At 35.6% G+C, this 69458-nt stretch overlaps 2 protein-coding genes and 1 non-coding gene across 4 annotated transcripts; all 3 read left to right on the top strand.

Moving 5' to 3' along the window:
• The first annotated feature begins 2715 nt into the window (after positions 1-2715).
• On the top strand, positions 2716-2800 carry TRNAM-CAU (transfer RNA methionine (anticodon CAU)). The gene is given in 2 exon segments: positions 2716-2753; positions 2765-2800. It is a non-coding gene; the product is annotated as a tRNA-Met (tRNA).
• Positions 2801-43813: 41013 nt separating this feature from the next.
• On the top strand, positions 43814-56355 carry LOC132606425 (potassium transporter 7-like). Its single transcript, XM_060319917.1, has 10 exons — positions 43814-44340; positions 48515-48743; positions 48842-49090; positions 49220-49270; positions 49901-50161; positions 52365-52417; positions 52565-52679; positions 52863-53117; positions 54354-54876; positions 55349-56355. The coding sequence occupies exons 1-10, from the start codon at positions 44065-44067 to the stop codon at positions 55884-55886; spliced, it is 2550 nt and encodes an 849-aa protein (XP_060175900.1). The 5' UTR covers positions 43814-44064; the 3' UTR covers positions 55887-56355.
• Positions 56356-58356: 2001 nt separating this feature from the next.
• Positions 58357-65266, top strand: LOC132606424 (probable protein phosphatase 2C 10). 2 transcript variants are annotated; one of them, XM_060319916.1, is made up of 6 exons: positions 58357-58582; positions 58669-58790; positions 60275-60505; positions 61082-61358; positions 64573-64727; positions 64824-65266. In XM_060319916.1, the coding sequence occupies exons 2-6, from the start codon at positions 58752-58754 to the stop codon at positions 64962-64964; spliced, it is 843 nt and encodes a 280-aa protein (XP_060175899.1). In that variant the 5' UTR covers positions 58357-58582; positions 58669-58751; the 3' UTR covers positions 64965-65266. The 2 variants fall into 2 exon arrangements, with proteins under 2 accessions (XP_060175899.1, XP_060175898.1); XM_060319915.1 differs by having other exon boundaries at positions 58357-58590.
• Positions 65267-69458: the final 4192 nt, after the last annotated feature.

The raw sequence follows: 69458 nt of genomic DNA, 5'->3' as shown, positions 1-69458 counted from the left end.
TCCAATGAGTGGTTAAACCCAACTTATTAATAATATCACAATTGATCGCAAAATTGATTGACTCTACTAATAGTTTAACAATAACTTATTGATCTAGTGATAATGGAATCAATGTTGTTTGATTATATGAATATTTGAACGTCAACGTATTCACTTGATAACAATTAAATATCAAACGAGTCGTCCAATGAGTGATTAAACCCAACTTATTAATAATATCACAATTGATCGCAAAATTGATTGACTCTACCAATAGTTTAACAATAACTTACTAATCTAGTGATAATGGAATCAATGTTGTTTGATTATATGAATATTTGAACATCAACGTATTCACTTGATTGTTATCAAGTCAATAAGTTGATGTTCTAATATTCATATAATCAAACAACATTGATTCCATTATCACTGGATCAGTAAATTTTTGTTTAAACTATTAGTATAGTCAATTAATTGATGATAAAATTAATAAGTTTAATTTAATCACTCATCAAATGACTAGTTTTTACAAGAAATAAGGTTTTTATATTAGTTAATTTTCATTTGTGATCAATCAATTAATTGCCAATTGAGTTCATGTATAAGCAATAATGAGTTGCTTAAACAACTTCGTGTTGTTTATTATAAGCAACCTTTATTTATTTAAACAACTACTAGTTGTATACCTAGTTTTAATGAGATACAAGGTTATTGTATAAGCAACAAGGAGTTGTTTAAGCAACCAATAGTTGCTTGCGTATTTTTTAAGAGAAAAACGTACAGGTTTTTTTTTTTTTTTGGGGGTAAAAAGTGCTTTTATTTTTGGGTTTTTGTGTAAATTAAAAAAACTTAAGGGTTTTTGTATAAATTAAAAAAACTTAGGGGGATAGAGTCCCTTTTACCTAATTTTTAGAACTTGAGTCCTAAATTCTTAAATAAGTAACTCAAAAGTCTCTTTTAATAAAATGCCCCAAGTTTCTAAGGGTTATGACTCATATATGACCCTTTATATTAATTAGCACATGAAAAATTAATTAAATCAAGTGGGCTTGGACATGCATGGCCGGCCACCCCATCACAATTGGGCCTTATTTCTCTTTTTTCTTTTTTTTTGGGCCTAACCCGGTTGGTCCCGAGTTGGGCCTAGCCCACTGACCTTTCGACCTTAAAACGTCCATATCTCCTTTTACCGACATCATATGGGAACCCACGACCTATGGTTGGAAAGCTAATTCAATTATCTACAACTTCTATTTCTTGGTATTTTTCCAAATTCCAAACTTATAATACCGTTTTTGCCCCTCGAAGTTAAGTCACCCGAAAACGTTTTCTTAAAAATATTCGTTTGGAGAGCTTCCACTTTGATTTGGCCCAAGGGTCCTTCATGAGTTGTATTTAACTTTACATATGCGATTCATATGACTTTTCAGATGTTCCAAAAAAAAAATCTTGATGTGTGGGCCCCACCTCAGCCTACAAACAATCCGACGTTCAAAAATACGGGATATAACATTTTTGTTAAATTTATTAGTCATAAATTTATTCATGAACTCTATTTTGTGTTGTTTAGGTTTTTCAAGATATTATTATTATTCTAATAAATTTGCATATGCTTTGGACCAACAATTGAAGATATATTTTATCTCTGATCCCAACGAGTTGAAGTTGTTATTATTATATTTGCTTCTAACAATCAGAAGATATTTCAGAATAACAGGTTGAAGATTTTATTATCATGATTCTAACAAATTAAGGTTAAATATGTTTAGTTAAATAGTATAAGGATTAAAATTAAAATTAGTCAATAATAGAAGGATAAAAATTACAATTATCTATTTTTTAAACTTCGTAATTAAGACCTCATTTGTTTTCATTAAGATTAAGACGTCTGAATCTGAATGCACATCTGAATGATTAAGATGTTGTCTCTAGATCTGAACACTGAATGGTTAAGACTGTTTGTTTTTCAACATCTAAATGTGCATAAATGTATTTATTTAAACATAATGAATATACAATTCAAATAAAAAAAATAGCTAAATATTCGAAAATAAATACAAATTTAATAAAATAAAAATATTATTTGATAAAAAAATGAAACATTTATGTTTGCTAGTAATGTTCGAGATGTTTATAGTGATGGTGGGTTAGGTTTTTGGGGGTGGGATGGATGGTGGTGGGAGGGTTATGGGGGTGGTGGTGGTTGGGGGTAAGGTAGGTGGGTGGTGGGTAGGTGAGGTTGGGGTGGTAAGTGGGGAGTAGGGTTGGGGGTGGGGTAGTGAAGGGTTTGTGTGGGTGGTGGTGGGGTGGATAGGGCGAGGGTGGGTTTGTAGTGTGGGTGGGTAGTGGTTAGGGTAGGTGGGGTTGGGGTGGTGTGTTGGAGGGGTTTGGGGTGGGTGGTGGGAAGAGAGGGATGGGGGGAGGGGTGGTAAAAATTATCCATACAAAATACCTCTTAATGATATTAAAACTTTGTTCAAGATCTTAATGATTAAGACTTATTCAGACCAAATAAGTGCTTAGATCTTAATGTAAACAAAAGCACTTAATAGCATAAGGTCTGAACCATTCAGATTCAAACCTCCATTAAGTGCAAACAAATGAGGCCTAATTAGATATTATCACATAGAATGAAATCGACATAATAATAGGTCCAGGTAAAATGAAAAAACACCATCCGTCTCTTTCTGTGTCCTTAAAAGTTAAAATTATATTTGTCTTGACCACATAGCATCTGGGGTGGTGGCGCAGTTGGCTAGCGCGTAGGTCTCATAGCTTCTGAGTTATCCTGAGGTCGAGAGTTCGAGCCTCTCTCACCCCATTCCTTTTTGCTGCTTTTTAAAATTTCACAATTCATCCCCCATTTTTCCCTTAATACACTTTTTAAAAAAAAAAAAAAAAAATGATAAATAGTATGTCCAAATTACTTCCTTAAGTATCATATCAAATTACTTCCTTAAGTATCATATCAGTTGTTTTCGTCTTTTTGGTCAAAAGAGAATATTTTAATCTCCGTCAGATTTTTATCAAGAAAGTGTAATTTTGTTTTTATCCATAACCACCAATTTCGTCAAAGCTGCACCAAACAAGAAAAATAGAAACATAAATTTTGTTCGAGCCTCTCTCACCCCATTCCTTTTTGCTGCTTTTTAAAATTTCACAATTCATCCCCCATTTTTCCCTTAATACACTTTTTCAAAAAAAAAAAAAATTGATAAATAGTATGTCCAAATTACTTCCTTAAGTATCATATCAAATTACTTCCTTAAGTATCAATCATATCAGTTGTTTTCGTCTTTTTGGTCAAACATTTACACCAAACTCTAAAAATAAATCAAACTCTAAAAATAATTGCACCTCAAACATTTACACCAAACTCTAAAAATAAATCAAAATAGACATAAATTACAAAAATTATACCTCAGAATGTGAGTTTTCATTAATATTTTCTATTTTCACTATTTCGGTTAATTTTAACAATCCAGAGTTTGATGCATATTTCTTGGAGACAAAAATGCTCAATTTTGATAAACTTAAAAGACAAACTGCTCAGGTGAGACCTAAGGAATTATTTTTATCATTTTCTCCTCTTTCAAGCACACACCAAAAATGAATTACGAAGTACGATTTAAACTACAGAATGTAGTAATGAACTCGATCTGTCCAAACAATAGAATCTGTTACGTTTTGGCATTTTCTTGGAAGTATACATATATAATAAAGTTAGGCATAGACAAGGTAATGTGACAACTCTCTATGACCACCATTTCTATTTATTTATTTTCTCATTTTTTTGGATTTTAACTCATTCTTTTCATAGATTATTATTTTTACAAAATCAAAATCCATATTAATTAAGGGAAACAATCAGTTACATCCTAAAAGTAAATGTTAAAAGCTACAACTGTTACTGAAATGTTAATTGCAGAAGACCATCAATATATCTGCCTTAAGGCCTAACTTTGGTACAAACCTCTGCCTTAAGGCCTAACTTTGCTATAACCCTCTGCCTGCGATTTTTATTTTTTTTACTGAGCTGGGATTCGAACCTAGAACCTCGAGGTATTAGGCGAAGGGCAAAAATTAAAGACCACCAATTTGAGGGGAAAAAATTAAAGACCGGTGCCTTTGAAGGGCAATCCACATAAAAAAATGAAGTTTGAGAAGTGTTGGAACTAGTTATTGGGTCGGGTTCACCCATAAGGGGTGCTAATTAGCTAGTTAGTCCATTTGTTTGTCCTCCTCCTAAACCCTACCTCTAATGTATAAATACACCATTATGGGTGTTGGAAAATAGATGATTTTCCACATAAATACAATGGCTAGGGTTTACTAAGAAATAATCTATGCATCATATGTTAGAGGGATATCTAGGTTGTGGGCAAAGAGAGTTCATCTGCTGTGTGTGGATTCCAACAATCGGTGACAAGAGTCGTGATTTCTGCAAATCCTCTTTCGCTATGGAGAATCCATAAGTCTCTTAACTAGTATTTTGGCGATTCAAATACTACAAGATGAAAAGAGGGTGCAAATGCATTTAAAAATCATAAAAAAAAAAAAGGTTCAAGATTTAAAGGATAAATCTAAACCTTGACACTATTCATAATTTAATTTCCAAAATGTTTCTGAAGCAAAAACTCATCATTTTAAAATTATTACATTTTTTATTATTTTTTCAAGGTTCATCCTTATGATGGAGGAGTTAGGCCTGACTCCAACCTATATATTTATCAAAAATCATAATTACACGGAAGAACATGTCAACCTTAGCCTCCAGTAGATTGTGAAAGTTGAATATAGCCAACTTAATATATTAGGCCCCGTTTGTCCATAGATACCAAAAAAAAATCACTTTTTGTTTTGGAATTTTGGAGTTGGAGTTGTGTTTGGCCATAGTTTTTGAAATTGTAGCTTTTGGTGAAATGTAGTTGTAAAAAAGTGAAAAAAGTGATTTTTTTTTTTAAAAAATAAGTTTTTTGAGTTTTTGGTATTCCGAAATACAACTTCAAGTTGTATTCGGAATTTTCATGGCCAAACGCTGATTCCGGAAAAAAGTGAAAAAAAATTCCGGAAAAAAGTGAATAATTTTTATGGCCAAATGGCACCTAAAAATGTATGCAAAAAAATCCAGCTTTATACAGGGATGTTAGTGCAGTAGTTAGAGAATGTAACATCATCATGAGATGTTGTGTATAAATTTGCAAACAACACCCAAAAGTGGTTACCTACCATCATTGATAACATATTTGTTTTTCTTCGATTTGAATCTGAAGTTTGGGATTCCATCAGCTTCTAACTACATTGAGGCTCTAACCTTAGCAGAAAGAGAAACAACCTCTCTAAAGATAGATAAAATCTTTGATTCTTCTCCTAAGTTTGCAAGGATATCGGCTGTGGTATTACCCTCTCTGAATATGAGAGAATATGAAGTTGTCATTCTTGATAAGATACAAAATCTGCTAAATAATATGTTGCATTTGCCATGGAGGTTTCTTAATTAATTCTCTTGATCAAATTAAGGACAATCATTTAGCCAGCCTCATTGGTGAAATTATTGTTAAGACTCGGATGGATTTCGTTCAATATAGACTTAGCTCCTGCTATGTTACTGCTTCCCTCACCATAATATTATACATAGGCAATGATCAAGTGATCATTGTGATCTCTGATATCGCCTTCACCTCCTAAAGAATTTCCTTTCCTACAACCATCAATATTAAACTTAAACCATCCAGTATCAGGTTTCTGCCAAGTCACTGGTTGTGAATGGATTGCAGGAATGAGGTTTCCACGGTACTATACAACTCATGCCAAGCAATAGATAAATGGAGATCAGGAAATCGAAGACTGATAATCAAGTATATAAATTTGATTTCCTGTTGAATAATAAAGCAGGATGACATTTTAAATTATCAAACCTGGCTTAACATCTATTTTTCTAGAGATGCCAACAGATGGCTATAGGTAAATATTGGAGAACAGACTTGTAGACATTACTTTTGCCTTTAATTAACCATCAAGGAGGTGTATCGATCTTTCAACGTGCTAGCCTTTGTAGAAAGATCAAGCTCTGATACCACTTATTAAGATCATGCTACTACCTACGCACTCAAAAAATCAGGTTCTTTGAGAAGCTACGCAAGAAGGTAAATTGCAAAAATTAAATCAACACAAGTATTTTAGCGTGAAAACGCTCCTTGCTCAAAATTTTCACCCTTATAATACCTAAGGAATTTTTTCATACAGTCTCGCCTCTAGCCTCTTAACGCTCAACAGTTCCAAACTACTAGCTTGGCTTCAATGATTCTACCCAGTTAAGGAAGTTCCTTACAATTCAATAACACCTATTACACAATTCTAACAAAGGTAACAACTAGAACATAACTATTACAATAACAAGAACTTAATGATAAATCTTGATAAGCTCAAATTTTTCGTCGATGTGTAATGGCTCTCTAAAGACTTGGGTGTTGACTCCCCTCGCTCTTGATGTCTCACATTGAATTGTGATTGTTGTTGTGGTTAAGCTCCAAAGCTTGTTCATGCTGTATTTATATAGAATTAATTATCACCTTGTATTGTTCGAATCCAACCAAATATTGGTTTCACAATTGTACCAGAAACCAATCCTTGTTTGGCTTGGATCTCCTTCTTTCTTTGTATGTGAATCGGCTTCTTGGTTTTCTACTTTAATGCTAATTTCATGTATTGAGTTTATGGTAATTTTTTCATAACTTGAATCCAACCTTTCATCGAATAGGAATGAGTCAATATTTCAGTTCTCCCAGTTGACATGAAGTTGCTTTTTGACAGTCTCCAACGTACTCGACAAGGACCAGTTCCTTTGAGCAGTTCCTCTCACGTTGTGACTACTTCACTGAATCCTTTGGAGATCTGTTTGGACTTCTGGTTCTTCAATCACGTCCTTATGTCTCCTTGTGCTTGATTGTCTTCTGGATACATTGTTTGTCAAATCATCAAAACTTCATTTTTAAGCTCATCAATATCATTGAGTCAGCACCTACTCAACAACATGCTTTCCCAAACATCAATCGATACAGAGACATGCCAATAGGAGTTTTATATGCAGTTTGATATGCCCACAATGCATCAGCTAACTTCCTGACTAGTCGGTCCAACACTGTAAATTCTTCAGAAACAAATAAAATATGCACTGTCCAAATCTATTTTTTAATTCAAAACTCCCATGAGCACCTCGGTTTCCAATCTGAACATTACCAAGAAGTCAAAAATATCATATAAACCTATGAGAAGTCCCAAAACAGAAAACAGGGAGTAAATACTTATAGTGAGGGGTTGGGATGCTACATTTCATTCTACATATCTTGTCAAACTGTTCATAGTTACTACTGGATTGGAATGACTTTGTGCTTGTTTAATTATTCACGATATCCCATCAGATTGGCATGGCTTTGTTTTATATTCAATTTGCTAATCTTGTTAAATTATTCACAAATTATATCGGATTAACATGATTTGTGCTAACTTCGTTCTACATATCTTGTTTAATTATTCACAAAGTCATACCGCATTGGCATAATTTTATCTTTGTTCATCCTATGTTGTTCAATTGTTTACTAATTCTTCCATATTGCCATGACTTTATGCTTGTCCAATTGATTATAGAAAGCATGACGGATGGAATTATGACAATCCGTCCTGCATGACTTTGTGTTATATTTATTCTACTTTCTCGTTATGTTACTAACAAATTATGATAGATTGGCATGATATTCCTTTTTATGATTTCAAAGCCATAAAAGGAAAAATTGTATTTCAAATCTGGGGGCATTGTGGGCTCAAGAGAATTTTGAATTAAAAAATAGATTTGGATAGTGCATATTTTATTTGTTTCTGATGAATTTGCAGTACTGGACCGACTAGTCGAGGAAGTTAGCTGATGCATTTCAAAGCCATAAAAGGAAAAAATGTATTTAAAAAATGGGGGCACTAATAATAGGACTTCATGTTATATTCAACCTACTTAACTTGTTATTCTACTGGTCTTAGAGTACGCGCTTTGCGCGTGATCCAAGCGTGTACTTCATTTGACATCAAACACTACAAAAAAAAAAAAAAATTAAACTTAGCTTCGAACTTCATTGTTAATCCATAGCCAAAATTGCTTGTATACATGAGAGATAAAAAACTGAAATTGAAAGTGAAAGTTTTTCGGTTAATTAATACATCAAAAACACTACTCCTATAAAGAAGAGATAAGAAAAAATGACATGGAAGATTAATATTATGAGCATGAGGATATATATATATATATATATATTTTAAATTACAAATACCCTGTTAATTAGAATTCTATTTCTATTAAAGAAGACCCAAATTTAAAGAAATTATTGTACAGTCAAACCTCTCTACAACAGCATCGTTGGGTTCGAATTTTTGTAGCTGTTATAGAGAATGGTTGTTATACACCTATAAAAGCATTGACATTTAAATAATATTTCGCTGTTATAGGCAAAAAAGATGCATAAAATCTAATTTTCATTTTTAATTGCCAAATTCTAAGCTTAATCACACTTTGTATAACAAAGAAAAATCATTTAATGATGAATATATATATATATATATATATATATATATTACTAGACGGCGGCAGCACGGGCCCAACACTTTGGATTATAGTATATTTATGTGTATGTAGTTGTGTTTGGATAGTGATAATATATATATATATATATACATATACATATACTATGCTCAAAACACGATTAATATAACATTTTAGTTTGTGCTCCATATCAAAAACTTTATTATATTAGTGTTTGCTATGAATACAAAATCGGCAAAAATTTATTAATACTTTTGAAAAGAGAAGACTTGTTTAAAAGGAAACCATTTTCCTCTCTTTGAGATAAAATAATAACAATATTTAAGCATCAGTTAATACTTTAAATTTTAATTCGATTAATTTAAAGGTGTAAAATACTTATTATTTTTTATCAAATTTTGATTTGGATAATTCTAATTCAAATTATTAAATTAATTTTACATGTTTAAAACGAAATAAAGTAGAAATTTGATTTTCAATTTAACCGAAGAAATACTATTTTTTTATTTTTGGTAAATATTCTCGGTTTAGCTCATTTTACTTGTCATGTTATCTTTTGCATGGTTTTTTTAAGGAAACTTCAATTAAAATTATAATTTGACTAATTTACCTTATTCATCATTTGACTTCATTTGATATTATTTTTTCTTTTACGATATTAATCTCTTTTCACATTTATTAGAGTAAGAATAAAAATAAAAAAGTAATTAAATTCTATCTTATTTTAATATATAAATATTTTAAGTATATTTATTTTAGTAAACGTAACAAATAAATGACATGGCTGAATAGCAAATACAACAGTTCAATATCCAGATTAGATCTCAGGCTAATATAAAAAAAGAAAGAAAATTGTATGATTTGGCTACTTAACGTTTTGAAGAAAAGCAATAATATGGGGTCCATGTTTTTTATTGTACAATAATTTCATTTGCTCCCACTAATGGGTTGATACGCATGTGGCAATGAATCCATCATTATTGACTTAATGAGATACTTTGAAAATTACATGAATATTATTTGATTTTTTAATATGGGGTGCACCTTTTTTTTGACATTATTTGTTTTTTAATATGGAATCCACTTTTTTTTTTTTTTTTTTAATATTGCTTTATTTTGTTAATATGGGTGGAGATGATGGTTTTTTTTTTTTTTTTTTTTTTAATTGCTTGGTGTTTAGTATAGGGCCAACTCTTTTTTTTTTTTTTGGAACGGACGACGATCCACTGTACAGAAACTGACGTTTCTATATAGTAGTAAAATGATCTCTTTACTATTACACTTTGTAATAGTGTATTAAATGATCAAATATTTTGTCAAAATCTCTTTACTTATTATTGGTAATCATAGATATTCTATTTTTTTAAAGATGGTTAATTATTATATTACCAAAAAAAGAAAGTAGTTGTTATATGGAGGGTAATTTTACAAAGAGCGTACTGTTATAAAGTTGGTTGTTGGTTGTTATAGAGAGGTGTTGGTATATGCAGGTGCCGTTATAGAGATGTCTGATTGTATACTCAAAGTCGTATATAACGTAAAGTTCTAAATATTTCAATTTTTTAATATAAATTTTGGAAGAACTATCTTTGAGATAGAAGCCTTATGATCTTACCGTACTCAATTTAAATACAAATGGGATTTGGTCCATCTCTAGCTAATATACATACATTCTACGTGGTTACAATTCTAAAGTTCTAAATATTAGTATATAATTAATAAAAGATAAATCTTATTTTTTTATCAATTTAATCATAATTAATTTTAATATTCTAACTATTAGTACTTTCTACCAAGTCATATCAGAAAACATTTAATAACTAAATTTTAGTTAACTTCAAAGTCCTAAATATTAGCGAAATAATTGAATGAATATTTTACCTTTTTTAAAAACTAAAGTAAAAAATTAAAACAAATAATTAAGAAAATATTAAGTTAAGTGTAAACCTCTCACTTTTAATGGTAGTAACAATAACAATATATAGAAACTTCCCCTATTAATTATTAATTACAAGTGTCCTATACAAAAAAAAAAAAGTTAAATAGTCGGCAAATATAAGTAAGAGAAAATATAGTACTCCTATTTGTCCAACAATATCTATTTTTAAAGTCCTAAATATTTAAACTGCTGAGTGTGTAACTTAATGAATATGACAATAATGCATATCAATTTCACCAATCAAAATAGATAACTGAAGAGCTAAGATATTAAGACATTGAAGAGGCTAGGAGTTACGCTAATTAAGTGCTCTTTGTGCCTTTTGCAGTTGAGGTGAAGGGTTAAACTCACATCAATGACGTGTGGGATATCCTTCCCATTTTTCTAACTACATTATTCATGGGTTTCTACTGCTCGTAATTTTCTTTTTCACTTCCTTTATAGCATATGGCTTGGTAATGTTGTGATTCTTCAACTTGAGCCTTCAGAACCAAAAGCAATAATGAATAATGATTTATGCAAGTCTATTATCACCATCTTTGTAAGTCCGAGAATAAGTTTCCCAACATTCAAAAAAAAAATTCATATAAGGAGCAATTCTATTCGGTTTAAAGTCTGAATATTAGAATTTCCTATATAAATATGAAAAGAAAAAATTTAATAACCAGAATTTTAGCTGATCACAAAATTCTAAATATTAGGAAAACTAAATAAATTGCAACTCTGTCTAATATGAAATCTATTGCTAAAAGATAAAAAAGGCCAACCATTCGCTAAGAAAGTGATGGAATAAATGAGATCTCTTCATCCTTAACCAGAAGTCAGGTTCGAGCACTGAAAAATAATTTTTGCTACTACATAACAATAAATAGAATTAATCTTTAATAGACAATTCATGATGAAAGGAAGTTAAATTACCGTATATAGAATTTATCTGTAAATATAACTGAAAAGGAATAAAAAAGAATAATAAAAGACTGCTCGAATCACCTATCACCGATCCAAAAAGAAAAAATAAACTATTGATTCTATTTACTTTTGTCTCCATTATTTATGGCTGCAAAATAAAACAAACAGAATCAGAATTGAAAAACAAAATGGTGACAATTTAACAGAAAATAAATACCAAGAGAAATTTATTTACAATGAAAGAAGCAATACGTGAGACAAACATATGAAATCGACAGGTACCATAAATCTTAATAAACCCACACAAAAACGAAGTAAAACAAAATTACATATTAAAGCGTCAAAGATTAGTAATACAATATAGACATATATGATTAACGCAAAGAGAAAAAAAAAAAAAAAAAAGTAATCGTGTAAAAACAAACAAGAGACTTCCTAGTCAAATAACCAAGACACGGTTGTAGGAGTACAACTCAATTTTGACTCAGTTGCAATATACGACGCGAGACAAACATATGAAATCTAACAGGTACCACAGATCCTAATATTAGCGGCTAACTCATGTTATGTTCACAATAAGGGTTTTTATAGATGCCTTCTTCTAACCTAAGTAGGTTTTTATTTAGATTTAAAAATTAAATTTTTAATTAATTTTAAACTTTTAAATATTAAGAAAATAGTAAATGACTATTTAATCTATTGTAGAGTCTTTTAATGAAGGGCAAAAAATTCAATCAACATTTCTAAGGTTCTTCGTGCTTTTAATATAGTACTAGTCTCTAAGTTCGTGCATTGCACAAATATATCTTGCATCAAATACTATGAAATGCGTACTTAAAATAATAAGCATTCAGATTATATATATTTTAAAAATAATTATCAAGTACTCCAATTTTATCCAACCTTTTCTCCGTGGATAGATACATAAAATTAATTATTCTTAAGATAAAATACATAAAAAAAAACTAATGACCTCTAGAAAGACTTGTGTTCTTTGAGTGCAACAACGGGCGTTAAAGCCTATTATTAAAAAATTTAAATAGCATCATATCAAAACAGATAAATAATATTACTAAAAAAACCCAACTTTTTTTTGGGATTGTTTTGGCGATATATCTTAAAAATAGATTAGATACCAGATAAGAAGCAAATTAGTTTTTAAAATAAAAATAAAAATACCTGTATCAATAGTTTTTTTATTTACAAAGATATCATTTATTAATTTCATTATGGAAATCAACCCTTAAAATAATGGCCCTTATCTTCTTCACCGTTGCTTTTTCTCCTTTACCTCTCCAGGTCTAATTGTTTTTCAAATTTCACCAAATCTCAAATAAAAAACTAAACATTTTAGTTAAACAAATTTGGAAAGTTTAATTAAAGCCTCTAATGATAAACACTTTTTTGATTTTAGAATTGAATTTGTGTACTTATTAATTATTATTGTATAAAGATTTATAGTCTACCAAAAACAATTCGGACAAAAATTAAAAAAAAAAAACCAAATCAGATCTAACCTTCATCTACAAAAGCTAATTAATGTTGTTGAAAGTAATAACATTACCAGAGATTTTTTTAACTTAAAGAAACGAGGGTCCTTGGTAGCTAGCTATTTTATTATTTTCTTTGAATTAATCTCATTGTTAAATAATAGGAGTAGGAGTTTCCCTAAACTATAATACTGACAATACTACGCGTAAATATTGTATGAGTCCCGGTAGAAAATTTTAGTTGGATCATATGAATCCTAACAGGTATGTAATACGAATTCTGAATTTTACAATTTTATCCAACATGGAGTTGCCTCCTTAAAAAAAGTATTTTAGTTAAAGGATATAAAAGTCGTTCAATATTTGAAGGATATTTTGGTCATCCAACATTTATATTCATGTTTTTAAAATAATATATATAAATAGATAGATTCATGCCACCAATTGCGATTCTTTATAATAAAATGAATTTTATTTATAGAATATGAGTTGCATTTTTTAGGTGGAAAGTGGTTTCAACTTTAATCCTTAATAGATCTCATATGTTAAAAGATCTCAAATATTTACCAGTTAGTTTCATGTCTTTAAAGGCCTCTATTTTTTGCTCTGTAATGCTATTTTTAAAATTCATTGCTCCCTTAATTATAGTATTGAAGGTAAATTGTTGAGTAAATTATTGTTTGAATATTTGTATAACTTCTTCTATTTTTTTTTTCTTTCTCAACTATTTTAAACTGAAGTTATATATGTTAATCTATTGAGTACTAATTGACAAAGACTGAAGACTGCTTAATCACTAAACATATGTTTCAGTATAAAATAACCATCACAACTCTTGCGAATTGAGATTTTTGAGAAGATATATGGTCGAGAAAGATGAGGGATAAAATTGAAAATTTTGAAAGTTAATACCGATATGTACTCACCTATTTTGATGGATAGTGATTGGAGAAGAAAACAAAAAAGATGAGAGATAAAAACAAAAATTTGAAGATTCAAATTAATGTGCACTAAAGTATTTTAGCGGGATATTAATCTTTGATAGTTCCAAGTGCATCGATGATTGTCAAACTATTTCAGAACGAGATAGAGACCTGGTCTGTGATCTGCTCTCTGTAGTTCCAAGTGCATCCGTATTTTGATGATTGTCAAACTATTTCAGAACCAGATAGAGACCTGGTTTGTGATCTACTCTCTGTGCACCTTGCACGGTAAGCAGAGACAGCTGTAAAGTCGAGCTACTCACTTCACAAATACAGCAGTTGAGCTGGCCCATGTTTTAGGTCAAAATTAATAAGTGGTCTCTATCCATCCCACATGCTCTCACTATATATATAACATGACGACAACATATTGAGTAGACTTGAAAACCTAATCTAAAAGTGTGCAAAGCTGCCGACACAAGTTTTCAAGATCTCTCAAGAACAAAGTCACCTATAAGTTGAAGAACCTGATCCAGATACAAGATTTAGTCTATGTTCTTTAGGTTGTTGTAAATCTTTGTTCTTTTGTGCTTAAACTGTAAACCTACTCTTCCGGGAAAAGAAGCAGTTTGTAGGTGTCCAAAATTCTCAAGGTTGTTTCCACAAGCTCTTGAGTGGTACACTAGGCTAGAGTTAGCTTAGTGATAACGTCCAAATCCACTCCTCAAAGAGAAAGTGTACACGGTCGTATGCAATATAATTTACCCAACTATGAGTCGGGGTCGATCCCACAGGGAACAATATGCTAGGCGATTTAAACAAGTAAGGAATTATCACTTTCTACGCTAAGCCAAACACTTGATAATAATTTAGTTTTTTGATAACATTATAACTAATGCAAAAATACAAACTAATCTAGAAAGCGAATAAAATGATCAATGGCCACAAGCTTGGATACAAGGAACTCTCAAGTAAAGATCCAATATATTTTATGATTTTACAACTATGAGCGGGTTTATGTTAATAGATAATGGTTTCTAAAATCTCATTGAAAGTCTTCCAACCAAATCAATGAATTTCACTCTAAGCTTTTCCAAGCCTTAGAGTGTGATATCAAGCACAACCAATTGATTCTCAAGTAACTCTCTTATTCCTAGCTCAAGTTATTAGATGGGTTTAATGACCCAAATTCTTGTTAATTAATCTTTCCCAACCTAGATTTCCTCTTCCGAGCTCAATCAAAGTAAATGGGCGAGTCTTAGGGTTAGCTAATTCCTTAAGAAACATTAAAGAACAAGATTAATTAAAACAACAAAGACCCACTTCAATAGCAATAAAAATCATTCAATACATAAGCATAACAAGAATTTTAATCCAACACTTGATAATGAATAATATCATAAACAAGATTCAAGCAATGGAATAAAATACAACACCCTTAAATAAGCAATACAAAGCAAGAAATTGAAGAAAGGGTTGAGAATTTATCATTAACGAGCTCCAATCTCCTCCTCCAAAGGTGTGTGTAAAACCCTAGCTCCAAAGCTTGCGTTGAATGGCCAAAGATGAATATAATTGCTCCCTTGTCTTCCTTTTGTAGTTCCCCCCTTTTTCAAGTCCAAAAATAACAAAATAAGCCCTAAGTTTTCAGATTTGCAAATCTGTCCCGTTTTTGCAAAACTGTCCACTTTTGACAGTTTTGCAAAACTGTGCAGTTTTTGTCCAATTTGGCCTCTTTTTGACTTTATTTTCGCTTGGTTTCTTCCGATCACTTCTAAATCACATAAACCTATAAAATGGAAGTAAACGACATTAAATGCACTATTTTCTCAATCAAAACATAGCAACAATCTAAGGTTAAAGAAGAAATAAGTTGGTAAAATACCAACTTATCACTTAGTTGTATTAGTGTGTGGCTAGAGCTAGTCACTGTGGTGAATTCTCAAAGGGTGCCTTTGAGTGGTACACTAGGCTGGGGTATGTCTAGGTGTATTAGTGTGCTTGGCTAGGGGTAGTCAAGGGTGAGGCTTGCATAAGCGTTATTGTAAAGGTGAGGGATTATGAGAGTTAATTCCTAGCTTACGATAGAGTTGTAACTTGAGTTGCTCGGATAGTGGAGTTGAAAATTCTACTGGGGTAGGTCGTGGTTTTTAATTCCTTGAGAAAGGAGTTTTCCACGGTAAAATCTTGTGTTGACTCTCTTACTGCACTGCATAAGGGAACCGGTACACAACCAGATCCCTCCATACACTGTTTAGTTGACTCACGACCTGTATCAATCTTGAAACAAGATCTCACGTTTAAAGGAAGTAATTGTAGGACTTTAATATATTGTGAAAAAAACTTATAATATCAGCTGAGAGGTTTAAAAATCACAGATATATCACAAAAAGTATACTTTAAAATTTGTCTAATCTGTAAATTTCTCAAATACAAAAAGTATACCTTAAAATCATGCGAGTTACAATTGGATGCGTTGGGATTGATAGAAGAAGAATTTTAAAACACCATACACCGAGTTTTTTCATTTTTTTTATTACTATTGAAATAAGCTTTTAAAACTATAATAATCATAACGAGAAATATTTCAAAAAAAATAAAAATAAATTGTACAATTCATATTGATAAATAATTGTTTTTTCTTAGTAGTAAATAAGCATAAAGCAAATATTCCAAGAGGTTAGTGTTATGAAAGAAAAACTGAATAATATTCTCTTAAATTATCCCAATATTAGAAAGAGAATAGTGAGTAAAGATATTAAGTCAAGTGATAAGCTCTTAATAAAAAGCGAGGTAACGATTTTTGACAATATTAATAGGCAATGCAGTAAAATTAAGTGAGGTTTGTTTTTGAATTGTAATTAAAAGATAATGTTTCAAAAGTATGATTTGTTTGGAAATTTGAATTGAACAATTATATAAAATTCGAATTAAAAGATAAAATTATGTTCCCATGTCTTAACAGATTAAACATATAAATATAGAGGTCAACTAATTAGCATTTTTTTTTTATTATCATAACCTTTTTTAAATATGTCAAAGGGATATGATAAGAATAAATTTTCCATATAATAACATCTAAAGTAATTGCAATCGTGATATGATATCAAGTGTCATTTTAAATCTTTAAAAAATTTAGTATAATTTTTTTTTTTAAGTATACATCATTGATGACGTTAAATTTAGTAGATTCATAGTTATATATGTTATTTCACAAATTTATTGATTTGAAATATGTCAATGTGATATGGATTTTTTTTAATTATATCAAACAAATAAGTTAATATTTCTTTGCGATTAATTTTCTTTGAGATCCGCTGTTGACACCCAATTTTGTCCCTCCTTTATTCAAATTTATTTCCTTGGGATTCTAAATTTATTAACGAGCTAAATACTTTATTTTCACAACTATTTTTTTTATTTTTTACTACTATTAATATCGTTACTTTCATTTTCACTATTTTATTATCAACATTACTAGCATTACGTTATCGCAAATTTTTATGGTTCGTCATTATTTCATTTTCGGATTTGGACTCGTTAAATTAATTATAAGTCAACACTTTATTAAATCTTTATTTTCTACATATTAATCACTAATTATCATCATTATACATATACAAGTTAATCGCTAAGAAGCCCAAAAGGAATTAAGTTGAAGGAGAAAAGGACATAAAATTTCAGCCAAATCAAGCCCAACCAATTCACATTATTTTCGGACCCAGCCCACATGTTTAATTCGGCACCAGCCCATTACCCCTTCTACCCGAACCGACCAGCCCACTACCCACCTATCTGACCCGGCCCAACCTCTACATTTTCTACACCTAAACCTAAAGAAACAGATAGCGCCGCACAACCCCTCTCTCTTCTTTCCTCTCCTCTCCCCATTTCTAGCAAAACCCTAATCCCCTTCAAATCTTGAACGCCGCCTCAAACCTCCAACTCACTCAAATCGATTTTTGGCAAAGATTCGTCCACATTTCGCGTTACCAGTGTTGTTTGCCCATTTCGGGTAACACATTTAATGTTGTTGTCTTCATCTTCTCCACTCAACGACTCTAACACAGAAAAGATTTTAACTTTTGGGACTTGGCTCCATCCCAGTACAAGTTTCAAAAGTGAATCCTCCAAACTCAGACCGTGCCTCTCCATTTCTAGGAAATCTTTTGCTTTAACATAAAAATTCAGAAGTTCACTGAAAAGATAAAAAACGAACAACTTTATTCAATTTCAAACGGCTACTTCACTTCAAATCCCGCCCAAAAACGAGTGAAACCCTAGTTTTCGTCTACTATAAAACGACCTTAAGTCCGTAGCCGAAAGGGAGAGATTTGTTTTGGTCCACAGCTGATCCCTAATTTCATACTTAATTCATTTTGATTTTCTCTTGAATACGATCCATAGATAAGAATTTCGGGTTTGTTTCAATCCGAGATTCAGATTTGTTCGGGAGTAAGAGAGTAGATTCGATGCCGACGACCCCGTTCACTGTACCCAAAACAGGTCGTCACTGTCCCTCTTTTGATCTATTTGTTCTAAGTAATGTACCCAGTTATGAATTTAATTTGGTTGGGTTTAGATATGACGAAATGTTTATACCACATCTCGATATTGGTTGTTGATTTGATTTGGTCTCAAGTCCGTGTTCTGTGTTCAGTTCTATTTCAATTCGTTAGTATGTTTATGTGAAAATAGACATGTCTTAGACCCTGATGCCGGTTATATCCGAGTGTTTTGTTTGTGAAAGTTCATGAAATAAATCATGTCAAGGCTATTTCTGGTGATCTGTTCAGTTGTTTCAATGGGTTCAAATGCTAGTTTCTTTTCCGCTTTAGAATCTCATCCTGCTAATTTGTTTACATTTTGTGCAAATTAGTCTTTGTTTCAATCCCGCTTGAAATTAAAAGGACTAGTTTTCCTTTTAAACCATTTGTATGAATATGCAAAGATAGTTGTCTGGTCCTTTTTTGGTCCCATTTGAATCAAGTTTGAAGCTTTTGAGTGATTGTCCTCAAGTGAATCGGTCACTAACAAATTTCCCCCCCTAACTTTACAGAAAAATGCTTCTCTTTAAGTCTATAACAAATGTTGTTCACTAGATGCTTTCCCTTTATGAGTTGATAAAGTTCTAGACGAGTTCTCTCTTGTTTGGTCTCCAATTTGAACATTTTTTTGGAAATCGTTAGTTGTATTAGCATATGCAGTACCTGGAAAATGAATTTGAAGCAATTAGGAAATTGTTACTTTTTGTGAATCTGTTACCTTGCCTGCCATAGCTTTAGTTACCTAAGGTTTGTTTAAGAGATGATACATCCTCCATAAGTTAACAGATTTTCAGGAAGGTGAATCCAAATATATATTCCGAAGTTATTTCAGAGTCCTTCGCTTTCTACTTTATGTCAAACCTGTTGTGTACCAGCATATAAATTATTCAAGTCATTGTGTTATGGTGGTTCCCCATTTCTTTGAAGTTGTCATTATTTGCCAGTATTTTAATTCCTCTAAGTTCAAGGCTACCTGGGCTGCTGATTATTTTTAACTTACTGTTCACCCTGATTATTAAAACAGCTAGTTCATGCATTAAGAACTGAAATTGTTTTAGAAAGCTCAGAGATAGATAGATTGTATGATTGTATTTTGTTTAGTAAATGAATGGTATCTACTCCTTAAAATCAGTAGGGTATCAACTAAGTCTAGAAACTGGTTCAAATTTTCCAAGAGGATTAGTTTATAAACATTAGGGTGATCTTGAATAAGTTCTTAAACTTAGAAGTTATTGCTTGTCTTGATTCTCTTGTTAAGATGTTTCATTTAACAAAATTCCTGCTTGGATTGTAATACGTTTTGGTAAACCTTTCAACTCTTAAAGTTGAGAAGTCCTCTCCTGCATGTCTTTCTTAAAAAAAATGATCTCTGTATGAATGTTAGTGTGTATTTTATTTGAAAGTCCAGTGAACTGCTGAGTTTCTGTTGCTACAGTATGTCCGTAGATATTTTCCGAACGCATTCACACTAAGTGTTGAGTCCCTGTTTGGTCTCCTCACGTCTGCCCGCTGTACTCGAGTTCCTGATCTGTTTTTAATGTTACATCATATACGTTTTGCCTTATTTAATGGTTACATATGGTTCTAATCTTCATTTTTTTTTACATGTACACTTCGGAGCGAAATGGAGTCTTCATAAAGACTCATTATCCGAACAATCTCATTTTGAGATTTTGCGGCATTTGGACCTTGAATGTGCATTCTCATTCAGCTCTTATTCTCACGACATTCATTTGAACAGAAAACAAAGAGGGCGGTTAGCCAAATGGCGAATCATTGGAAACTTTACTCTTCTATAGAAGCCAAATATGGCTTTAATCGTCTCATTTTCATTCTCTGATGTTTTGTTTATATGTTTGGTGTGACTAACATCTATTTGTATTTGTATGACTGATTGCTGAGACCTAAGCTGCTACAATTTAAGACTAAGCTTCATTTGAGTTTTGCCTTAGATATCAATCGACTACTCCTTCTTCTAGATGGAACACGACATTTAGATAAAAGATGATAAATTGAGCAGGCAATCAGTCGACGGCATACTCTGATAATTTTATTCCTTAAAGTCGAGTTAAGTGTTTACGCCAAAAGAACATATTTTATAAATCAGTCCTCATTTTTACTAACAAAATCATTTTTTCTTCAAATATAAATGTTTTCCTTTTTAGGTCATCAACTCCGAATATAAATGATTTTTTTTTCAGGTCACTAACTTGAGGCTATATCGGATTTAACAGAGAAGAGGCTTTTGTGTGCTTATGAAATCATTTCAGGTCTTTACTAAAACGGATTTTCACAATAGAAATATCAATTTGATATCTAGCATCTGTATATTTATACTTAACACATAGCCTAATTAGATATAAGTCCGGACGGTTAACCATTGTTAATGGATTTTAAAGGGTGCCTAATACCTTCCCTTTAGATTAGTTGAACCCTTACCTAGATCTTTGGTTTCGTAGACATTAAAATTGAGTTAACTTTAGATAATTACCTTAATAACTTTAGGTGTCCTAATTCACCACAAATAATTAGGTGGCGACTCCCTAACTTTAATTAACCCCGGAATTACCGGAATGTTGTAAACCATTTTGACTCCGGTTAAAATGGGGTATAACAGCTTGGCGACTCCGCTGGGGACTACTTAGGTTCTAACCATAACGGACTTAGTTTTTTAATTAGGCTTTATGTACTAACTTAGTTACTTTATTTGCTTAAACTGTTTCACATGCTATAAATTGCTTGCGTGATATATTGTTTTGTTTGATATAAGTTGTTTATGTGTTACTTGCTTTGATAAATTGTCATTCCGTTTCACTTTCCTCCACTCCTGGAAAATTCATACAAATTCACACACTTAAAGCGGTTTCGCGGTTCGCGGTCGTGCACTATTAAATCTGTTACACCTCGGAAATTTCTCCGTACTTGTATGATGAGTGGAATGATGAAAATTTTGAGTGTATGGTGTTTTGTTAAGGCGGGAATGGTTAATTAAGAAGTTTTGGAAAATAAGAAAGTCGCGGAAATTTTTCTGTCCAGTGGTCGTATATGGCACTATACGGCCCGTAAAGTGATTTACGGACCGTATAGTGCAATCGTCCTCCAGCTTGTCCAAAATCTCAACTTTCTGTAAATTGTGAAAATGGTTAAAAACGACTTGGAGGACGACCCGTAAACTGGTTTACGGACCGTAAACCTCAGTCGTAAACTGCCATATTTCCAGCCAAACCTTTCTGTTTCTGGGATGATTAAAAACGATCATGGAGTACGGACCGTAAACCACAATACGGTCCGTAAATTGTGGTTTACGACCACTGTTCACCCGACGGTTGTTCATTAAAAATCAAGTTATGTGATTATTAAAAAGGGACCAAAGCCTCACTTTATTTCATTACTCATGTATACAACTCAAGAAAGCTCTAGAACTCTCTCAGTACTTCATCCATAGAAATTCAAGGGAATCAAGGGAAGAAACTAGGATCATCAACACTAAACTTATGAAACAAGTGAATGAAACCTAGTTGGAAGTCATATTCTTCAAGAAATCACAAAAGAGGTAAAGGAGGGTTTTGGTGCACAAGGAAGGATTCTACTCTAAGCTTGTTCCACCACCATCCAAGGTGAGTTTTATGACTTTAGCATGTGGTTTAAAGTATTAGAAGACTAAGACACTTGAATTGTAGTAAGACATAGGAAGTGCACCATTATTTAGTGAATAGTGTCACTGTGGAGTGATGGTTGAATGGAATCATGGAAGTTGATATGCTATGATTATAAATGCGTTATAAATGACGTTTTGACCATGGAACAAGTGCGACGCATGAGTAAAAGTGACGATTAGCTAAAACCACTAAATGTGGAGAAATTGGAGGAAATTGGTGGATTTTGCTAAACGTATATAAATGATGATTGCTGATTTCTATATTGTGGATATTGTCGCGAATGTTTGGGAGCTAAAATAGAATATGGGAAACGCAGTATAAACAAAGGTAGTGCTGCCCAATTTTCCCTAGAAATAGTGGTCCGTCCTTATAATTTCTTAGCTAACGACGACATGAATTCTCTTGAAGGTATATGCACGTGCAATAAAGGAAGTACGAGCAAGCGATAAGAATAGTAAACGTCAAAGGTATGTGAGGCTATTCCCTTTCTTTCAAAGGCATGATCCCTAGCTTACGATTTCATAAATGCTCCCATCTTTTCCTTGCTATCAAAGGTTAAAAAGTCTAACATTCCGAAGCATGATTTCCTTCTTGATATTCCATAAATGTTTTCCAAGTACTCCTATTTTCCAAAACCAAAGGTTGTGATAATGTGAGCTCTTATGATAACGACGAAGGATATTTATATTTTTTTTTCAATGACAACGATGATGTCAAAAGTGAGAATATCATTATGATGACTATGATGAGAACGATCTTATGTTTAAAAGTTTCCAGTTTACGAATTCAAGGACTATATGAGAATGTCGAGCTATTTACTGATTTCTCAATTTATTCATGGATGGTGACTTTATTTCTAAATCTTCCAAAGTATATGAATGGATGCCTTATGAAGTTCATGATTTTATTCTATGCTTTCTTTTAATGCTATTCTTCATTGATAGTCTCGCCTTATAATAATTGTTCCTTCAAGGTGAGACAAAGCGACGATGATTACTCCATAACATAATCGGAGGCTTTCGACCTTACGTCACTCCGACGTACTTATAGCTTTTCCTTGGGCTCTCAAGCATGCTATGTATATTATGTATGTATATATATATGATATGAAAATGTTTTCATGGGAAATGGGGAAGGTGAGGCGCTATAGACGCATAGTCACTTGGTCAGCTGGCATATCATGATTTCATCCCGGACGCGGGATGCCCGGACGCGGGATATATGGGTTATGGATCGGGCTGTACGTTCCTCGGCACTAACTTATTATATTTATGGATCGGGCCGTACGTTCCTCGGCACTAACTTATGATGACATATGGATCGGGCTACGCGTTCCGCAGCAATTTTACTATATGATGCTTTATGATTATGCATGCATGGATCCGCCTTAAGAGGCAAGCAGTTATCGATTTTTTCCTTGTACTTACTTTACTTTCTTATTCTTACTTTATTTATTGATGTATGCCTTACATACTCAGTACAATGCTCGTACTGACATCTTTTTCTTTGGATGCTGTGTTCATGCCCACAGGTAGACGGGAAAGCGGTCCAGACTGATAGGAGTCACTAGCCGAGCTGAAGAGCACTCCATCTTCCGGAGGTGCTAATTGGTTGTCCCTTTTGTGTATATATTTGTATGTCACTCAATAAAGGCTCGTAGATGCTCGATGTGGGTTGTGTGGTTCCACAACGTGGGTAGTACGCATGTGTATAAGTATATTGAAATATGTTTTGTATCAACGCGTTATATTTTTGTAATGAAAAGCAAATCCTCTTTTTAAAGCTAACCGGAAATAGATGAATGATGGTTAAATGGGTTAGGTAAATGATAGTACGAGCGGTGCTCGGTGGTTAGCCCCGGGTACCCGTCGCGGCCCCTAGCCGGGTCGTGACAGAAGTGGCCTCTAGTTGGATCGATCTTGTGGATTTAGTCGATCGGCGGTGCAATTCGACAGCCACAGACTTTCCACTCCCAAGTTGTCCACTTGAGAGAGCCTTGTGTCATAGGAAACAAACTCTTAGTCAACCTAGGGTAGAGCTAAACCAACACCCTTTATTAGGAGCATACATTTCATGACCTAAGAGGTTTAATACCCTTGGTGTATTAAGCCCATTAGATGACTTTACCCAAACGTCCAAGTGGGTTCACGACCCCAAGTGACACTAATCACACTTTATGTGCATGTTTGAAGGATAATTGTGCCTAAATATTGATTATTTGCTTAAACTAATTAAACTTTAGGAGGGAGGGAATGACTAACGTTTCTATGGCAGGTATGAATTCTACATTGGAGTATGTCTGCGATCAACGACTGACAAGAACCAAGGACATCGCAAAATGGAGCTAAAAGTTGTATTTACTTTACTTAGATTAGGAAACATTTGATGTTGTACTCATTTGATATGTAATAAATATTACATTACTTTTGTACCTTATTTTGGGAAATAGAATTCGTTTAATTAGCCAAAGAAATGGGATGACGCATTATGGCACACTTTACCCTTCAAACAAACGTTAGGCCTACCTCTGGCACAAAGAGGTCACATGCATATTAGGACGCGTTATTGTTATTTGATATACTCGTTTACACTTGCTTGACAACTTATTTGCCTTTATTTGATGAATCATTTGCTACATGACTTATTTGACTCTACGTGATCATGACTTTACTTAGATATGTTAATGAGACTAATATCATTTGCATTCTTATGTTTCCTTTTCTTATTATGTTTCTTTTTATTTTTATTATTCCCAAGAGAGTTGAGTCGTGTTGACACTCGAGCTGGCCGACCATCATTACCTCGACGTAGTTGGGTTGTTCAAGGAAAGGAAATTATTATGTCTGATCCAGCCACATCTATTTCAACTGGTTTGGAAAACATCGTGACATCTAGTGATCCCCCCGAGACTTCCGAACATAGAGCTACTATTCAACATGATGAACATATCGCCCGCCTAACTCAAGAGATTGAGGATCTACGTGGAGAACTGAATCGGGTTAGGGACCTGACCAATTTGTCTGTTACACTCCAAAGTCCACTTCCTGAACCTAGAAATGTCACACCAAACTCACCTCATTTTCTATCACTTGAATCTCCAGTTCCTGAACATTTTCCTCCACGAAATAATGCACCCACCAACAACAACTTTCCTCCAATCACCCTCGCAAATCCACCAAATCCATCATCCGTCTATACCCCTCTACAAAGTCAACCACCCGCCTACACTACCTATGCTACTCCTAATCTACCACTCGTCAACCCACCAAGTCAATCACTAGTTCACACTCCTTATGTCCCTTTATCCACCAACACTAATCCGCCACCTGCAACTACTCCTCTAAACCCACCAAACCAACTACCTATAAACACCACTTATAACACACCACCTCCAGTCCAAAACACTCACACCGTCCAAACTTATCCAACCCGGCATATACAAGGGGCACATTTTGTCACTCCTAATGCGCAATATGTTCCTCCGGTATATGCAGCGGAAACACAAGCCTTTACCGACCCAGTAACGGTCAGGTTCCAGCCCGAGGTGGATCAATACGAAGAAATGGAAAAGGAGGCAAAAGCAAGGGGAGATGATATGTTGTTAAAAGAGATCCACAGTCTTAAAAAAGCAATGAGAAACCTTCAAGTTGCTAGGGGAAGCAAGAGTGTAGAATATGAAGATCTGTGTGTTCAGCCTGACGTCGATTTGCCCGTAGGCTACAAGCCGCCGAAATTTGATACATTTAATAGAACAGACGACCCCCATACGCACTTAAGGGCTTATTGTGACAAACTGGTTGGAGTAGGAAGAAATCAGAATATAAGGATAAAGCAATTCATAAGAAGCTTATCTGGTGAGGCTCTTACTTGGTATACACAACAAGACGTCCGTAAATGGCATGGTTGGAGCGATAGGGCACAAGACTTCATGGACCGATTCAGTTTCAACACCGATATAACACCAGATAGAGTCTATATGACTAAGGTAACTAAGAAGTCAACTGAGTCGTTCCGTGAGTATGCACTGCGTTGGAGGTCAGAAGCAGCCAGGGTTCAACCCCTGATGAGTGATAGAGAAATGACTGCCACCTTTATTGAATGCCAAGCTGGCATATATTATGAGAAAATGATAGGCATGATGGGGCAAAAATTCACAGAATTTGTCAGAATGGGAGAAGCCTTAGAAGAAGGAATCAAATCGGGAAAAATTCAGGATCTTACGGCTTTGCAAGCTGTAAACAAAGCTATTCAATCTGGTTCTATCAGCGGGGTTAAAAAGAAGAAAAAAGATGTAGTTGCAGTCATGAATATCCAAGGACATAAGCCAAGCCAAGCCGTTACATACTTTAACCATCCACAACAACCTTTCTACCCTTACTAATACGCTGAACCCTACCAAGCTCCACTAACTCCTTACCCTGTCTACAACGCCTAAGAAAATTACTACCAACCCCGAGCACCTCCCTATCAAAACCCACGTCCATATCAATCCGTTCAAGCTCCAACTTACCAAAATCGACCACATGCTACACCCAAAACCCATCCAAACCCTGACATCAAAAATACCCGTAATTACACTCGATTCGCTGAACCCTTGGCTCAATTATTTGAAAGACTGAAAGCAGCAGGCGTGATACAACCGATTGAAGGGAAAATTCCCGATCCTATTCCAAGATGGTTTGATGGTTCCAAGTGTTGTGCATATCATTCTGGAGTTGCTGGGCACGACACTGAGGATTGCTACGGTCTCAAAAACAAAATCGAAGCCTTGATTAAGGAACGAGCGATCCAACTTACTGGAGCTCGGCCCAATGTAGACAACAACCCTTTACCTACTCACGAAAATGCCAATGTGAACATGGTAACTATCACGACCCGACTCGGGGCCGCGACGAGCACCCGGTGCTAGCCCACCCGGGCACCCTCTTAGCTTACTCTTATGCTTACATCTAGGTGAGCCACAAAATTATACATGAATTTCCATTCATTCGTCAACTAGTCCCATTTGGACAACAACCCATTTATATCATCATAGGCATCTATGCCACATCAATGTACATGGGCCCACGTGGCCGACAAAATGATATACTAAACATAGGCCGACAAGGCCAACACATCTACCCACACACACACATATCTACGAGCCTCTAAGAGTATAACATATCACATTAGCGGGACAGGACCCCGCTATGCCCATAATTATATACACAAAAGAATGAGTACCCAAAAGATATGGCTCCGAAGGAAATGGAGCTCTCTATGTAATCTCTAAATAGGCAGCTATGGATCAAGTCTGTCTCCCTGTGCACCTGCGGGCATGACGCAGCATTCACAAACAAAAGGACGTCAGTACGAAGAATGTACTGAGTATGTAAAGCATGATTAACATCAATATAGAAGCATCATAGACAATATATGAAGTGGCACAGGAGGGAAGACAATAATATCATCATCATGGCACGTACCTGCCTTTCATAGGAACTTTCCATTTCTCATGCGTATTTCATAATAGTGCTCGTACCCTACTTGGGCTCATATTCGCATACATGTCCTTATTCGTATTCGTATACAAAGTCTTTTCACATTCATATTCATATTATATACATAGCCATACACTTATATACATACATAGCGTGCCCGACCATAAGGGTCGGTGTTTCATACGTACTTAGCCAACCAAGGCTCAATGTTATTTCTACCTGGCCCTACCAAGGCTTCAGGGTTATCCGTACCATTTGCAGAGGTGTGCGCGCGTTACGTAATCGTATACATACTTTATACATAATCATATACATATATACGTCCAAATACATATATTCTACCCAGCATTATAAGCTCGGGGTGTCATTATAGCCCTTCATAGGCACATGTGAATATAATAGCCCGTAGGCACCTTTAGAATCATTATTATTATCATCGTCATCACTATCTTCGTCATTGTTGTTACATCCATATCTTAGGCTTACTCGTCATATGAGGGGCGTAGTACAATCGTAGTACATGTTAAGGATCGTGAGCTTATGAGCTCGGAGTGTCAATCACTTGAATACAACATACTCATATAGAGGAATTAGAAGTTTGGCCAAGAATCATGCCTTATGAAAGAAAGGTTAGCCTTACATACCTTTTCGTCGGACTATTCTACACTTGCACGTTTCCTTCCAATGCTAGCGTCTATACCTTCATTAATATCATAACAATGGCCATTAGTCATTCACATCATCCACATTATCTAGATTTCTCAATTTGCTTCTAATTCTCCCATATTTATGGTCATGACCTCCAACTTCGTCCATTCGTCTAAAGTGTCTAGTTCATGATCTTAGTACCATTTATAATACATTCATATCGTAACACAACAACATTCATAATTCAATTCAAACTATTCCTCAAAATGTCACTATTCACCATTCATGACCTAGTTGACCACATTTTCTACAATCCATGTATTTTAATTCTCCAATACCTTAAACATCTTGTAAAAATCATGAATCTTACCTTAGAAGTTGTAGGAACAAGCTTTGGTTGATAATACACCTCTTTGAGCAAAACCCTAGTTTTTCTCCATTTTGATTTCTTGACTTGGATGATCCTTGATGATTCCCTTATCCTTGATTCACTTGTCTTAATGTTATTGATGGCTTATAATCCTTGAAAACTCATATAATAAATGTAGAGAGAAGTGGTGTAATGTTGTAATGAAATAAAACAAGTGTTGGTCCCTTTATTTAATGACTTGTGAAATCTGTGCTGAGATGAACAGTGGTCATCCATGGGGGTTTACGGTCCGTATTTCAGTTTACGGACCGTCCCTCGTGGTCGTCTTTAAGCTTAAGCAGAACCAGAAACTTAAGGCTGCATGCATGGTGGTTTACGACCATGGTTTAGGGGCCGTAAACCACTTTACGGTCCGTCCACCAGGTCGTATTTAACCATTTCCTCGGCTGGCAGAAAGTTGAAACCTTGCATGGCAGTTTACGACTGCCAGTTTACAGACCGTATTGCAATTTACGGTCCGTATTTTGCGATTTACGACCACTGGGTAGTTGCAATTCTGCAACTTCCCATATTTCTTAGACTTCTCATTTTAATCACCCCCGTCCATGCACATGCATTGCTCACCTTGTATCTCATCTTAACTTAGCCAACTTCCTCGTCTCACATCGGATACTTTCGAAATCTCGCCTAAGGTCATCAACGTCGTTTCTTGCTCATGGACATCATGCACTCATATTCATCACTAGTTCATTCTCTTGCGTACCAACGAAAAATATTCCGAGGTGTAACAGTAACTGTCGAGGAAGATAGGGATTTGAAAGAAGCCGTTGTGCCAATTGGAAAGACGAAAAGGGGCATGTCATCTACTTTTGTTGCTCCCGTGGGAACAGGCCAAAGGCAAGCACCAATGAATATTACTTCTACAACTACTCATAACACCAAGACACCGACCATCTGGGGTGCCGAACCAGGACAGAATTTGAAGAATTGGACTTGTACTCCGTCCCTGGTTCGCCGGGAGTCTTGGTAAATTGAACATGTAGTGAAATTTTTGAAATAGCATCATTTTTTTAATTTGAGGCTGAATCGTGCCCAAAACTTTTTGTTGCTTTGCCTCATCTTTTGGAAGCTTAATTGCAAAATCTATGAATGCATTTCTGATTTTCCTTAATTGTCTATTATGGTTTTATTCAGTATATAAATTATCAAATCTGCCAATTTTATGATTGTGACATAAAATGAACGATTGAATAAAGTACATCTCGAGAGAATAACAAAGAAATTAGAGGACAAGACAAGATTCCACTTGGAAGAAAACGAAATAGCCGATAGATAATGACACAAACATGAAGGCTATCAATTCAAGAAGAAATAAAAGGACGACATTAGATTAGACTGCCTAGTTTGCAACCTTTCCTTTAATGTACATTACGAACTACGCTGACCTGATTTCCGTGGTGGGATACATGGGCAACCCACATAGGGTTCGGTTGCATTATAGCAGAAAATCCAAAAATCCTTATTATTTATACGTAAGGAGAACAACGCATGGCCTGATTCCCTCGGTGGGATACGTAGGCTATCGACACACAGTTCGGTCAAATTTAGGTAGAAATCCGACAAACTTTTGCCATTTATGTAACAGAACTACGCTGACCTGATCCCCTTGGTGGGATACGTAGGTAATCCACATCGGGTTCGGTCCCTTATTAGAAAATTTCGAACTATTTATGTACCCTATGAACTACGTTCTGACTTGATTCCCTTGGCGGGATACGTAGGTAACCTATATAAGGTTCAGTTACACCACAACATAATTTTAGTGTACCCTCCCGAAGTCAAAACTGGGGCAGATTTTGAAAGGATATAGATAAGAGAATGGTTGAACATTGACAAGACTAAGGCTACCATACAGGAAGCATTATAGACAAATGACGTTTCATTTGTTTTGGAAGTGTCACAATTTAAAGTTGGCAGAAATATTTTACAACTTATATACATATATTTACATATATATCTTTCCTTATATACATATATTTACGTATATATCTTCCCTTATACATATACTTACATATATATCTTTCAAATGAAACACTTTCTTTCAATTGTTTTCACTACTATTCATCTACCGAGGCTTGAACGGAGATCACAAGATCCAAACAAACAAGACGAATGGAGCGTCAACAACGTCAAGCTTCGAGTCAACACGAATCAACTTCCCCTCCCAAACTAAGAATTTTTCTTTGAGTGCAGGAACTTAAAAACCGCGAGACCAACAGTCAAGTCTATCAATCATGGCCGAAAAACATCATTTGGCTCATGATGGCCTCGCCTTAAAGCCAAACGGCTTTATTTCCAACTTTATCTTTAATTTTATTTTATCACAATAACTTTATGACTTTATTAACAAATATACCTGTTTTGTAGGTTGTCGAGATTGAAGGCGAATTAAATCAGGATTACGTGTCATTAATTTGGCCTGTCACGATACCATTAACATCATCAGCCAAACGGCTATGCCATTACTTTACTCTCTACTTTATCATTTACTTTACCAACTTTAACGACTTTACCCTGAACTTTACAGCAATTATCATTAAGTCTCCGAAGACAACCGGAGGCATCATTGGGCTATACAGCCTCATGTGCATAAGCCAGACGGCTACACTATTACTTTACTCTATCATTTAATTTACCTACTTTAACGACTTTACCCTGAACTTTACAGGAGTCTTCATCAAGTCTCCGAAGACAACCGGAGACATCACATGGCTACACAGCCTCATCTGCATAAGCCAAACGGCTACACACTTGCTTTATTCCCTACTTTATCATTCACTTTGCCTACTTTAACGACTTTACCTTAAATTCCACAGACATCATTTATCATCGAGTCCCGGAAGACAGCCGGAGGCCTTATTATTATCATTAAAGTCTCCAAATACAACTGGAGATATTATTACATCTTCGGCATAAACCTCACGCATTCATTCAAGTCCCTGAAGACAACCAGAGACAACATTTGGCCACACTGCCTCATTATAAGCCACACGGCTTCATCCTCATTCTCACACTCATATTTACTATCATTTTACACTCCTTATAAGTTTTACACTTTCAACTTTACCCGGACTTTATTAATGATTCTGACATGAATTTCAGTTTTGACAGAAAGTACAATCTACAGAGACACAGCGCAACGTGAAACTTTATCTTATGCAGTGGACGGGGGAAAATATGCTGAAGAGGAATATAAAACTCACAAGCAAAGGTCACGAATCTACTCTCGAACTCAACTCTGCCTACGTCCACAAACATATGACACGTAGGTTATTCAAATTTTTCTTTCATAGCCACCGCTAAAACTCTACTCAATCAACTCTTTTCACAATCTTGTATCCCTTTCTATATCCGGTCACACCATAATTCAACACTGGGGCAAAAGTGTAGCGTCGGTACCGATCCGCTTCTTTCGAACTACATACCACTTGATCCTCATGGAACCCGAGATATGTAGGCAACTCAAAACTGGGGTGTGACCATAATTTTCCGACATTCCTTCCATCCTATAATATTTTCCACCAATTCTCCTAACCTATATGTTCTCAAATTCTTCCAAGTTCATATTTGTGGTCGGAACAAAATTGGCTACTACGTCAACTTCTTCGCCCGAAAACTCTTACATCGTCTCCGGTCGAAGAGGGGCATCTGTTGACACCCAATTTTGTCCCTCCTTTATTCAAATTTATTTCCTTGGGATTCTAAATTTATTAACGAGCTAAATACTTTATTTTCACTACTATTTTATTTTTATTTTTTACTACTATTAATATCGTTACTTTCATTTTCACTATTTTATTATCAACATTACAAGCATTATGTTATCGCAAATTTTTATGGTTCGTCATCATTTCATTTTCGGATTTGGACTCGTTAAATTAATTATAAGTCAACACTTTAGTAAATCTTTATTTTCTACATATTAATCACTAATTATCATTATTATACATATACAAGTTAATCGCTAAGAAGCCCAAAAGGAATTAAGTTGAAGGAGAAAAGGCCATAAAATTTCAGCCAAATCAAGCCCAACCAATTCACATTACTTTCGGACCCAGCCCACATGTTTAATTCGGCACTAGCCCATTACCCTTTCTACCCGAACCGACCAACCCACTACCTACCTACACGACCCGGCCTAACCTCTACATTTTCTACTACCTAAACCTAAAGAAACAGATAGCGCCGCACAACCCCTCTCTCTTCTTTCCTCTCCTCTCCCCATTTCTAGCAAAACCCTAATCCCCTTCAAATCTTGAACGCCGCCTCAAACCTCCAGCTTACCCAAATTGATTTTTGGCAAAGATTCGTCCACATTTCGCGTTACCAGTGCTGTTTGCCCATTTCGGGTAACACATTTAATGTTGTTGTCTTCATCTTCTCCACTCAACGACTCTAACACAGAAAAGATTTTAACTTTTGGGACTTGGCTCCATCCCAGTACAAGTTTCAAAAGTGAATCCTCCAAACTCAGATCGTGCCTCTCCATTTCTAGGAAATCTTTTGCTTTAACATAAAAATTCAGAAGTTCACTGAAAAGATAAAAAACGAACAACTTTATTCAATTTCAAACGGCTACTTCACTTCAAATCCCGCCCAAAAATGAGTGAAACCCTAGTTTTCGTCTAGTATAAAACGGCCTTAACTCCGTAGCCGAAAGGGAGAGATTATTTTTGGTCCACAGCTGATCCCTAAAATTTCATACTTAATTCATTTTGATTTTCTCTTGAATACGACCCATAGATAAGAATTTCGGGTTTGTTTCAATCCGAGATTCGGATTTGTTCGGGAGTAAGAGAGTAGATTCGACGCTGACGACCCCATTCACTGTACCCAAAACAGGTCGACACTGTCCCTATTTTGCTCTATTTGTTCTAAGTAATGTACCCAGTTATGAATTTAATTTGGTTGGGTTTAGATATGACGAAATGATTATACCACATGTCGATATTGGTTGTTGATTTGATTTGGTCTCAAGTCCGTGTTCTGTGTTCAGTTCTATTAGCAACCATGTATTAGACCTAGTTCTATTTCAATTCGTTAGTATGTTTATGTGAAAATAGACATGTCTTAGACCTTGATGCCGGTTATATCCGAGTGTTTTGTTTGTGAAAGTTCATGAAATAAATCATGTCAAGGCTATTTCTGGTGATCTGTTCAGTTGTTTCAATGGGTTCAAATGCTAGTTTCTTTTCCGCTTTAGAATCTCATCCTGCTAATTTGTTTACATTTTGTGCAAATTAGTCTTTGTTTCAATCCCGCTTGAAATGAAAAGGACTAGTTTTCCTTTTAAACCATTTGTATGAATATGCAAAGATAGTTGTCTGGTCCTTTTTTGGTCCCATTTGAATCAAGTTTGAAGCTTTTGAGTGATTGTCCTCAAGTGAATCGGTCACTAACAAATTTGCCCCCCTACCTTTACAGAAAAATGCTTCTCTTTAAGTCTATAACAAATGTTGTTCACTAGATGCTTTCCCTTTATGAGTTGATAAAGTTCGAGACGAGTTATCTCTTGTTTGGTCTCCAATTTGAACATTTTTTTGGAAATCGTTAGTTGTATTAGCATATGCAGTACCTAGAAAATGAATTTGAAGCAATTAGGAAATTGTTACTTTTTGTGAATCTGTTACCTTGCCTGCCATAGCTTTAGTTACCTAAGGTTTGTTTAAGAGACGACACATCCTCCATAAGTTAACAGATTTTCAGGAAGGTGAATCCAAATATATATTCCGAAGTTATTTCAGAGTCCTTCGCTTTCTACTTTATGTCAAACCTGTTGTGTACCAGCATATAAATTATTCAAGTCATTGTGTTATGGTGGTTCCCCATTTCTTTGAAGTTGTCATTATTTGCCAGTATTTTAATTCCTCTAAGTTCAAGGCTACCTGGGCTGCTGATTATTTTTAACTTACTGTTCACCCTGATTATTAAAACAGCTAGTTCATGCATTAAGAACTGAAACTATTTTAGAAAGCTCAGAGATAGATAGATTGTATGATTGTATTTTGTTTAGTAAATGAATGGTATCTACTCCTTAAAATCAGTAGGGTATCAACTAAGTCTAGAAACTGGTTCAAATATTCCAAGAGGATTAGTTTATAAACATTAGGGTGATCTTGAATAAGTTCTTAAACTTAGAAGTTATTGCTTGTCTTGATTCTCTTGTTAAGATGTTTCATTTAACAAAATTCCTGCTTGGATTGTAATACGTTTTGGTAAACCTTTCAACTCTTAAAGTTGAGAAGTCCTCTCCTGCATGTCTTTCTTAAAAAAAATGATCTCTGTATGAATGTTAGTGTGTATTTTATTTGAAAGTCCAGTGAACTGCTGAGTTTCTGTTGCTACAGTATGTCCGTAGATATTTTCCGAACGCATTCACACTAAGTGTTGAGTCCCTGTTTGGTCTCCTCACGTCTGCCCGCTGTACTCGAGTTCCTGATCTGTTTTTAATGTTACATCATATACGTTTTGCCTTATTTAATGGTTACATATGGTTCTAATCTTCATTTTTTTTTACATGTACACTTCGGAGCGAAATGGAGTCTTCATAAAGACTCATTATCCGAACAGTCTCATTTTGAGATTCTGCGGCATTTGGACCTTGAATGTGCATTCTCATTCAGCTCTTATTCTCACGACATTCATTTGAACAGAAAACAAAGAGAGCGGTTAGCCAAATAGCGAATCATTGGAAACTTTACTCTTCTATGGAAGCCAAATATGGCTTTAATCGTCTCATTTTCATTCTCCGATGTTTTGTTTATATGTTTGGTGTGACTAACATCTATTTGTATTTGTATGACTGATTGCTGAGACCTAAGCTGCTACAATTTAGGACTAAGCTTCATTTGAGTTTTGCCTTAGATATCAATCGACTACTCCCTCTTCTAGATGGAACACGACATTTAGATAAAAGATGATAAATTGAGCAGGCAATCAGTCGACGACATACTCTGATAATTTTATTCCTTAAAGTCGAGTTAAGTGTTTACGCCAAAAGAACATATTTTATAAATCAGTCCTCATTTTGACTAACAAAATCAGTTTTTCTTCAAATATAAATGTTTTCCTTTTTAGGTCATCAACTCCGAATATAAATGATTTTTTTTTCCAGGTCACTAACTTGAGGCTATATCGGATTTAACAGAGAAGAGGCTTTTGTGTGCTTATGAAATCATTTCAGGTCTTTACTAAAACGGATTTTCACAATAGAAATATCAATTTGATATCTAGCATCTGTATATTTATACTTAACACATAGCCTAATTAGATATAAGTCCGGACGGTTAACCATTGTTAATGGATTTTAAAGGGTGCCTAATACCTTCCCTTTAGATTAGTTGAACCCTTACCTAGATCTTTTGGTTTCGTAGACATTAAAATGGAGTTAACTTTAGATAATTACCTTAATAACTTTAGGTGTCCTAATTCACCACAAATAATTAGGTGGCGACTCCCTAACTTTAATTAACCCCGGAATTACCGGAATGTTGTAAACCATTTTGACTCCGGTTAAAATGGGGTATAACATCCGCCGCGCATCGTGCGGATACGAATACTAGTAATCGGTGTTTTAAAAGGCGGAGCGTTTTACTTAGTGGGGGCGAGGCGTAAGCCCCGAGGAACGAGAAGTAAGCCCCATGGATCTTTAAAATTTTAATTTATAATGTAGTAAAATAGTATAATAACACAAAAATTATAAAAAGTATATTAAATAAAAAAAACTAAAAACATGATTAAGAAACTCATAGAAAACAAAACTTAAAACATGATTTTACAAGTATAAATAATGCAATGATTTAAAAGTTGTTATGAGATCAAACCAATTCTAACCTATTAACTTTCAAACAATAAAAGAATCACAATTTTTTAAAGCACACTACTATCATATATACTATGTAATTTACCTCCCTAAAAGAAAATAATCAATAAACTTTATCATATTATAATTAAAATATCACTCCTAATGTATAAAATGAAATTACTTTCAAATAGCAAAATAATAAACTAAGATAATTTTGAGACATAGGACAAAAATGTGAAGACTAATGACAAGTGAAGATGTAAAATTAGGCTATGTATTTTTAAAAGAAAGGTTAAGTGATATTCACGCTCGCAGTGTTCTCAAATAGTAAATATACAATATTATGGTGTCTTATTTGAGTTACTCTCAATCGTCTTATTTTCCTATAGATGAAGAAAACTATTAAGTATCATTCATTTAATAATGAATTATGAGGGTCAATAATGTTAACTGGGGAATTTGAAACATAATTTGTCTAAGAACTCTTAGCTAGGGGTGTCAATGGTTTTAAAAAACCCGAATTAACCGACCGAATTGTATCGTACCGAGCCGGTATTTAGGTTTTTTTTTCATATAACCGACGGTCTTTATATAAATTTATAACCGCACTGAATAATTAGGTTGATTTTTAATTTTATAAAAATAAACCGAAAAAATACTGAACCGTACCGAATAAGTTATCTGTGTAAAGTATATTCTATATATTAATTTAAATACAATAAAATAAATGACTTCGAGCTGCAATCAACTCTGAAACCTATTATACTACTTCTATTGAAATTAAATTAATTCCAGCATCTCGAATAGTAACTAGATTGTAAGCTACAATGTATTCCAACGATCTTGAATAGAAAGCTACAGAGTACAAATATCATTCCTCTCGTATGATTTTAAATTTCTCTTATTGGATACTTAATCTTAGTAGACTCAGTTCTTGAGTCTCATGTTGATTGATTTTTGCCCCTATGCGATCTTAATAATACTTTTTGTCTTTGCTTATTACTGTTTTACTATATCATATAATAGTGAGATCAATCTTTATTCTTGTCGTCTTTCATGTTTTCGTGGTTCATCACCTTTAAACAGTAAAAATATCTAGAGAGTTTTTTCCAAAGTCCTAAGAAGCATGCATGATATCGTGTTTTTAACTTTTACTAGTGACTACAACAGGATGTTCTTTTTAAAAAAAAATACCTAAAATTAACCGAACCGTACCTATACCGAAGGGAAACCGAGATGATGGGAAGGTTTCGAAAAGTCTAATTTTGATTCTACAAAATGAAATAACTGAAAAATTGGTATGATATAAATTTTATAAAATAACTGCCCGAACCGTACCATTGACACCCCTACCCTTAGGCGAGCCCTGTGCGCTGAGCGTTAGACATGTTTAGAGCGTATAGTCGGACGCTTAGGACGTAAGCCTCACACAATTAAGCCCACACGTAAGCCCCAAAGTGTTTTACCAGTGCCTCGCCCTGGAGCTAGTCCAAAAACTATCTTTTAAAACACTGGTAGTAATATTTAAAGACGAGTCAAATGAAGGGACACTCCATGTAAAAATCCAATTTTTTTGTTCAATGCAAGCATTGACCTGACCCTCTTGTAAGAGTGCCAAAATTACACAATCCTAGGTTAGGAGGCTCCCCTCCAGTGCTAGATCTGTCCAGTTCCTCCAGTCCTACACTAAATGAATTACACGTGTCTCTCTAATATTTTGATGGACCAGATTTATTTCATTAACCAAATAACATTAACTATGGTTATCAACAGTTCTCTCCTCTCTCCTCTGTCTTCCCTTTCTCTTTCAGCAAAGAAACCCGTCTCTTGCTTAAAAAACTCTCTGGAAACAGAGCAAGTAGATTCAAAATCTAGTTCTATAAACCAAATAATTTTAAAAAAAAAAATCTCCGACTCTAGAAACTTTACCATGTCTGAACAAATTTTCAGAAAAGAAAGACTGAAACGGAGTGAAAAGCCCCTATTGAAGATTAAAGTTATAAATGCAATAAGAGAAAAAGGAACCCAAGAAATCAAATAGAGAATTTTATACGAAATAAATCGAATCCTACATCCAAGTGCAATCTCTAGGTCTTTTAGTTGACCTTTATATTTGTATAGAAACCCCTTATCTTCTGAAGAAGACAACAAAGTTGTGTCAATCACCATTTCCCCAAAATCAAGCTTCAAAGTAGTCTCATTGTTCGGATTGTTGAAATTTTATAACCCAAGTGCATCCTTTGAGATCATCTAAATTTCTTGCTTTCTCACTTCCGCCATTCTCCGTTTTCATTGCAAATAACAACCCTCTTTATCCCGATCTGGAATTGACAGATCTCTAAATTAACCTCCCCATTTTCAGGGGCGGATCTACGTTTAGGTAAATTTTCTGTATTTATGTGCATATATTAACTTTTGAACACCCTTAGCAAAAAAATTACAGTGTATATTTAGTTTTATTTTCTTTTTCCGAATACCCTGGTTGAAAATCCTAGATCCGCCACTGCCCATTTTACCCGATTGGAATTGACGGAAATGGATACAAAAGCTCAGGGACACTTAGGTACTTGGCAGAAGGGAAAAGATGATGAATGTACTTAACTTTGGATTATTATGAAATCCACCGTTTCTTCTTGTTATATCTTTTGTTTTTGGTTAATAACTGGATTTGCTTTGCAAAAAAAAAAAAAAAATTGTAGATGACATGGTGTTATTGTTACATCCGACATTTTTGTTTATTATTAATGTGGTGCACAACACATCGATAAAAAAAAATTGTAGATGACATGTGTTATACTTTTGCACTTCCGATCCGGATAAGGCTCTGATAAATTTTGTCCGTCTGATTCTGGAAACGTTTCTGGTTGGTATACCTCTGTATGATTAACTCTGATTGCGAATCTGTCTGACACGCCTCTGTGTGTCTGACCCTGGATGTGAATCCGTCTGCTACATTTCTGTACGTCTGATTCCGATTTCTAATCTGCCCGATATAATTCTGTACGTCTGACCCCGATTGCGAATCTGTCTGATATATCTCCGTGTGTTTGATTCTGATTACGAATCCGTCTGATACGCCTCTGTACGTCTGACATCGATCTCAGATTTGTCTGGCATACTTCCGTACTTCCGATTTTGACTATGAATCCGTCTGCCATAGTTTAGTACGCCTGCCTCCGATTACGCATTCGTTCGATATGCTTCTACGCGTCCAGTTCTAGTTCTGAATCTGTTGGTATGAAGTGTCTGGTATGAAGTGGGATTATGATAATGTGGTAGGGAACTCAGAAGTGTAACAAGAAATGATATTGACTATGATGTCTGGGAAGCATTCGTCTGTTACGAGAATGTAGCTTATGGTTCAGTGATTATGTGGGGTACGAAAAAAAAATATATTATGAAGGCATTTGAATCAGTGATGTGAAAAATTACCCCATAATGTTGGTGAAGAAGCCGTGTCGGAAAGTCAACAAAGGACGACTGTAAAGAGAACCCTCCCGAAGTAGTATGACGCCCCATAAGGTCGATTTAACATTCGAGGACGAATGTTTCTAAAGGGGGGGGGGGGGGAGGATGTTACATCCGACATTTTTGTTTATTCAAAAAAAAAAAAATCAAGATAAATTGACTTGTGATGAATAAGGCCACAATTGGACCTTACTTGGTATGAAGGTGTAGGTTATGCTTACAATGGTGTGGAATTACGAAAGGTGGCCAAGGGCGAAATTGGAATTTTGGAAACTTGCTCCATGAATTACAAAATTAGCCAACAATTTTGGGCTAAAAAAAATAAGTGAAATGAGGCCCAATAAGGGAGCCCAACCGACTATGCCATGAAAAATGGCCCAAGTCCATAAGTTAATTAAGTAATGTTATATAAGGATCCTTATCCAAAGAACATTCAAGAAAAATACAAGGCAAGAACAAAGAAAAAGAAAAGGAGCATTTCGGGTAAGAGAGGAAAAAGAAAAGAAAAAGAAAGGAAATTATTTTTGGAGCCCAATCCTTGAGTTTAAAATTCAATTCTTGTGGGAATACTACTAAGTGCAAAGTCCTCTACAACTTGGTACAATTAGTTTGGCAAGAGGACAAGTTTGGTGCCAAGTGAAAACTTGAAGAAAAGGTAAGAATTTTACCATTCCTATGCCATGAAATATATGTATGTATGTTGTAGTATGTGTGAATGAATGAAAAACATGAAAATTTTGTGTTGGGGTGATTGGAGTGTTGGCCGAATGCTTGTACATGTAGTACATGTCTTGGATGATTTGAATTCATGTTGTAATTTAGTTGTAATATGATAGAAATTGTATTAGAAATGAAAGTTGAATGAATTGGGTTGAATTGGAAAAAAAATGTGGATGTTGGCCGTGGCTATGGAGGAATTTGAGATGGTGATAAATTGTTTTGTTTGATATGTTAGTTGTATGGTTATGATCCTTATAATTTAAATGATGTAAGTTTGCATTGATTTGGAAGTGTTGGAAGAATTATGGCATTGAAATTGGTTGTATGTCATTATGGGAAATTATGCGAATTTATATAGTTTTTGTATAATTGTGAAAGTAAGATCATAGGATGTAAATTGATGTTGTTGTTAGTGAATTTGGAAAGAAACGATGTGAGTTAGTATGTTCGTCGTGATCGTAGACGCTTCGGATGGAATATGGAGAGCGACGAATCATTCGAACTCATTTATATTGTTTGGAATATTGTTGGAATGTGTTTGAATAATCTTGAATGAGTAAATGAATATGATAATGTTGATGTTGGTTTGACCTTGTAAAGTTTGTATGAAAGTTGTCATTTTATGTAGAAAGAAGATCATTGATGTTAGAACCTATTTCGTTGTGAACTTTGACGTCGTTTGGTGTTGTTGGGTTGTTGTTGTTGATGAATGTTCTGAGCCGAGTTAAATTCTCGGGGTGTCAGATTTATAGGGGAAATGCTGCCGAAATTTCGGTAGCCAAGTATAGCCCAAAGATTAAGATGTTAACTTTCATGAATAGTAACTGGTAAAAGTGACCATTTGCAGTTTTTGGACGAAACGGGAATTGAGATTTGACGAGCGTAAGACGCAATCCAGGTATGTAAAGCCTACCTTTCCTTCTTTTGGCATGTCCTAGTTATACTAGGTTAAGATCGGACCCTCGGGGATAATTCTGCTCTTGGAAATCCGAGTTTAGTTTTGGCCACTATTCATTCAGCGCAATTGAAACATATTCCTTATAATTGGTTGCAAGAATGTTCAAACCTTCATAACTTTTGCTATTGTGTCCGAATCTCTCCGAAACTTTCGTAGATGGCTTTATGGAGCCCAAAGTCTGTGATTTGTGTCCGCCGCCTCGATTTGACTCAAGGTGGGCCCGCAAGCCCCGAGGCTTCCCTTATTTGGTTTGTTTGACTCATTTCCGTCCGATATGAAAAGTGATCGTTTGCCTAGGACTCAAAGGTCCGTTTGAAATTTCCTATACCATTATTGAACGTTTTGCACTATGAATGATATTAGATTTTCGGAAAATGACCTGTGAATTGTTTTCAAAGGTTTTACAGTTTGGAACTTCTATACATTAATTTTGATCGACCTGACTCCTACTCCGAGCCTTCTGGCGTCGGTATATGCCTATATGTAATTATGTGTCGAGTCCTGTAAATTATTTTAATATGCATATGGTTTCTGCACTACTCCGTTCGTGCCATTCGTTATGATTTCGTTCGTCGATACCCGGGCCGGCTTTGTGATCGTGTGCGCTATACCATATTCGGAAGTATGATGTGTTACGATTTCCGAGGCCTCGCCATAGGGCCGGTTTCCGTCTATGGAGTTATGATGTGATATGGCATTTGATATGTTCTGATGATGTGATGTGTGTGTGATACGATTTGTCTGGAGACTGTACGGAGATTTGAAAACTTCTGGAGTATGATGTGTTGTGGCACCAGCGTCGGGGGTGACCACGTTCCTAGCCCTACACATGATTTTATTTGCATTTGTACATTATCTTCCGCACAGGTTTGATTCGCTACTTTGATGTTTGTGTTTGTTCCTTCCGACTCCAGTTATGATTGGGATTTCTGTACTTTCTGCTTTACATACTCAGTACTTCTCCCGTACTGACCCCCTGTTCTTCGGGGGGCTGCGTTTCATGCCCGCAGGTACAGAAGCTCGTTTGGGTGATCCTCCGATTTAGGCTACTTACTCTGCTATTCTGGAGAGCTCCCCTTGATCCGGAGCTTAACTTTTGGTACATACCGTCGGCTATGTGTGTAGTCTGTACATTTGTGACTGTTTGGGTACGGCGGGGCCCTGTCCCGTCATATGTTCGTATGTTCCGTTTTGATTTAGAGGCCTGTAGTCATATTTGTGGGTCGTGGGTCCGGTGTGTTCGTATGTGGTTCTGTTTTACGTTCTTAAGCGGCCCGTATGCTATTATGGCCAAGACGGCCCATAAGTTTGTACGTGTGTGTGTGTGTATTTGGGCGATGTATATTCCGCCACCTTTCTGATTTTGATATGACTGTCCTGCACGGGCGACCGCTTAAGATAAGTGTTTGTTCAATGCTTGCGTGACGTCTGCTATTAGTTTTCAGTTCGAATAACGTATGTTAAGTCTGAATGAGTCTGTTTGGGGTGCCTAAGTAGGGTGCCAGTCGCGGCCCACGGGGTTGGGTCGTGACAGTTATGGTTCAACGAGTAAAATGGTGACTGTGGATCAAGGGAGAAAATGGCGAGAGTGATAAGAGAGAGAATGATTGACCATGGTTAAAATCATTTAGTTAAATAAATTAATCTAGTCCACTGTAATCTTCAGGAGACAGATGTAAGCAATATAAGGACCAACTGGAGGAACTAGACAGATCTAGCATTGGAGGTGAGCCTCATCCCATTTTCACTATTCCCAAAATGCACAGCGCTGAAGCAGATGTAAGATACGGTCATTTGCACTTTTGACCATATTTTCTGACGGTCTTTAATTTTTGTCCTTCAGACAAACAACTGTTTAACGTCCTGTTTGGCATAAGTTAGATTTTAAAGGGCAAAAATTAAATATCAGATCGTTTGAAGGAAAAAATTAAAGGGATAAAAGCACTTTTGGTCCCTTAGTTTTGGTCCATGTGATATATGACTCAGCACATTTAACCTTCAATTAATTAAAACATGTAATTTTGGTCCCTTTACGTAGAAAATATCTATATTTGGACTATTTTAGAAGTACATTACCCTCAAATATGGATCAACAGTACAACTTTAACATAATATGTGAGTAATTGCATTTATAGTGATTTGTGACTATTCACAAACTAAGGGATTAAAAGTGCGCATTTCAAGTAATATGAGAGGGATTAAAATCAAAATTTTACTAATAAAGGGACCAAACAAAAGTAGTGTTAACCCAACCAATCTATTTTGAAAGGTTTTTTGTGTAATTTCGTCATGTAAAAAAGGTCGTTGCTATCCCACCCTCAACAAACGGCTCGATCCGTTGAAACAATATAGAGAGCAGTGCATACACCCAAATCTCTGTAAAATCTCATCCAAATCCTTCACAAATTTCTAGGGTTTCTATGAAGATGCATAGAAGAATGAATATTTACATGTGAATAGAGGATTTGGTCTATAATTATAGTAGTATCAAATCTACATGTAAATCAATTATACGCAAGATCTATGGATAGAGAGAATAATGGGGGATTAACATCTATGGATTCAATTGAATCACGTTGGGTATTTCAAGATGATGAGTATGATTCAGATATGGATGATCATCATCATGGTTCTACACCGCGAAATGGGTTAGAATTATTGGACTCTGATGATGATGATGATACCAAAAATAATAATAATAATGCAGTGGTGAGGAAATTGATACGTACTGGACCGAGGATTGATTCGTTTGATGTTGACGCTCTTGAAGTCCCTGGTGTTCAAAGGAACGACAACGACGTGAGTTTCTGTAGTTATGTATTTGTTGAATTGTCTGAACTGCATTAAATGTTTGTTTACTTAAGTATGTGTTTTAGTTTGGGAAATTATTGTATTTACATTCTAGAACCTCTTCTCGTGTTATAAACTTCCCATATAGATGGCCTCTTTTTGTTGATAACGTGATACTCCCGCCGTTTCAATTTGTTTGTCTAGTTTTGACTTGACACGGAGTTTAAGAAAGTACAGAAGCCTTTTCAATCTTGTGGCATTGAATTAAAGATGTGTAGAATGTACCAAAATGCCTTTAATCATGTGGAAAGTTGGAACTAGAGAGTTGCCAAAAAAGGGAAGAGCCATTCTTGTTTAGAAGGACTAAAAAGGAAAGTAAGACAAACAAATTGAAAAAGAGGGGGTATTTCACCAATGGTATTCATTTTATTTTTTGTATAGCCAACTTTAACTAATCCAGAACTGAGGCTTGTAAGTTAATGCCTTAGTTGGCTATACTGGAGCATTGATTTCACTTCCTTGTGTAATCAACATGCTATAAAATGTGTCTGCTGTTTTTTTTGAGAATGAAAATATGTCTGCTGTTAGATACTTAATATTTTCACTATAAGGAGAGAACTGTACTGCAGAGGGTGGTGAAGCTTATCTGACCCCCAAGAATGCTAACACTGATGGGCAGAAAGGGGAAAAAACAAAGAGTATAGAGGGTAATGAACGTTAGATGAAAGGTACAAGAAAGTGAAGTATTTCTAAAGCAAAGAAGGAAGGAAGGAACAAGCAAGTTGTTGAACTAGATATAGGTGACAAATTAGTGTGAATTTAACTTTTCTGCAGGTCAAGGAAGCAAAATACTCAATCTGGTTATTATTATATATTGACAAGTAAAAGGTACGTTAAACTCACTAGAATGGCTACTATAGGGGACATAGATTATCTCTCACGCTCAGTTCTATTTAGGGCCACATTCTCTACCAAGTTTGTAAGCTATTTTATTTCTGAGCTGCTAAATTTCTGTTATCCTCCTAATAAGAGTTATTGCATCACTTTCTCATTTGATGTTTTAGGTGATCCTTGAATGCACATGCATCTCAAAGTATTGCTTATTACCTTATCTTCAATACTTATAACTTTAACCATCTTGGATAATGTGTTCAGTTTCTTGTTTTGTCTTCACATGGGGATATATATGGCTGTGGTACCAGGAATGAAGAATGAATTCTCTTCTAGTGTTTGCCTTAGCCAATAATTTAGTTTTTCATCTTCCTGATCAATAGCTAATAATTTAGTTTTAGCTAGCACTTACTGTACTAATAGGGAATTGCACTTGATAAAATTTAAAATTGCAGAGAACTATAGCCAAATAGACTTCATCCCTACTAAAAAATTGATAGGTTCACGCGTAACGACTGCAAGGTTATACAAGAGAGAAACATTAACCACTCAACATGGACTAGTAGTCCTAGATGTGAAGCAGACGGAGGAGCGAAATAAGAGAAGAGTATCATGCAATCAAGAATTCTAAGGTAGACACTAAGGGCATAAAAATACTCCCTCCGGATCAAAAAAAGAGTCCACTTAGGCTTTTTTTCTTGGATCAAAAAAAGAGTCCACTTAGCAAATCAAGAAAGAATTAATCTTGTTTTTCCATATTTGCCCCTATTAAGTGTTGTATGATCAAATCCCAATGCTTATTTAATTAGGGGTAGTTTAGTCAAATTACCTATTTTTGTCTAGGAGTTAGTAATTTCTTAATGGGTGTGTAAATGGCTAAGTGGACTCTTTTTTTGATCCGGAGGGAGTAGCATTTAAGGACAATTTAATGAAGTAGGCTCCGTGATTTAGAAGCTAGAACAGATATCCAAGGGAAAGAAATGACAAGTTGCATTGAATGTAGGGAATGGGGCCAAAAATGCCTCTTAACTATGTGAAATAGAATAACTTTGCCCTCCGTTTGAATTTGATCCTAAATATGCCTTTATTGATGTGGAATGGCTCAGGATTGCCCCTCAACTATGGGAAATATTTCAATTTTTTCATTGTTTGAATTTGGTCCCAAATATACTCTTTTGTTTTATGGCCAAAGGTTTATTGTTGTTATCGCTGAAGAAGTTGCTCAATTTTGCCTCTCAAAACTAACGAAATTCACTTTTTTTAATCAACCCTTTTATTTTACGGTCAATGGTTTATTTGAGTTCTATTTTGTCAAACGTCGAGTGGAATAACAAAAAGAAGAATATAAAGGAAAAGAAAGAAGAATATGTGGAAATCTTTTTTCTTAAAAAATACACATCAAAACGACAAAAAATATTTCCCCAAACATTCTCTTTTGCTCAACGGATGACTAATAAGTCTTTTCTCTTTCAGTTTCGTGAAGATCAATACTTCTTTGTCTAAGTAAAATTGTGATCATATGCATAAATTTAGGTCAACAAAAATAAAATTGATATTTTATTGATTTTTTTCTTCTTGGCATATCGCACTTTCTTCAGCAAGATCAGATCTCTTTGTTAGTGAACATACTAACTCCTTCCAATTTATTCATTTAAGAATTTCAATTCGGCATTGGGTTCATGAAGATTATTTATTTTCCCACAAAAATGTTTGATTTTTTAGGGAAAAAATCTATTTAATTGTTGTTAAACTTCAAGAGAGTAAAGAGTTTTTAAGGGCGAAAAGACAGAAATATGATGAGAAATTAGATGTAACCCAACTCTTTTAACCACCTTGGATCTGTATAATTTCATTGATTAAATTCTTTTACAAGAAAATTTTAGCGTTAAAACTATTGTCTTTCAAGGTGGCACTCCATTTTAATAAAAAAGGTAAAAATAAGATATTGAAGGTCTGTTAATTTTGATGGATAAATTGGGCATGTTCCTTAACGATAAGGGTATATTTGAGACCGAATCCAAACGGATGGTAAATTTGTTCTATTTCCCGTAGTTGAGGGGAAAACCTGAGCCATTCCACAATGATAAGGGCATATTTAGGACCAAATTCAAACGGAGGGCAAAATTGTTCTATTTCCCATAGTTGTGGGGCATTTTTGGCCCTTTTCCCTGGAATGTATCAAGTGAAGTTCTAGGCGTCTCTATGACCCAAGACCTCGATCACAAGTATTCTGTTGTTGGAATGGGGAGGCGCAAAAAGATGTTAAAACAAAAAAGAGTGGTATTTAATTTTTTTTTGAATAAGGTAACATTTGTATTCCATCCAAAAGTATCAGCATTTTTGTGCTGATGTGAAACTTTACAGGTAAAGCCACCAAAAACAGTGGCCAGGAGGTAGTGATGCTAGTTACAATTTACACATAGCCTAGAAAATCTACCAAATCACCTACTTCCCCCACTGTATCTTGTTTAATCCAAAAATAAAAGAGACTTAGACACTTCATTTTAACTATCTGGATGGAGTTAGCTTTATCTTCAAATTGTCTTGAGTTTCTTTCCTTCCAAATTGACCACCAAATACAAGCTGGAATGGACTGCCACCAATCTTCCTTTGCCTTTCTTCTTCCAATATCTTTCCAGTTGCATAGGAGTTCTAGAGTTGATCTTGGTAACATGCTCTTCAGTTTTAACTACTGCCTGTTGCTTCTTTTGCTTTATTTATTTTGCTATTTTGCTGTCGTTATTTTCTTTTCAAGTCTGCTTTGAGCCGAAGGTCTATCGAAAACAGCCTGTCCACCTCACAATGGTTGGGGTAAGCACAAAGGTTGGGGTAAGTCTGTGTACATCCTACCCTCCAGAGACCCCACTTATGGGATTACACTGGGTATGTTGTCATTGTTGTTGTAGATCTTCTATTGATTATTGTTAAGAAAATTGATAAAAATTTATAGGAATAGGAAGAACGGTCTCCACATGATATTCGTTAACCTAGAGTTTGCACGAATCTGCCTCAAGTCCATACTTGTTTACACAAGGCATGGCGTGCTTATCAAACCTATACCTAACTTGAGACTCTGACTATATTCTGGTTGTAGCTCTCTTACCGCCAACGTTCAATTATGGTTTCTCTTTTGGTTGAATTCATTCAGTGGAGGTCCTTTCCTTTCCTGAGGGAGAATACTGGATGAACCTGTGTACATAAGCTATCCTTAAACCTTTGTTTGATTTCTTCTAATAGGCATTCATTTGAGAATACAGAGTGAACTATTGACTAATTTCAAGTGTATTTGCAGGATGTTTCAACAGGTAGGAATATCCTATTGGCCTTTCAGACTCTTGGAGTTGTCTTTGGCGACGTGGGGACGAGTCCCTTATATACCTTCAGTGTGATGTTCAGCAAAGCCCCTGTCAATGGCAACGAAGATGTCCTTGGTGCATTATCCTTGGTTTTGTATACCTTAATCCTCATTCCTTTGGTTAAATATGTTCTTATTGTTCTTTGGGCCAATGATGACGGTGAAGGTGAGGTGACGTTTGAAATTTGGCAAGTTGTTTTGCATCATTATGCTCCATGTTTTGTGTCTTCTGATTCAATCAATGTCTTTGGTTAATAACTGCAGGTGGTACATTTGCTTTGTACTCATTGCTTTGTAGGCATGCTAAGGTTAATCTTCTTCCAAACCAGCTTCCATCAGATGCTCGAATATCAGGCTTCAGGCTGAAGGTGCCATCTCCAGAACTTGAGAGGTCTTTAAAACTAAAAGAAAGACTTGAAGCTTCATTGACATTGAAAAAGCTTCTTCTAATGTTAGTTCTTGCTGGTACTGCTATGGTGATAGCTGATGGAGTCGTTACACCTGCTATGTCAGGTATATGTAGCCTTTCTTTACTTGTTAAATAGGTACTGCCTTTTGGTCCTCAGAGGTCCTTTTCTTCTGAATGAATTTGCTATTTCTTCCTTTTTGAAGTTTAAGTTTCTTTCAACTTTGTTGATGCAGTAATGTCTGCTGTTGGTGGTTTAAGAGTTGGAGTTCCTGGGATTAAGCAAGGTAATGTAATATTGCTTATTGATCTGGAACCTTTACAGAATTGTTCACTTCTTGGAATATATGTCATCTGCAAGTATTTTGATCCCTTAATTCCCAATCAGTTCAACATGCTTTCTATAAACTTTAAACAGTATTCTGGTAAATAGTTTGCCCGTAATTTCTATTATATCATTCCTTTGCGACATCCATTAAAAGTGGAATGACACAAGGAAGATTAGTTTTGGCACATTGATGGATGACATGCACAAACTGAGGGATGGTTTGTGATTGTTCTTAAATGCAGTTTGGTTATGTGCATATAAATCTCATTGACATTGCCTAGCTAAGTAATGAAAGGAATTTGTGGTTATATTACATTCTGTATCATTTTGGTCATTGGAGTTTGTACCATTTAATCATTCTGCTGCTCAAGTTTTCTAAAAAAGCACAGTTGTGTGAACCCTGATAATTTTGACTGACAACACTGATACGAAGATGCTATCCCTTGTATCCTGAGGTGTTGGGTGTAACTTATGAGAATTAGATGATAGGATGGATATGATTTGCTCTTCCTACCTTATCTGATATCTAATGCACTCAAAGTCCTTTTGGTTGTTAGATTTCTTTTCTTATACTAAATGTCTTTTGCAGATCAAATTGTGATGATCTCGGTGGCATTTCTTGTAATTCTATTCAGTGTACAGAAATACGGGACAAGTAAAGTGGGGCTTTTCTTGGGTCCTGCTTTGTTTATATGGTTCTGTTCCCTGGGTGGAATTGGCATCTACAACCTCATTAAGTATGATTCTAGGGTTTGGAAGGCATTTAATCCAGTTTATATATACTATTACTTTAAGCGCAATTCAACAAAGGCGTGGTCCTCACTTGGGGGCTGTCTTCTTTGTGCAACAGGTAAACTCTTGACAATGGATGTTTTTGATAGCTGACACTGATTGTGATAGGAATCTCACCGAAAAAAATGCACTATAATATGTTTCCTTTTTTTTTATTTTGTTTGTTCTTAGGGTTACTTGAGTGAATACTGGTCTTTGTTTTTTCTTTAGGGAGAAGATTTTGGAAATTACTTTCCTTATGTTTGGACTTCTCTATTTTTTTGACGAAGTAATAAGTTGTCATTGAGGAAAGAAACGACAGAATTTTTAAAGGCAGAGAAAGTTCCTTGCAAAAGATCCAATGGAAGGTCATTACTTCATTAAGTTTTTGGTGTAAAGAACAATATGCAGAAGAGGAAGTTCAGTTAGTGGACTTTTTAGGATTACTGTAAGTATTTCTCGTTCAGTAAAGTGTAAATTTTTGGAGGTGGCCAGCATACCCTTAATGCTGAGGAATACAAAGTTACCAGTTTCAAAAAAAATAAGTTGTCATTGAGGCATCAAGAAGGTGCAAATCAAAAGTTATTACAGAATGAAAGAGTGTGAGTGCTCATGTACAACAAAAACAAACTAGGATGGAATTAGGGAGCAGACCCATTTGGTCACAACTGACTACAGGGACCTGATTAAACCAACAAATAAGGTTAAATAAACATTTAACTTTAAGAGCATGAATTGGAGTTGATATTCCATCAAAACATCTACTATTCATTTCCTTCCAGATGCCCAAAAAATAGAGGCACGAACCATAAGCCAAATTTTGTTGATGGATTTGCCAACTCTCCATGAACACCAGCTTCCATAAGCATCTTTAATACTGTTAGACATGACCTAGGTTAGTCCACAAATGGAGATCATTCTCCATATATCTGCTGCAACCGTAAAACGGAGAAAGAGATGCCTAACGCTTTCTGCTTCAATCTGACACATATTCCTTTGTACTAAATAGCAATTTCATTTGTAGTAAATAGTCCTTTTGAATCTTCACCCGTCCAGCCTTCCTGAGTTCTGGTCTAGAGCAATCAAGGCTTTTCTGGTCTAGAGCAATCAAGGCTTTTCACATCTAATCATTTTCTCCTTTATTGTCCAAACCCAAGTTTCAAGTGCTTTTTATTTGTCCTCTAACTTTTGGAAGGTTAATAGCTTGTTTGGCCAAGCTTCCAAAATCTGTTTATATCAAAAAGTGCTTTTTTTCAGAAGTGTTTTCCATAGAAGTACTTTTGGAGAGTAGCAGTTTGTGTTTGGTTAATCAATTTGGAAAACATTGTTTCCACTATTAGAGCAGTGATTTGTACTTGGCCAAGGATCTAAAAGTGCTTCTCGGAAAAAGTATTCTTTTCGGCTTCTGAAGACAGCTTATGCTTCTACTCAAAAGCACTAATTTGTTTCCAGATTGACCAAATACCTCAACTCTTCAAAATAAGTACCTTAAAAAAAACACCTTTGGCTTCCCAAAAGCTTGGCCAAACAGGCTATAAATTCCAGTAAAAGCTTTGAGTAGTTTTGGTTCATTACATGTGCGACAGAAGGTGACTAAGCTTGTCTCGGAATCCGTGTGCTGTCTTGGCGTAAACCACAATTGATTGCTACTCTCCATGTTCTTGCATTGACCATTAGTGATTGTGTCCTGGTAAAAATTGCTTATGTTTTGGGATTTTTCTGTTTCAAGAACTTAGTTTTAGGGATTGGTCTAACAAAGTGTTAGGTGCAGCTCTTCCATTTTCTTCACTAAAACATACACTTGAATTTTTAGGATAAGTAAACAGATGAAACACATGTCCGATAGATTTGACTCTTCACCTCTCCTTTGAGAGGTAGATATCAATGGCTTAAACATTTCCACTGCGCATAGATATTAGCCTGTGTAAGGTAAGGCTGCGTACAATAGACCCTTGTAGTCCGGCCCTTCCCCGGACCCCGCGCATAGCGGGAGCTTAGTGCACCGGGCTGCCCTTTATAGATATTAGCCTGTGGTAATTTCTTGATGCTCCTTTCCCACTTTGATGAAGACATCTTATCCTCACCTTTTATATCACTTTTTTTCTTAACTGTAGACATTTTCTTGGCCTTTCAAAGAAATATACTTCAGTGTCAGTAAGCATTTTTTTCTCTTTTTTTTTTTTTTTTTTTTTTTGGGTGGGGGTAAACATTGTTGGTCTATATTATCTTTATTTGTCTCTACTTTCTGTGATATAAAGCTGATCATCATTTCTAAAACTCAGGTTCTGAGGCAATGTTTGCAGATCTTTGCTATTTTTCTGTGAGATCAGTCCAGGTATGCAGCAGCAGATCTGGTGATAGGATTTGGGGTTGGGGTGGTGGGCGGTGTACAGATATAATTATATCTACCCCTTTTAGATTCTTGATATTCTTTTCTCCGGTTTCATAGACGGTTATTGAGTATTAATCTTCTTATTTACAGCTTACCTTTGTGTTCCTTGTGCTGCCATGCCTTCTGTTGGGTTATCTTGGTCAAGCTGCTTATCTTATGGAGAACCATGCTGACACAACACAGGCTTTCTTCTCTTCTGTACCAAGTAAATTTCTGGTTCTGTTCTTATGATAACCCTTGTTTACTTAGTATGAAAAATAGTGACAACACAAATTTTCAATATAGTTGTAAGTGATCCATAATCTCTATGCTTCGGTGATAAAAGTCTATGAATCCAAAAAGAGCAACAAAACCAAGTTTTGAGTCTAAATTTCCAATCATGATGCAGGTGGAGCTTTCTGGCCTGTCTTCTTGATTGCTACTGTAGCTGCATTGATTGCCAGTAGGGCGATGACCACAGCAACTTTCTCTTGCATCAAACAATCCACAGCTCTAGGCTGCTTCCCTCGCCTTAAAATTATTCATACGTCTCGAAAGTTCATGGGTCAGATATATATCCCAGTGATGAACTGGTTTCTTCTCGCATTGTCCTTGGTGATGGTTTGTTCTATCTCAAACATATATGAGATTGGAAATGCCTATGGTAATGCCTGGTTCCTTGGTCATAAGAACTTATTTATGTCTTTGCTACTATTTTTTGGTTCTTTCCTTGTGGTCTTTTTTCCTATTACTACTTGGATGCATGCTCTCTTGTTCATACGTTGAAGGTCTTGATATTTATTTTCAGCAAGTGTTCAAGGTCGTCTGATACAAAATTTAAAGGCCTTGTCCATCTACAATCTTGTTTTGACTTTTGGATTTGACCAAACTAATGTGAAATATATCAAATCTCTGGGCAGACGTAAATCCCTTACTTTGTTCTTCTCAGAATAAGATTTGCTTAGTATCATTTGGATGGACTCAGATCGTTTCATGTAGGAGAGTTTATCCAGCGGCCTTCTTGCATGATTTGGGCTTGCTTATAAATCTTGTTTGACTTTTGATTTGCCAAACTTAAAAGTTATATTGTTGATCTGGTGTTTGAAAATATAAACCCTCCAAATTGCAGCATGTTTTCGAAATTATTCATGAAATGCTGCAGTTTTGATCCTTTAGTGGTTATATTTTTATGCTGTTCAGTTATTTGATCTTTGTCATCACAAATTAGTTAGGATATCAGTGTTATTTAACTAGAAGCTGGTATATAGACAAATCACTGAGGGGGAGCATTAGAAGTAACTAATTGAAAGATTAAGGTTAACCACACCTTTTGAGAGATAGAATTTTGTAGGAGTGCATTTACCAGGAAAGAAAGACAGATGAAAAAGGCGTCTATTAGAAAAAGAAAAACAACTTAACATCCAATTTCTTGTCCTTCACTTTTCTTGTAGTCTTAGTCTTGCAATTTTAAACTATGCACTTGATCTTGCTCAGTTTTTGATCCATGTTCAGTCAAATGTGTTATGTAAAATGGGATGGAGGAAGTAGTATTCAACTTGCAGGTCATGACTATATTTTGCAGTTGTTAACAGGGATCTAAATATATCAAAGTGTATCGTACCTATAGTTTCACAGGATATAGTACATGTAATGACAACTTATTTGTTCGTGATGAAACTGAAAGTACTTAAGGTATAGTGTTTTGGCCTGTTAGGCAAGATAGCAGAAGAATATATCATATGTTGCTTGGATAGTTGGATTTCAATTTATAGGTCCCGGTTGGTTTGACTGGTAAAGCAATGGGATCCTTTCAATTTGAATTAATTGATTTCTAGACTGCATTATTTAGGTGAAGGTTTAGACTGGCTTGTTCTAATATGATACATATCCTGTCTGACAGGCATAGCCGAGCTTGGTGTGATGATGATGACAACAATACTAGTTACTATTGTTATGCTTCTGATATGGCAGATCAACATCATTATTGTGCTTAGTTTTGTTGTTATCTTCTTGGGATTGGAGTTGGTGTTTTTCTCATCAGTTTTATGTAGTGTGGGAGATGGAAGTTGGATTATTCTGGTTTTTGCTATAGTCTTGTTTTTTATTATGTACATATGGAATTATGGAAGCAAGCTGAAGTATGAAACTGAAGTCAAGCAAAAGATGTCTATGGATTTGCTACATGAACTGGGCCCCAACCTTGGAACAATCAGAGCTCCTGGAATTGGCTTGCTTTATAATGAACTGGCAAAGGGCATACCAGCTATATTTGGACATTTTCTCACCACTCTTCCTGCTGTGCATTCAATGATAATTTTTGTTTGTATAAAGTACGTTCCTGTTCCTACAGTACCTCAGAATGAAAGGTTCTTGTTTCGCCGAGTCTGCCCCAGAAGCTACCACATATTTCGTTGTATTGCCAGGTAAGCATGCTAATTTTTTTCGTTTCTGTTTGTTTGTGTAGACTATCTGGTCTGATATTTGTGGATAAGGAGAACCTAGTAAACGTTTTACTCTTACATAGCTTTTGAACGACCTGATAAAAACTGCTGCATGATAGGTGAACTTAAAAAGAAAAAAATAGACTGCTGCATGACAGTTGATATCTGTAAATAGTTGTGGCATTTTGACGGTTGCTTGTGAGAAACAGGAACCTGTTGTGTCTTCAAGTGAACACCCATGTTGTGATACCTGTTCTTGTCTGCAAACCGGTTGCTAATTTGCCCAACTCTATGGGCAATTCTTATGTCATGATTCTATTTGGACCCATGCTTTAGAAACGGATGAATTTTGACAGTTTCCTTTGTATAGATGCATTTTCTTTTCTGCATTTTTTGTGTGTTTTGTGTGGAACCTGGCTACTAATATTTTGGTCCTAACTCTTTGGAATGACAGATATGGTTACAAGGATGTTCGCAAAGAAAACCACCAGGCTTTCGAGCAGCTACTGATTGAAAGTCTCGAGAAGTTCATTCGTAGAGATGCTCAGGAGCGGTCACTTGAAAGTGATGGCAATGGTGGATCAGACTCTGAAGAAGAGCATGGCTTTACAAGGGTCCTTGTTGCTCCCAATGGGAGTTTTTACTCACTTGGTGTTCCTCTCTTAGCTGATTTTAAGGACACCGGGAAGGCAGTTATGGAAGAAAGCACTTCAGAAGAGCTGAAGCCTGGCCCTTCGTCCGAGTCGCTCTTGTCCGATGCTGAACAGTCCTTTGACAAGGAGCTTTCATTCTTACGCAAGGCCAAAGAATCCGGTGTGGTTTACCTCCTCGGTCATGGAAATATTAGGGCAAAGAAAAGTTCCTGGTTCATCAAGAAGCTTTTCATAAATTACTTCTATGCTTTCCTTCGAAAGAATTGCAGGAGGGAAATTGCCAGTTTGAGTGTACCCCACACACATTTAATGCAGGTTGGCATGACATATATGGTGTGAGAATTAGCTTCCTGGAAAAGGCCCATACTGATATTTTGGTGAAAGGCAGTTTTAGTGTCAAATTGCCGTTGTGTCCTCCACATCAAATTGGTGAGTGCAGACAAGTGTCCATATGCCTTCCTTGCACGCACCACATCTGAATTGAAGTCCCTTGTCTTATAGCTTGGAAGTCTTTGCGCTGATCCAGTTATTGTAACTAATTTATCACCATCATCGTTTGGGATTCATTCTAACACTGTCTCGACCCCTTAACTTATTATGCTTTTCCATCAACTGAAGCTAGAGAAGCAGGAATAAGTGAAGAATGGAGACACACAATGAACGCCAAGATAGATGCAAACTCATAATAATGTAATTCTTTTCAGTTGTTTTTGCCCTTATGGGTCACTTTCATAAGTTTCTCGTTGAATGACCTTTTAAATGTTGCCGAAGTTTTCACCGCATTGAGTAGTTCATTCATCTTGGAGAATTGTTGTCTTGGTCTTTCACGTCTTCTTTTGGTTCTTGCTTTGTTTTCCATCTGTACGGATGGAATGGTAGCCTTTGTGATCTTGCAATTTGTTCCTCTATATTGTCCTGGATGGACATGTTGGGACTGGATGTTGGATTTGAACGATCAGCCACAAATGGTTGAAATACTTGTGCCACAAAATCTATTTTGCATTTCCGTTGTGGGATTACACTGGGTCTGTTATTGTTGTTGCTTTACATCAATTCTTTTTGATACCCAAGCATTTCATAGATTTGCATCTTTCTTTGCCTGTGAGTAGTGGTGGACTTTTGAGGAGAATGTTGCTTGAGTGCAGATTTTAGCTACTTGGATATACATGCTTACCTTTCTTCATTTGGTAAACACCTATTTTCTTCCTTGATTAGAACTACCTCCTTATTGTGTGTTAAGTGAGGGCATTCAGAGAGTTAAAACCCTATCATATATGGTTTCCTTTGCTGGACTTGTCTGCTTAATGTTTCTCTGTATTGCAAATTTGGCATGTCACACTGAAACAAATTTTTTACACTTGAGGATTAGTTCCCATCTTTTTCATCTGGGGTCTAACTTGCCTACCAAGTTAGGGTGGTTGTTACATATTTTTATTGTATCCTGTTGTTACTTTAAATACAATGTTTGTTTTGATTGTTACTTAACTTTTTATTGTATCGTATCATCAGATCCTTCGTTATGTAACGATAGAAAATTTCCATTTTGTGTGGCATTATGTAACGATTGCGGAATGATAAATTGTATCCATTGTATTCATCAAAACAATACAATGTAGTAAAATACAATATAATGCAATACGATAAGTCATGAAACGATATGTACCAACCTTTCAAACAAGTTGCAAGATTAAGGTATAGTGTTTTCCTAATATGATTAGTTCTTGTTGTGAAACTAATAGCTTTTTAGGGTTTATTAAATTCAGATGGCGCACTTAGGCTCACCAGTAGAAAGACAAAGTTCATCCTCTGCTAGTCACGAACCACAAGGTCGAGCCTTGTTCTCTATTTAGGAATAAGTGAAGTGTTAACTTAGTACTTTGTAGAAATATTACAGTTACATTTTGTAAAATGTTTTTCGACAATTAATTTATGTTTGAACAAGATTTGCACCTTTTTATTTAGAGTAATTATTTGTTTGATTCTGTTATTATTTATTAATGTTTATTTGTTTATGAATGTGTTGATGGATTAAAAGAATGTTATGTGCAACTTCAATCAGGTATAAAAAAGAGACAATCTTTTCCTTTTAGAAAATCGAAAATTATAGAAAAATCTATCAATAGGAGTCTGGAAGTATTCTTAAAATAGCAAAAATAAAAATATTTGTTGTAATAATTAGATTTTAGCAGTGGTTCGAAAATCGCACAACAAATATGGGATTATTTTTTTTCCTGAAAAAATTGAATATTTTCGGTAGTTCATACTTGAAGATTATGTTGTTATTTAATGTTGACAATTACCCAACTGCCGTCCAATCACCGCAAAATAATTTCACAATTAATTGAGATATATTTCAGAAATATTGAATATATTTATCAAAGGTTGCCGTATCGACGCCATATCGCCGTAACATTTATCACGCTGGTTATTCCTATGATTAGTTGGAAGTATCGTTTGTATGACCTCTGTGTATTAAACAATCGCTAACCACTCATCTTCTTGTGACATAAAGAGTTGGATAGAATCCTCTAGCGTTGACTAGACGACTTCAAGTTCAGGCTTTGAAACGGAGAAATTTTTCTGTAAGGAACTGTTTCACTTAAAAGAATCATACTTGACGAAATTAAATTAGTTGACATAGCGAGTTACGAAAATCAGATAATTAAATTATAAAAAAATAAGTATACGTATGAATTGAAACAATGAAGTATGTACGACCAATAAAAGAAGTGTATAAGACAAGTATTCTCTTCCTACTGGCTGTAATTATATTACACTACAACAAGAATAAATAAATAAAGAAACATACAAAGACAAAGTCAAATTTGGGAAATCCATACCCAAAACCAAAGCTTCTATCTTGCCTTTTGCCTCCACAGATAATAATCCAAAACCTTATAATCCCCTTAAAACTCTTATAATATATAGTATTTTTTTTTTCTTCTCTGTTTAATCATACACAAAAGTAGGTCAACACAAAAGTCAACTGGTTGGCATACCCATATTTATTGTCATATTGAGCTCTAGGATACTTGGTAATACTGTAAGTGGAATCTTTTTTAATACCCTTGTCTTAATTTTTGATGATTTGATGATCAAGATTCTGTTTTTGATGTTGCAGGTTGTTAATTTCAAGAATTTGGGATTATCCAAATAATTGATGTTAATTACTAAGGGAAGCCTCTAAGGACAGACTTGCTTTTTATGGATAACTTATGTTGCTTCAGTTCTGGCAACTCTCAGGTCAGGCAGCTTCTTTTAGATTTTTTTTTTTTTTTTTGTAACATTGAGTTTTATGTGTACTTTTGAATAGGCTGATGATCCTGTTGTTTATTTAGATTGAGTTCTTTTTATGATGCTTGTACATAATTTGAGTACTAAATTTTGGGGCTTGTGCATTTTTAGGAATTTTTTTTATGGTTTTAGCTGAATTATGTGGGTTGATTGTTTTGTCTTTGAGGAATAAGAAGATTTATCAAGGACTATATTTGTGTATAGCTTCAATGAAGTGGGTTGAGAATCACGAGGTCTCAAGTTCAAATCTCAAAAGACTAGGTGATTTCTTCCCATCTCTCTTAGCCTTGGTGGACAGAGTTACCTGGTATCTATTGCTAGTGGTAGGTGGCAGATATCTCGTGGAATTAGTCGAGGTGTGCGTAAGCTGGCCCGGACACCGCGGTTATCAAAAAACAAAATTGTGTATACCTTAGGATGGGGAATAGTAGAAATGATGATTATTTGATGCAATCAATAATTATACGAGAAGAAAGCCACTGCTTTCCTTTGGTTTCTATAGTCTAGGATGATCTCCTGCTATATGATGTTCGCTATTATGTGTTACTTTGTTGTAATGATAAAGGAAAACGGGAATTATACGATAGAGTAATTTGGTTTAAGGTTGTTCTCTTTCAAGTTGTTTTCTACCTTTAGATGTTTGCTGTGGGAACAAAAGCCCTGTTAGGATCAAGTGGATGTTGCTTCCCCGACTTTTAACATATACTTCCTTTAAACCTTTAAATCTTAAGGCTTAAGCAGCTGGTTTTTCTTCTTCATTGCTTCCTAACCTCTAAAATTTCTTGATTTAACCCTGTTCGGCTCCTGCTTGCGTATATATTTTCTTAGCAACACTCATTCCATGAAATTGTGGACCAATATATAGTGTCCTGACATTTCTCGTGAAGAAGTGGCATCGTACTCACTGTTTCTAAATTTATAGGACGCAATTAGCCTTTTTGAGTGCCTTATCAAAAAACAAAAAAAACAAAAAAAAATTGCCTGTTTGAGGTAACTTATATGCTATTAGTCATGCTGGTTTTTTCTAATAAACAATTACTAAAATAACCATTATCATAATTGAAATCAATAATGTTGTCTTTAGTCCAAATCTATTTTCAAATATTGAGTTAAATCAGCAACTTTGACATCATAAGGTCAAGTTATATCACACGAAATGGCGGAGGGGGGATATCATTTTTATTCAAGATGGTAATGTTACACCCCCTACTGCTGATTTTTTATACATATTGTATTTTGTATTAGATTCTGTCGATTATTTCTAGGAATGTGAATGCACGATTTTAAGAATTGCTATCTTCATATCAATAGGAGATCTGTTTTTCTATGATTTTTATCTTTGTTTATTATTTCGGTCTTAGTTGCTATTGTCTGGTGCTGACCACTTTGTATAGATATGGTCAACCTCAGTTGAAGTTTCTTTTTGGCATTAGCTTGCAGGACGGTCATCAGGTGGCAAAGGAAGAAGCCAACAAGGGCCTGCCAAGTATGGGTTCTGCCTGGTTAAGGGGAAAGCAAGTCATCCAATGGAGGATTATCACGTTGCTAAATTCATGCAGTTACGCAAAGGGGAACTAGGACTTTTTGCTATTTATGATGGGCATTCGGGAGATAATGTGGCTGCCTATTTACAGAAGCATTTGTTCTCCAATATCTTAAAGGAGGTGATTTGTGGATTTCGAGAGCTTTCACAGCATATTTAACTGCTTATGGCAGATTCTTGGGTTTTACTGTTTTTCCATAGGGCCTTTATTTAATGACAGAAAATATTTATCCGGTGTCCATCTTATTGAATCATATCTTTGAGCAAGATTTTCAGGCTCCTCCACCCCCCTCTTTCTAAACCTGGCATGTGTTGATTTGGTCATACAATGCTACTGGTGCTTTAGCCGAGCATTAGGTCAGACTTGTCAATCTGAATGGGTATTTTGTTGGTCTATAAAAAGAGAAGTTCAAATCCTTTTTAGAAATCTACAGATTGTGATAGTAGAGATGTTGATTGAATCAGATATGAGGGTATAATGCCCATAGACAGCTTCGGACTTTGAAGGAAATAACGATTGCCTTGGACTAACAAATCCTAATGCATATACATTAACATTCAATCTTGGAAAGTCCATTTAATGCATGATGTACCTAATCTTGGACAATATTATTCCTTTTTCATCTCCATGCGGTTATTTTGGGTGGGTATGGTGTTACTTTTTGTTACTCTTACCATATAGATTTGAATTTTCCAGGAGGATTTTTGGACCGACCCTCATAGCTCAATCTTACAAGCTTATGAGAGAACAGATCAGGCTATTCTTTCACATAATCCTGATCTTGGACAAGGAGGGTCAACTGCAGTGACTGCAATACTTATAAATGGGCGAAAGCTATGGGTAGCAAATGTTGGAGATTCCAGAGCAGTGCTTTCGAGGAGGGGGCAGGCGATACAGATGAGTATTGATCATGAACCACATACCGAGCGGGGAAGCATTGAGAACAAAGGTGGCTTTGTCACAAAAATGCCAGGTGCTTATTGACATGCAATGACTTATTACTATTAATGTAGTAGTTCTGTTAGTTTCTTCTCTGTTTAGTTCATCTTGTAACCAAATTGAGAACTAAAGACATCAATAATTTCGAGTTAATTACTTAAATGGTCATCCAAGTTACGTAATTAATGCAGTAAAGTCACTTTTGAACCAATTTTATTTCACGCCTTTGTTCCTCAAATTAGTATGTCCTTTACTTAGCTAAAATTTCTTTATCGAGTAAATATTATTGAGTAAGTTTTAATGGGAATAACTTTTCTGATGTAAATAATAGAAATATTATTTGGTGAAAGAAAATATTTATGGAGTAGATATTATTGATTTGGCACGGAATATACTTAAGAATTAAAGGAAGACTTTGATAAAATTCGTAAGTTGGATGACCATTTGAACTATTTGAAAGTTTAGCGGGTAACATGGCATGTCACGTCATCTTTCCGTGTCTGAAATGACAGTCTGGGAAGGTTGGGTTAAGTTGGATGACTTCATTATTACAAAAAGGTCAAACTTTATTGCGCCATAATTTGGATGACCATTTAAATAATTAACTTAATAATTTCTTCAAGGACTACGTTTGGTTCATTCTCATCTTACATCATATTCCCTTCTTCAATTATTAGTAACAACGTAAAAGGCACTATTTAATTGGCTGTTGATAACAATGTTGTCAAAGGCTTAAGCCCTGAAGCGAGGCTCAAAACATGTTGAGCGCTTCGCTTCTCTTTTTGTGCGCTTCAGTGTCATCATCAAGGCTCTAAGACATACTTTTCCTCGCCAATGAGCCTCTCTTGAAGAGGTGACACTAGATAATTGATATTTCACTTTATCGTAATGTTTTTACAATTTCTTTGTCCGTATATTTGTTATTCATGCTTATTCTTATTAGTCTTGGACTAAACATAGATATATTTGTATTTTTGCACCATTGCGCCTTTTTTCATTAAAGCCCGTAATTTATTTGTGTTTTGCGCTTAAAGCCCCAGCTGACCTTAGAGCTTTTTTGCGCTTTTCGCTTTTGATAACACTGGTTGATAAGTGACCCTTTATTAGGTATTATGTTTTTTCTTACCATTTGAACTATTCGAAAGTTTAGTGGGTAACATGGCATGCCACATCATCTTTCCGGGTCTGAAATGACAGTCTGGGAAGGTTTGGTTAAGTTGGATGACTTTATTGTTACAAAAAGTTCTAACTTTATTGTGTTGTTTCCATAATTTGGATGACCAGTTTAAAAATTAACTTAATAGTTTCTTCAGGTACTGTGTTTGGTTCATTCCATCATTTTCTCATCTTACATCATATTCCCTTCTTCAATTATTATTAACAATGTAAAAGGCACTATTTAATTGTCCGTTGATAAGTAACCCTTTATTAGGTAAATTATGTTTTTTTCTTACTCTAATCAGATCTTGTGAGATTTAGTTTAACTTCTCTCACCCGACTAAATGATGTGATGGTTTGTCCCACATTTGTAGGGGGCAGGGGACAAAGATTCTAATGTGTCTTTATTGTTGTATTTCCTTAGTGAAGTTGTATCTTATGGAAAAGAAAAAATGTTTAACTTTCTAGAACGTGTAAAGATTTTTAGTTGGGGTTATGCGTTAGTCATTTACTTTTTTTAGTCCTATATATTTAGGAGTCCTTTAGTCCTGCCAGAGATTTATATGTTAGTAGAAAATGTAGAGAATAATTATGATGTACTTTTTATTTTGTATAATGTTGGTCTGAGATGAGTTTAAATGAAGCCACATGACCAGTGAGGATTCATATATCCAACTCGTATTTGTTTGGAATTGACACATAGTTATTTTTGTTTTAAGTAGAATTTTTTCTGATCCCAAATAGTGGACAAGCCTTTTTTGGGTTGAAGTAATGAAATTTTATTATGAAGGGCAAAAAAACATCTGTATACAAGTGGTATACCAAAACGTAGAAAGCCTTCCAAAAAGATGTGGCTTTTTATGAACAACACCCGATCTTCTGTACATATAGGAACCTCATGAGTGCACCAAAAAGAAATAAAGGATAAGAGGCTATGCCTCAATCGTGTAGTCCTTCTCTACCCCATCAAAAGCTCTTCTATTTCTCTCTTTCCACATGGTCCACATTAGTGCTAATGGAGCAACATCCTATGCCCTGCATCTTCTCTTTCTTCTTCTATGGGTCCACAATCCAGACACTATCTCACAGTGTAAAAGGAGATTATTACGTCTTTCCCCCAACCTTTTGTCACATGAAACACATACATATGTAATCTTCATCTTGCTCAAGTTCTCAGCCGTCTAGATCACCCCCTCGCAGCTAGCCAAGTATAAAAATACACATTTCTCGGTGCCCTAGGGATCAACATTTCTGTTTGAAAAGCTAGGATCCATGTGCTGTTACCATCTGTTTGATCAACGGTGAGATTGATTTTGGGCTTAAAAGTTTTGGAGTTCTATTTATAACTAGCTTGGTTCGCTTACGACTGATACTACAGTTTATGAGCGCATTAATGAAATATCTAGTTAGGTTAAGTTATCTTGTTGGAAGGACTCCACTTGCATTGACTTGAAGAAGTCTCAGAAGTAGGAAGTAGTAGTTATTGGGGAATTTGAAGAACTGTTTTGTTAATTATTGATGTGATTGTTTGATGAGTTTAACCAGGTTAAAATGAATTTTATGCGTCAAATCCTCACCAGCACAAGTTTTCATGTCATTTTTTAATGTAAGAAGAGTTACAGCCTTATTCACACCATGCTGCGAAGATGTGCTTGTCATGATATTTTGATTAACCTCTGAGCTAATTAGACACACCCTCTTTAGATATTTGTGACTGGCAGTCTGACATTTTATATATAAGGTGTCTGTGTTAGATCTGTTGTTGTCTATTAGTATCTCGCCATGGAATCAACCTTCATTTAGTTTGACAAGAATTTAAATTTGGTGGGGACAGAGTTATATAGTTGAAATCTTTTTCCATGCAAGAACTTAGAGTGTCTTCTTGCAAATTTTACTTCCAGAAACAGTGAACTATTTTCATTCCAAATAAACCTATTCTTATCTAAATTTAGAATTTTACTTCATCAAAAAAATCAAGATTGAGAATTTACACACCTGTCCTTGGAGGGCTAGACTATTCAGATGTGAGCTAGACGTGGAGTGTCTCTTGATGTTACTGCATTCGCGTATTAAAATGCTTATTATCTCAGGAGATTGTTCTAGAGTGAATGGTCAACTGGCTGTATCTCGTGCTTTCGGAGACAAGAACCTGAAATCTCACCTGCGCTCTGATCCTGATGTAAGAGCCGTCGATGTTGATGGAGATACAGATCTTCTCATCCTTGCAAGTGATGGTCTATGGAAGGTGCTCTTTGCTCCAACGTTCAGTTGGTCCCTTTTCCTTCTTGCACTCTCCACAGTGCACTTTGCTCTTTTCTTTCTTTAATTGATGATTCTCCAGGTAATGTCTAATCAAGAGGCAGTTGACATCGCAAAGAAGGTTAAGGACCCACAGAAAGCAGCCAAGCAATTAGCCATCGAAGCGTTAAACAGAGAAAGTAAAGATGATATCTCATGCATCGTTGTCCGATTTAAGGTGTAAGTCCATGACAAGTATATCCCAGTGTGCAGAAGTGAAAACTCTATAGTTAATAGACGGATATTTGTAAGATGAGATGCAACTCCTAGATTCATAGTATTTATAAATGCACCATCCTCCTCCCCTTATTTGTAATTTTCAAGTTCTTCATTCGGGTTGTGTGGTAATTATCTGTTGATTTTTTCTACTCGTAGATTCTGAGGGTTGAATTTTCTGTGTAATTTGCATAAATACTTGCTTTTGGTAGCAAAATATTTCTTGGTGTAATCATGAAAATGGTCAATGGCAAACCATATATATGCTGATGACCGTTGTTTGCAGCTACTTTAGAAGATATTTATTTGCACTTGGTGTCTAAACGAAACTTAAACAATTTATCTTGGCATATTACATAGATAGACACCTTTAATTTGGTATCTAACTGGCAACTAAACATTCCAACTTGGAGAATGCATTTCTAAACACTTCAACTCGTCCCCACTGTGTCTCGTGGATACCCGGTGCTGATGTGGCACATAGCTTTGGAGGTGTGTAGTGATCATTTTGTAAGTTGGAGTGTTCAACTGACAATAGAGACTAAGTTTTAAGTGTCTATCTATGTGTTGTGCCATTTATCTTAAAGAGTTACAAGCCAAAACGAGCATACATATCATTTTTGTGGTAAAAATGTATTTGCAGAACACCAAACTTCATTTATTGATTTGATGAAAATACTCGACGAGGGTGAATATCTTCCACCGCATGAATGACACATGCTTCGATGTTGAACTTCAACACAAACTATTTATCTAGAAGGTAAGGAAAGAAAACCTTCCGTGCAAAATTGTTTTTAAGCATGGAAAATTGACATTCCCATTCAAAAGAAAAATATATTTTTTTTAATTTCCCATCCGGTGTCTGGTACCTGCATTGGAGTTCGACTATATTCGGATTCGCGCCGCTTAGGGTCCCATTCGGGGGGAGGCGCTCCCTACCAAGGATTTTTTCATACTCAGGGTTCGAACCCGAGACTTCTGCTTAAGGGAGGAATAACTCCATCCGTTGCGCCACATCCTTTGGTGGTCATTCGAGAAAAGATGGTAATGGAAAAATACGCATCTAAGAGTTTTACAGTTATATACATTTTCTCTACTTTTCATTAAAAGCATGTTAAACAAAAAAGAGAAATTTAGCGAAATATAGCAAAAAGAGACGAGATCACAAAGACATACTCTAGTGATATCAGTAAAAGTTTTTTATACAATACGTATGAGTTCGACTTCCCTTTCGCCATTCCTCTTTCTTGCTCCCTTGTAACAGAAAAAAAACGGGAAAAAAAAAGAGACTGAAGCAACAAGAATGGAAGTAATGGACATAACAACTTTTTGGGTGGTGAGATGAAGTGCTAGATATCATTATAGGGGTTTTAGCTTTTGTATAAGGAAAAATCGAAGAAAATTGTTGCTGTTTCTGGACGGGTAGTCGGAGTAAAAACGAGATCGCTAAACCTCAGGGTACAATCGAAGGAGTCAGAGTCCATGAAATCGGTGATCTGCTCAATGGGACATCGGAAACCGAAGGAGTGTTGAAAAGCGAAGAGACTCCGAGCCCGAGGGAAAGATACTCGACACAAGTTCGAAGGATCCGCTACTAGCCAGGTTACACACCGCCAATCACGCCGTCATTTGTGTTGACACCCGTACGGGATCTCTAACAACCGTACGATGCGCCGTTTTATGATTTTTAGGGTTTTGCTTAAAGGGTCTTTTTAGGGTTGTTAAGAGGCCCACCTATTTTTTATTATAAATAGGGGTGAACCCCCCTCTTTTGAGAGATACAACAAATACATTTTGTAATATTCTAGATCTTAGCTCAAGCTTTCTGGATTTAGCTCGGTATAAAAGCTATGCATCCAAAGCTATGCATCCCGAACCGAACCAAACTAACTGTGACAGATAACTTATTCTCTGAAGCTATTTTTCTCTTTTTGCTCATTCATATATTGCTTGCTATATCATATTACTTTACGTTAATCACTAATCAAACTACATATCATTTAAACCACATACAAATTTAATTGTTACCATTTTGAGGGTAAACAGTTTGGCGTCCATCGTGGGGCTGAAGATAATAGTGGTGATTGGTTTACAACTCTATTTTTCACTTGTTTCTTTAAGGCTTGTGATTTCAAACAATTTTGAGATGGCAAACAACAGTCACTCGGTGCACGTGAACAACAACGAACTGATAAGTCACCACGACGAAAACAACAACAGTGGGGTACCAAACCACAACGTCCCCCTGCTGACCCCGTCGATCCAAATGCTGTCAAATGGGCCGATGCTATCAACCAGAACACTGGCGGCATTCAGGCCACAGATCATTTAAATATCGATAATTCAACAATTTTAACTCGGGCGCCAGCTCGAAAAACACCGGGCGACACTGTAGAGGAAGTTAACTTACGTTTGATATATGAGATGTTGCAGGAACAATATGTGGCTATAGCTCAGCTCCAAAAGAGAGGCAGCAGAGCAGTTGCGGCAGGGCCAAGTTGGGATATTGAGCCAAGCCGAGAAAAAGATCGGGTTGCTGATGGCGGTAACGAATCGGGGTTCCGTTGCATATGCCGAGGTCCTGAAAATGGTCGAAGGGTTGGCTAAATAGATTGAATCTAATGAGAAAAAGGTAGAAACATACAACTCTCGAGTGGACCAGATCCCAGGGGCCCCTCCGATCTTGAAAGGTCTGGACTCAAAAAGATATATTCAAAGGCCTTTTCTTCCTAGCGCGGCCCCAAGTTGGTCCCGAAAAGATTCAAAATGCCCGATATTCCAAAGTATGATGGAACGACGGACCCACAGGAACATGTGACTTCGTACACTTGTGCCATAAAGGGCAACGATGTTGAAGAGGATGAAATCGAGTCAGTGCTACTAAAAACGTTTGGTGAAGCACTGTCTAGAGGGGAACTAACTTGGTACTACTATCTACCCGAGCATTCCATCACTTCTTTTGAGATGCTCCTGGATGCGTTCATTAAAGCCCATACCGGAGCTAAAAAGGTACAGGCAAGGAAAGCGGACATCTTCAGAATTGCCCAAAGAGACAACAAATTACTCCGAGAATTCATGAATAGGTTTCAAAAGGAACGAATGGAACTGCCCCCAGTCCCGGAAGAATGGGCTGCCCAAGCCTTTACCAAGGGTCTCAACCCTCGAAGCTCAACAACCTCATTTAAGTTGAGGGAAAATCTATTGGAATACGAGGCAGTGACTTGGGCCGATGTCCATAACAGGTATGAATCCAAAATTCGGGTAGAGGATGATCAACTTGAGCTTCTCCCAGGTCCGATAGGCGGAAGCAAGAATTATGAAAGGTCAAGAAGAACGTTCAAAGCAGAGACAAGGCCGTCAAAGGATAGATATCGACCTTATGTTCAGCGGGAGTAGTCCAACTTTAGGTCGGATAGGGGGAAAAATGGTCCAGTCATCATTTGAGCAGGAGTGATAGGCGAATTGATCGTCGTCCGAGCAGTCGAGGTTTGCAGTTTAGAGGTGATACCTCGGGTCGGCTAATAATAGGGACAACCCGAGGTTATCTGAGTACAACTTCAATATTGACTTCACAGATTTTGTCTCGGCCATTGGCCATATTAAAGATGCAAGATGGCTAAGGCCACTAAGATCTGACTGTCACGCCCCGAACCTGGGCCTGGACGTAACACGACACCCGGTGCCTGACTGCATGTGACCGAGCGAACCAACTAGCTGGATGAATCAACATGTGATACCAAAACATAACTAATGTATAAAATAAAACTAACACATGCTGATTAACTAAAAGTCTCACTGAAATATTATAATGCGGAAATACTTAGACAATCTGAACATATCTGAAAGTAGCCAACATGGCTAAACCAAACAACTTAACGACTGCCAACAAGGCTAACATAATAAATATCTGACTGTCTGAACTGTGTCTATGAAGCCTCTAAGAGTACTGAATAATAGAGCTGTCTATACACTGAAATAACTGGATAGCTGACAACGCCCCGAAGGAATTTGGGGCTCACCAGTAGCTGATACGTGCACTCCTAAATAGCTGAGTCGTCAACCTGTATATCGTTGCCTGCATCGCGAGATGCAGGCCCCCAAGCAATAAAAAGGGACATCAGTACATTTGAATTGTACTGGTACGTAAAGCAACTGAAGCAATAAAATACTGGAACTGAAACTGAAATTGAACTAAACATGAAAGCAAGAAGCTGAAGTACTCCCTGTTCTGGATGAAGAATCACCTGTAAAACTGTAAATATAACTGTGGCCTAGGGCCCAAATAATGTGCACAAAAACTGTGGCCTCTGGCCCAAGCAATACGTATGCATAAACTGTGGCCTAGGGCCCAAAAATACAGATACAGGTGTTCAACATTAACAATTTACAAAACTGAGACTGGCTATAGCTGATAGCATGATAACTATTTCTGATTATGGGACTCATGCAAATACTGGTTATA

Source organism: Lycium barbarum, chromosome 8 (genome assembly GCF_019175385.1).
Source record: "Lycium barbarum isolate Lr01 chromosome 8, ASM1917538v2, whole genome shotgun sequence".
NCBI classification, from domain to species: Eukaryota; Viridiplantae; Streptophyta; class Magnoliopsida; order Solanales; family Solanaceae; genus Lycium; species Lycium barbarum.
Note: the sequence above shows the minus strand (reverse complement) of the source record. Positions and strands in the feature narration are given on the sequence as shown.

Excerpts from the sequence above, each read along its gene's own strand:
- LOC132606425 (XM_060319917.1), top strand. The coding sequence starts at position 44,065 with ATGGATAGAGAGAATAATGGGGGATTAACATCTATGGATTCAATTGAA. Across the intron at positions 44,341-48,514 it reads TTCAAAGGAACGACAACGAC|GATGTTTCAACAGGTAGGAA; the intron begins GTGAGTTTCTGT and ends GTGTATTTGCAG. Across the intron at positions 48,744-48,841 it reads GGCCAATGATGACGGTGAAG|GTGGTACATTTGCTTTGTAC; the intron begins GTGAGGTGACGT and ends TAATAACTGCAG.
- LOC132606424 (XM_060319916.1), top strand. The coding sequence starts at position 58,752 with ATGGATAACTTATGTTGCTTCAGTTCTGGCAACTCTCAG. Across the intron at positions 61,359-64,572 it reads CTTTGTCACAAAAATGCCAG|GAGATTGTTCTAGAGTGAAT; the intron begins GTGCTTATTGAC and ends TTATTATCTCAG. Across the intron at positions 64,728-64,823 it reads CAAGTGATGGTCTATGGAAG|GTAATGTCTAATCAAGAGGC; the intron begins GTGCTCTTTGCT and ends ATGATTCTCCAG.